Genomic DNA, 70,234 nt, shown 5'->3' on the forward strand with positions numbered 1-70,234 from the left:
GGTATATCAAAGAACGTCTCGTCCTTTTTCTAAAAATGTTCATCTGAAGATACCAAGACCTTGTTGATAAATATTCCGTATCAACTTCACAAATAATACACGATGGTCTTGAAGTATAGATTCTAGGTACTGACGTTGTTTATCATCTTAAAAACGTGTTATAGTATTCTTTTATTTGTCTTTGTAAATTATTACTTTTACTGTTAAGCCTATTTTTGACGGTATCCATTTGACGTGGCTCGGTACTTGTACATCCCGTCATTGTGTTGTTGTACTATGGTAAATTTTGTATTTTTGTCTTTCGTTTTTGCTAATGTGCTTTGTCTATATGCCTTTTTGTTTGTCTTTGTTGACATATTTGATTGTTTTGTAGTGATTAAAATTATAACACAATGTTGATTGCTGTACCCTATTTTTGACATTTTTACATGTCTGTTTGGTTTTTTTCACACATCGTTGTCAATATAATGGAATTTTATGCGACATACAAGTGAGAGGTTTAGCTAGCTATAAAACCAGGTTTAATCCATCATTTTCTACATAAGAAAATGCCTGTACCCAGTCAAGAATATGACAGTATACTTCCCATACCCAAATTATTTGATCCGTCTAAGCATAAATACGTTCAAAGATAAACACTTTTATCCATTGGCGTTTTCAAATTAGTTAACAATAAAATTGAATTACTAGTAAGTAAAAAGAGTGAAATAAATGGTTTTTTTTTTCGTTTGCTTCTGTCAAAAACAGTTTCAGTTTGCATATTCATAAATTTATTAACATGCATTTGTACGCATATCGCTTTTAGGGGCTATGTTTTAATTGTCAAAATTATGTCATGCGAAATTATGATACCGCATCCCACAATGTTGTTGTTACCGGATTTTCCGTTGTTATATGTGAAACAGATAGTCTATAATGGTCAAACAACTCGTGATGTCGTCCGTAAAATGTTCGATGGGATGACTTTCACTTAGAATCCTAGGTTTATTAGCAACCTTTTAAGAATCAACCCTCTATAAAGGAAATCAACTGGGAGATATATACTCCGTATGTAAGCGCTGCTGGAATGTTGCTACATAGAAATGGAAAGTTCACAATTAGGAAGCTGAAATTATCTCTTTTGTTATAAAGGTTTGTTCTGCATTGTCAATTTCTAGATGCAAACCAAGATATGAAGCATAATTTTGGGGCCCTTCATAGCTTGCTGATTGGTGTGAGCCAAGGCTCCGTCTTGAAGGCCGTACTTTGACCTATAATGGTTTACTATTACATGTTGTGACTTGGATAGAGAGTTGCCTCATTGGCACTCATACCACATCTTCTTATATCTATTAACTGCATTTGTGGTATCTTTTATTTCTAGTACGATGGGCTAGATGCGTTCAACATAGTCATCAAACTTTGAATTATTTAATGAGAGGATATCATCTTTATAGCGGAACGTTAATTTAAGGATAATGCTGGCTCCTTTTCATTCTTCCTACGAAGTTCCTACTTGATGTCTAACATAAATAAAGTGTGGCGGGGGTAAATGTTGAGTTTCCAAGTGAATTGTCAAAACCTTATTCCTTTATCAAGCAGTTTATGTTGTGTGATTTACACACAATATCAATGTTGATTGGGGCTTAATCTGCTATGACAATACAATATTTGTCATGGAGGAAAGACATGTGTTTAGCAACGTTTTTGGGACTTTGAAGATCGATGTAACATGAGTGTTCTTTCAGTTTTTTAAATCTTATTTGTATCAACGACCTCACACCCTTCTTTTTCGTCTCTTTTTCGCGTTTAGCCATTTTCCTGTCACAATACTCGACTGCATCCATCCGTATTTTTTTTTAAAGTTGTATTTCCAATTGATGGATTTAAGCTCACGGTATTTCGAGCCTCTGGATAACACATTTCGAAGAGAAGTGTTATTGACAATGTTCAGGCCACCAGTAAAAACGTCGGATTATTTATGAATGGGAAACTAGCACAGGTGCAGTCAGGAGGTAAAGATTTGAAGTCGTCAATATTGAGATCCTGCAACACATATTTGTAATTGGAAATTATAGTTGCTATTGCGTTTGTATAGGTAAAAGAGATGATAGGTACAGACGGATCATTACAAATGTAGGAAGGTATTTTCAATTGAACTGAATAATGATGAAGGATATTGCCTAAAATGATGACATCGAGACCTTTATTCGCAAAAGATCGTTTCTCTGTTTCATTTTTTTCCCAATTCCAATCGACGTGAAAAGTCTTTGGCGGTTAATAAACTCATCATAGATACCAGGAATAAAATTTTGTATGCCAGACGCGCATTTCGTCTACAAAAAACTCATCAGTCACGCTCGAATCAACAAAGTTAAAAAAGCCAAAATAAAGTACGAAGTTGAAGACCTTTGAGGACCCAAAATTCCGAAAGGTTTTGTCAAATACAGCTATTCCTAGGGGGTAGAAAGTCTTACTATTTCGAAAAAAAATTAAGTTTTGTAAACAGTTATTTTTAAATTATGACCATATCAATGGTAATTCATGTCAACACATAAGTGCAATATCCGAGATTTTAACTCTTAAGTATGCAATGGTTGAATTATGATTTATAACATTGGTTTCCAAACATTAGTTGTACAGAATATAAAGCTTCGCGCGAATGTGACGAATATCAAACGGCCTCTGTATGATTGACAGAAGGCATTAGTAGAGACATTATGAAGAGTACGTGATATATAATGACGATGACCATGACTGCGTCTATGTCGAGGATTAAATTGAAAGTCTCATTAACCAAGCTGCTGTAGGACTAGATAGAAAAACTATATCACCAGTTTGTTATTGCAACCATATTGTATGGCTGTTCCCATTTTTCGAATCCAGTAGTCTTCCTTTTATCTACGGAGAGGAATGAAACCTTAGGGTTGGCAGTCCTGTGGTATATTTTTTCGGTGATGCGAATTCGCGAAGAAAGGATTGAATGATGAGATTGATTTAAACGTTGATAAATAATTTCATTAACATTGTTGTTATGTCTGATATATGGTCATACATTCGTTTATCAAGCCTTCCTTTAGTTTCACCGACACGTACCAATCCGAAAAGGTTCCACTTTAATCGTTAGACGAAATTTGTTGTTTTCAATTCATATTTCCGTTTTACAAAAGATACATTTTTCTTCTTAGGGATTACATTTTGGTGTCACAAATAATGAAGGCGATTAATCTAGGTTTTTGAAAAACCTTAGAAGACAGTATATATATACCATAAAATGTTTTAATGTACCATGAGAACGAGACATAATCATTGGCAGAAATTCGGCAAATCCTTACACCTATAGGGTAGATTCTAGACAGTTTTAGGATCTAGTTCATGCCAATATCAACGCAAAGAAGAAAACACACGTATTGATGATTAATTAAGAATTATGCGTTCAAATTAAGATGGTCAAGACAGATTTTTAATTAATGTATAAACGCCTTAACAGCTGGAAATACGATTAACGTTTTAAATGTATTTTCTTTCTGTTTTGCGTTTTTACTTGTGGGCTAGCAGACATCGTGTTTCTCTATTCTGCAAATGACTTGGCTGTATAGACATCTCGGAAGTGTCCAATATCAAAATATAGGAAGGCACTTGTTTTGTGTATGCAGATTTTTTTTGCAGTTTGTTTTGAGTTTGATTCAGAAACTGTGAGAACACTTTGATATAGTATTTAGCATTATTTTACCAGGGCGTTTTTAGCTCATCTGACCTAAAAGTTTAATGAGAGATTCTCATTACTTGGCTTCCGTCGTCGTAGTCGTCTGTTAACGTTATACAAATATGTCTCCTCTGAAACTGCATGCCGATTGGAACCAAACTTGGCCACAACCATCATTGGGGTATCTAGTTTAAATCAAAATGTGTTCGATGATCCCGCTTGCCAACCAATATGGCCGACTTGGCTTGAAAAAGAACATAGGGATATAATGCAAGTTTTGTCTATTATTTTGAAACCGCTATTAATAATGAAAAACAGACGGAACAGAAATGTTCGGAATGTTTAGATCTACTTACTGTCTATAACACCAACAACTGTCAGAAGACTCTTTATAGTTCTTGCCCGTAAAGGACGATTTTTACCAGAATTATTCATTATTGTCTATCATCTTGAAAACGTTAAAATGGAGAGAGATAACATTCAAATATTGATACAATTATCACCAAGATAAGATCGACAAATTTGTTAACATCGCCCATGTCGTAGGTCGACTTCCTGTAGAAGTTAATACTCCTAAATAACGATTTACAAGCTTATGTTTGATTAATTTGAAAATGGAAATCAATCTTTTAAGTAAATTAATTAAATAAAATCTGTTTTTGATGAAACTATAGTAGATTAAGAAACACTGTAAACAGTAAATAAACAAGACAAGGTCTGAAAATGTACCTACATTACTGAAATGGTCAGTCAAATTCTGATAAGAGTTATTGACCTATAATGAAGATTTTTAACAATATTTACTTTTAAGGTAAAAACTATAATAGATCGGGAAAACGTGTAAACAGCGCAAATGATCAGCAAGAAAAAATCTAGAAGAAGGTAAGCATATCCGAAATTGTCAGTGGACTCCTTATAGGAGTTATTGCCCTTCAATGGTGAATTTATAATTTTTCTCCTTTTGACGAAAACTATAGTAAATTTAGGAAACAAAATATTCTAGCACGACCTGATCTCCAAATAAGCCAACATTGACGAAATTGTCATTTTACTACTTGTCCTTGATGTTTCCCTATTTTTATTCGTTGGGTTTAAAACTATAGAAAATAAAGAAACTGGAAACAGCCAATATGATAACCAAGACAAGATCTACAAATAGGTAAACAAAGCCAAACATTATAAGTCCTTTTCTTATAGAAGTTATTGTGATTTTTACCCATTTTTTTTTTAATGAAAGCGAGGCGATTTGAACATGATATATGTCTATAGTTGCAGATAGTATATTGACTGCTGAATGTCTTTGCTGGGTTTACTGAGTTGCTGGGTTTCCATCTTATGGATTTGCAGAATATTTTATATCAGAAAAAAATTGTGTATGTAACAATGTTTTAGATTTTAACGAGAGAAATTTATGTATTACTGAAAAATTATGACACCAGGGTTTTCGATATCACAAACTAGTCAAAACATTTACTAAATTTTATCATCGGTATAAGGACATCATTCGTAAATATAGCTCAACATGCAGACTTCTTATACGTTCAGGTATTTCACATCCAATTTTTTATGGAAATATTCTTTATAAAGCACAAAAATGTCAGTATTCACCTCTGAAGCTAACAAAACCTTTAAATAGACTTACTAAGAAGGGATATAGTTACGATACTGTTGTCAGGTCATTAAAGATTGCATATTTTGGCGTTAATATTGATTCACTTATAGGGTCTTTGCATCGGCACTAAACACATTTATTTAAAAACCAGTTGTTGGCATGCCACGGGTTATGTTCTTCTCATATATGTTATGATGGTATGATACTAAACCCCTAACGGGAAGGATTGTGCCTGATATTCATATGATGAAGACATAATCTTTCAATCAGTTTAATTGAAGTCTGTAGCTGGCATGTCAGTTAACTGCTAGTAGTCTGTTGTTATTTGTGTATTAGTGTCATTTTGTTTATTTTCTTTGGTTACATCTTCTGACATCAGACTCGGACTTCTCTTGAACTGAATTTTAATGTGCGTATTGTTATACGTTTACTTTTCTACATTGGCTAGAGGTATAGGGGGAGGGTTGAGATCTCATAAACATGTTTAACCCCACCGCATTTTTGCGCCTGTCCCAAGTCAGGAGCCTCTAGCCTTTGTCAGTCTTGTATTATTTTTAATTTTAGTTTCTTGTGTACAATTGAGAGTTTAGTATGGCGTTCATTATCACTGAACTAGTATATATATTTGTTTAGGGGCCAGCTGAAGGACGTCTCCGGGTGCGGGAATTTCTCGCTGCATTGAAGACCTGTTGGTGACCTTCTGCTGTTGTCTGTTCTATGGTCGGGTTGTTGTCTCTTTGACACATTCCCCATTTCCATTCTCAATTTTATCCTAAATATTGAGATTTAGTAAACTGGGCAACAAGTCACACATTCTGCATCTAATTGTTATACATTTAAGGCTCTATATGTATATGAATGCGTTATAAACTAGTTTCAGTGTTATTAACTTATGAACCTTGCTTTTAACACACAAGGAGAATCTTAAGGGTATCACACTATCCCAAAAGTATCTGTACATATATGAACAATAGATTACATCACTACACTAAGCGAGGAAAGATATTTTTTACTGGAAACAGTTGTTTTCGATTAGGCCCATTTGTTGATATAGTCGAGCGTTTAATTTGGTCAGGTTTTATGGACTTCCCCCTTTTATGAATTTACCTTGGAGTTTGGTATTTTTGTTCATACTTTTTTACAAGACTATAAAACCGAAACAAACCAAAGAAATAAAAAAAACCCGCGCATACCGCGCTGTTTTTTCCCAGGATGAATGTTGGAAGGTCACAGACACCCACATCGTTTTAATTGTACATTGACTAATAGCATGGACTTTTATTTTCGTGGATCTCTTTGTGGTTCTTATATTTAATGTGCCTATTTTTTCCTGATGTTTTTCGGGTTTATTGAGATAGAACAAATGTTAACTAACGAAGCAGTCTTTGCATAGATATTAAAAGTAAAAAAAATAGAGTTTGAAACTTTTTACCTCTCAAAACTATTTGTGTTATCTTCCCATGTAACTACTGTCGCATTGAATTTGCTCTATCTTAGTCTTTTAGGTGTTTACGTTATATATTTCATTTTATTATCGTTGTCTGTTGAACCTTTTTTGTAATTTGTGGTTCTTTTAATTTGGGAAGTTCATATCAAGTTTAACCTTTCGATTACATTCATTAAAAGTGAAAGATGAAACGTTTTCTTACAGGTGTACGTGATAGTAGTCAAACGTTCAATGAAATGAGTACAAAATCATAATCCAGAAATAATATCAAAGCTGCAACTTTTCACTAGCGCATCTGTAGTTTTTGATATTTTCTTTCTATTTTTACCTATCAATATAGGTTCTCAATTGATTGATTCCATTATGCAATTAATATGGGCGTTTATGCTGTAAAATAATTTATTTACAAACAGAAAGCCAGCAAAAAGAAATCTGTGCCACCTCAAAATCCCTGATGTGTGACAGTTACAAACATTAATTAATTTAAGTAAAATAACAAGCTAACTGTAAGCTATTTCTGTACGTTAAAACGTTGTCTTGACGATATTTCCCAACTCTTTATTTTGCCCAATTCTTTTTTATCTTTAATTTAAAGAACAACAAAAAGTTGTATTAATATATATTATCTAATTCGATTTGAATTTATATTCGTGAGCCCCGATTAATTGACGTGTTCATATTTTCTGCCTTTCTTCCTTTTCTTTGACCAAACCCAGGAGGTGTATGTAGACTTTTTAGAAAGTTGTTTTGCTTCACCTCGATCAATAGTTGGAATCTCATGGACAACAAACTTTCTATTACCCTGATAATCAGTCAATAGGTGTATAAAACTCCTTGTCTCAGAGGAATTTGAACTCATTCTCCTGTGACATATTAGCACCTACTCCTGTACTGTGTTTAGCACCCTAGACTACTCGACCAAGTAGACTAAAACCATGTTTTATTGCGACCTAATGCAAGTTCTTGTTTGGAAAGATATGTCATTTTGTTCATTCATCAGACAGACATATACCAACACGATTACATAAGTCATAATAAGATATAAATCTGTATAAAAAAGTAGGTTGACTATTAATTAATGACGAATAATTATTATCGCGAACAGGTGATACAGGTGATAGAGATAAGGTGGAAATTGGACAGTAAATGCTTTTTGATATTTCAATTTATTATATTAAATTTTGACAATTTGGTTTTGATAATATTTTAAGTAAAGATTTCCTTCGCAACTGCATTTACTTTCCAATAACTTTCAGTACCTTGGGTTTATTCGGTTCTAGAAGTTAACAACTGCAATCACTTCTATAATTTTATTTAACATTAAAGCAAAAAAGACTCTATAATCTGCTTCAGGATATGTGCACAGCTTTTAAAAGCTAACTGGAATTCAGTTTGAAGAAACTGTAAAATAATTTAAAACACTCATTTTATACAACAAATTACTGCCAGAAAATGTTAAGCGATACTAATGCATAACAATGCCTTTTAAAAGAACAACAGTTCCGATCTCGTCAAAACTATGTAACTATGTTCACATGAATTATCATTGATATGGTCATGATTACAAATTAACTGCAGCTGTTTACAAAACTTTGAATTTTTCGAAATACTAAGGATGTTCTATCCCATGAATAGATTACCTTAGTTGATTTGGCAAAACCTTTCGGAATTTTGGGTCCTGAATGCTCTTCAACTTCGTACTTTATTTTGCCTTTTTAACTTTTTTTTATTCGAGTGCCACTAGTGAGTCTTTTATATACGAAACGAGCGTCTGGCGTACACAATTTTTAGCCTGGTATCTATGATGAGTTTATTTAAAGCTATTTTATTTATGTTTAAAACGCATTGAGATTTAAAAACACACAATGAGATGAACAAACTTAAAAAAAAACATCGAGGATTACAAATTACACATCATGAGATTTGTGCTCACATTTCATGCGCAAACGTAGGGTGCATTTGGATATGTATCTAAGATTCGAGTTTTAAAATGCACTTGGTAGTTATTGAGTAAAATTAATGTCTCCTTTAGCATTTGGTATCAAACTACATTCATGTATGCGCATATAACACTAAATGTGGAAGTTTTACCCAAAAGAAACTTCAGTATATTATTTATGTTTTAGCGGCGCGTAAAATCAATGAGGGTAAGGTATGAAGGCTTTCTGGAAATTTTAATTGAACATACCAGGAAAAGAAAATACCTTTCTGGCATGAAATTTATCCCCCCCCACCCCCGCCACCCCCTAAGAAAAATTTTAAAAAGGCCAAACAAAAGAAATTAGGTAGTACGGGAACTGGAAGTATAAAAGGAGATACAGGCTTGACAAAACAGAATGAGAGGAAAGGATAGGATAATGAAGACTATAGTTACTGTTGTATCAAGTTCTAACATGAAAACATTCGAATAAACAATTACTGTTTTCTCTTTTGTTCTACTTGTATCGACGATCCGACGTTTAAAAAACAGGCTATCCCTTTCATGGAAAAATATTTAAAAAGACTTTAAAACTCATTGATATATTACTGTTTTCGAAAGCTAATGATTTTCTGAGGCATAATTCATAATTGAACACAGATCCTGTTGTCACCCTTGACATTCCTACATCCAGCCGATAACTGACATTTGAAATCAGTTTCTCTTTTATAAAACTCATTTCTACATTTACAACCAGCAATGCCGTATTGTTCAAGTTGTCCAAAACCGCGCATAGTTTAATCATTATTCTTAATCAATGTTGGTTTTTGCTTTTGTTTTTCTTTTGGAGAAGGGAATAAATGTCTTCTCCCAACGATTCAAAATTAAGTAATCACAAAGTAAAATTTTCCCTGCTATAAAAAAATTTGAAATTTTAAGACAGCATCCACTTCCATCGCTCGCCGATGTTACGCACATTTAAATAATATACTGAAGTTTTCTTCGGGTAATAACGTCAACATTTGTCGTAAAAAGGTATCACAAAAATTACCAACTCCAAGATTAATCAAGAAAGGTGGACGTCCATAAAAACTAACAAAATAAAACGTCATCGATCAACAGAATGAGTGAAAAACAACTGTCATATTCCTGACTTGGTACAGTTTGTACAAGCATTTTTCGAATAAAATGGTGGGTTAAACGTGTGTGCCCATACAAGAACATTAGGGTACTATAAAATACTCAAGCAAGCATTATGTTTGTTCTATGACTAACCAGTGCATTTTAAAACTCGAATCTCTAAAATCCATTCGACATTATCAAATGTTGGTATGATTTGTTACATAATGCGCAATAAATTTACTGAAAGCGTGTGTAAACTCTTGATAAAAATGTCACTTATGGTCATATCTATCTCTCACCATTTTCGATAGGATACCTTTTGGTAATCATAGTAAACATCAGATACATATCCAAATGCATACCCTTATTATGTTAATTATCTATATGTGCACACAAATCTTAGTGTGTAATTTTGTTTATTCTCGGTGTGTTTTCATGTTTTAATTTCAGTGTGAAATTTTAAATCTCATTGTGTATTTTTGTATTTCCCTTGTGTAATTTTCAATTTATTTTTACTTTAAAAATTTGTTTTTACTATGTTAAATCTCAGTGTGTTTTTTTTTAATCTCTATATTAAATTTGAAATTCTCTGTGTTTTTAAAGGTCTCTGTACGTATAAACATGAGAACGGCTTGCCATAATTATGTGATTGATGGTTTGACACTGATAATTGATTTAGCTGTTGGAAATTTGAAACATATTCTTGATAAAATATATTTATAACAACAATATACTAGTAATGTGTTAAAATACGTGAAAACAGTAGTAGTTCTTTCTCCATTGCCGACCATTTTTACATTTTCTGAATTTGCTACTGTTATATTAAAAACCAACATAAAACAGTTATGTGTGAAATACGTACTTTATTATTCTGTTTTATATATAAATTAAAGTCAAATAGTGGCATTACCATCTTCCTATTGAGCTTGTTTATATTATCCATAGCGATCGTCAGTTTACATCAAATTTATGACAATTAAGAAAGCTTTTCGAATAATTTTCAAATAAAATGTTTCCATGTATGTCAAAATTTATATTGTGAAGATACACAATGCAGTTATTCATAAATGAATTTTAAAAAGTAAATATTATACTAAACTATCCAGCGCTTCAAGAAGGTTGGATTCCTTCAACCGAGGATGGTACACAAAATGAAATACTACTCCTTTTTTCCATTACCACTAGCAGGAAAATTACTTAATAAAACACTTGTCTAGTCTACTCTGTTTTTAACAAAGAACAATACATTAACGATTGAGTCGTATTTCATTAATACATTAAATACGTACCACAAAAAGGACTTTTACTGTTAGTTTTTAAGTAGAACGTTCCACGTTGTTGTGTTTTATCAGCGTCGTATCCCATTACGGGACACGGTCCATCTCCGCACGAAGAGCAATGCCCTGCAGCATAATCTTTATCTGACGTGCATTGGACTGAAGTAAATTTACATGTGTCCAAGATCGATTCAGTGAAATAGTAGTAAGCTCGCTGATGACTACATGCTAACTCATTAAAAGCCACTGAAAAGAAAATTTCCAACAATAAGTAAAATTTCGCATAGTTTTGACACAATGAATACATAGACAAATATTTTCGAAGAAAGCATACCAGAAAAGTGTAGTGTAAGAAGTTCCTCTGCTGTAGCCTTGTATGGTGGGGGACATCCAGGTTGGTGGTGACCACTGTTTGGGAAAAAGTCGATGTGACCACAAGGCTTGCTTGTACCAAAGCCTGTGAAAGAAACACGAAAATAACGTTAAGTATTCTCAAACACCAGTAAAGCAAAAAATAAACTAATAAAATTCATTTAAACTCAGTTTAGGATATCAGAATATGTATTGAATAGAAGATTTAAAATAAGTGTAATGTCTTAATATATGTTCTATGGCTAACATTAGTTTTTATGGTGACAAAAAAATAAAACTTAACGAAATGGATAGACTAACTCCTATTGAGAACTAAACTTTAGGACGAATTCAATTTTCTGGATATATAGGTATAAATAGAAATTTTTATACATAGGACTGTCAAATTGAAAGAATAATGTTTGTGGACTTTTCATCTCTAATTAGTTTAACCTAAATTGTGAAATGATTTTTTTCTAACTTTTCCCATATCATGTTATTTTAAATGCAGACTCGTTTCAGTTTTCAAACAAATCAATGAATATTGTTAACTTTCACGTGTTTTTGGTGTTTTAATTTGAGTAAAATCCTCTATATAAGAGTAGTATCATAATTGTAAAAATGCTTTTTCTCTTTATAAAATGTTCTATTTAAATGTAACATATGTGTAAAATATGCTATTGCTCTTCTTCTATATAAGGGTAAATTTGTGTGTAAAATATACAATTTCGTTTTGTACAAACTTCCATCTAAGGTTACTCCATGTGTAAAAATGCACTTCCTCTTTCTTACATCTTCTATCTAGTGGTAATATGTGTAAAATATGCTCGATCTATCGGTAAAATCTTCTGTTTAAGGAAAATATATGTAAAATCTTCTCTATTTTATGCTTTTTATTAATAATTAATTTAATTGAACTACCAGTTTGTGTTAATGGTACAGCATCAGAATGTATGACGTCCACGAATTTGGCATCAGAAGGATCCAATTTGACATCTTCACTGTAATTCTCAAATAATGGTCCAGCAGGGTCCATTCCTGATGTGATGAAAATGAAGAATTTGATATTAAAATGATGCATGATCTCAATAACCCAGATTACATAAAACAGCTAACATGCTGTGTAGACATAGTCATTTCTTCATTGGAAAGATTATAGAACAAAATGAAAAATTGTAGATTCACTAATGATGAAGCTGCTATTAGAGTAGTATTGTAAAACTTTTTAATGTATATTATATGTAATTTATCAATTATTTTCGTAAAAGTTTACCTCAAATACGAATTTCATTACCAGCTAATTTAAGAAATCTGTTAAGAAAGTGTCTTTATCTATTTGTCTATTTGTACGGTAATTACTTTGTATAATTACTATGGTAATTACTTTTTGCAGGAAATAACACGAATAAAAAAAGACAACGTATCTTATATGTGCCAGCTTTTCAGCGTTTCGTGTGAAATTACACATTAATCCCTTATATGTAATACAAAGCAACTATTCTTGAAAACCCTTGCATTGGAAACACAAACCTGATATACGCCCTAGACCTGGTACCCTTTGACCTATATATCCTGCAGTCTGTGCGCCCAGGCTGTGACCAATAATATGTATTGAGTTTGTATCGCACCCAAAGTCATCCTTCAGGACATTAAGCATACGAGCTATTACTGCACCAACTAATCTTGTATTTGCTGTTGCTTGGTTATAAATTTTATGAGCTCCTATTCGCCAATCTACAGTCATTACATTAAAGTCGCCCTAAAGAAAAAGGAGAAGAGATACTGTATAATATTCACTTTTCATACGATGTACAATGTGTGCTGAGAACTATTCTATATTTTTCTGCATAGACAGTTTCAAAATTTATACCGAAAGCAAATATTCATAGTAAAATAGAAACTAAGTACTCTTTCGGAGCAGTTCAGTTGAACCACGTTTTTGTTGGGTACTTTGTTCATTTTTGTCTCGTCATTTTCATTTGCCTCTCCTAAGTCAGTAACCACGTCAGTGGTTGTCGTATGTCATATCTTAACATTTCCATTATTTTAAGAATTGGGTTTTAATGTTAGAACTTTATGTGAATTAGAAGATGTGGTATGATTACCAATGAGACAACTATCCACAAAAGACCATATGACGTAGATGTAAGCAACTATATGTCAACGTACGGCCTTCAACAATAAGAAAACTCTTTACCGTATAGTAATCTATAAAAGGCCCCAAAACTACAAAATATAAAACAATTCAAAAACATCTTTTGTAGAACTGGGACGATTAAGAGCTTTGGATATTGTATAGACTGCGGTCTGTTGTTTTTCCATTCGTTTGATGTGTTTGAGCTTTTGCCATATGATAAGGGACTTTCCGATTTGATTTTTTCCTTGGAGTTCGGTATTTTTGTTATTTTACTTTTTGGTGATGACTGTATGTAGCCCTATTTGTCATTTTGGTTATTTTTGTCGTATATCCTATATATCCGTTTATTTCTGAAGAGGCTCACAGCTTAAATGTAAAATTGTTGACTTCTTTTGGACCTGGCGATTATATGCTACACTAAACATTTAATTCATACCTTCTGTAGCAAAGCATCTTTCATATTTATAACCCAATCCGCATCTCCCTGACTCATATACCCATGTATGAGTACTTTGAGAGGTTTTGTTGAATCATATCCAGATTGCTGTACAGACTGTGGATCGTTGTACACAACAGCTTGACCAACTGCCTTATGATTCCTTGTAAACAATAACAGCTTGATTTGAAGTTCATCCGGGGATTCTGGTAGAGTTCCAAATGAATTGGTAAATGGTGCATCTTTGGTAAAGCAGTCAAGATCCTTGTAGCATACCTTGGAACTTCCGAGGAAGAATGCTAAAATTTTAAAGGAACAAACGGTTAGTTCAGTTTCTAATAAAAAAATATGTGTAAAAATATATTTGAAGATGTGCACACAATTTTACTTCTGGGAAAAGTGGGTCTGTATGGAATCGTTTCATGTATGACTAACTCTATGGATTTTTATGGTTTGATTTAACACCGTGTTGTGCCTGTACCAACTGAGGCTAACTGGACCATGTGTAAAATAGGTGTTTGGTGTTGTTTTTGTCATTTCGTACGTCTATTTTTCGAAGGAGTGGTTAGTGAGGTCTGTTATATTATTCAATATTTTTAATAATGACCCCTTTAACATATTTTTTCTTAAAAACATTATGAAAGAATCTGTAGCCAGATGTATGAAGCATTAGTCCCTATTTCTTTAGTATTCAAACTATGGCCTGGGGGTGGGTGGGGTGGGGAGGGGAGCTACACAATCTTATAGTTTTATCTCGCCTATCTTTTGCCTATTATAAAAATAACTTGTTGACATTGACAATATATCTACGTGCCTTAAACCTGATACACAGACAGAAAACCGATCCTTATACATAATACAATGACCTACGTGTATTGCCATTTACATATATTAAGTCATGCAATACGTACTATTGGATGCATTTCCTGTTAGTCTCAAATGATAAACATATATATTGGTTCAATTCGGAAATAATTTGCGACGACTCAATTGAAATAACAATGGTTACATCAAATGAAATATTATACTTAAGTAAGTACTAACAATGGACCTATTTATCAACTGAACATAAGCAGGTCCACATATCTTATATTACAGGGACAGCGTGCCAGTCAGAAAACTAAAAGTATTATAATGTGACAGAGAACGTTTTGAATACAAACAAGAGTGCACACGCTGAAATGTCTCGCCTAAAGTTTACTTATCATGATTAGATTTATGTTGAAAGTCATCTAATATGAAAGTTTGACTATAAGTATCACATAATATTAACATTACCAATGATCCATGTGAATGAGGTATAGGTCATATGAACCCTGCCAGACATACATGTACAACTAATAATAATATCATACACCAAAAATAGTTAGCCTATTGGTTATATTATCTGAGAAACAGACCAAAGTAGGAAAATTGAACATTGACCAATGAACCATAAAAAGAGGATCGAGGTCAGATAAACCCTGCCAGACAACATTTACACCATACAATTATTCCATACACCAAATATAGTTGATCTATTGCTAATAGCATATAAGAAACAGATATAATATTGAAAACTTGATATTGAATAATGAACTATAAAAATGAGGTCAATTAAGGCCAGATGATCCCTGCCAGACAAACATGTACATCTTACAATTATTTATTACACACACAAAAATTGACCTATTGCTAATAGTATCCGATAACCGGAGAAAACCATGACAATTTAACATTGACCAATGGACCATGGAAATGAGGTCAGGGCCAGATGAAACCTGCAAGATAGACATGTACGCCTTCCAATCATTCCATACACCAAATACAGCTGATATTTTGCTAAAAGTATGTGAGAAACAAATCAAACCATGAAAAAGGTCAAGGTCGGAAGAAACCTGCCAGACGGACATATGCACCTTTTGATCATAACATACATCAAATACAGCTGATCCATTGCTTATGGTATCTGAGAAACAATTTAAACTACAAAAACATAACAATAACCAATGAACCATAAAAATGAGATCAAGGTCAGTTAACCCTACCAGCCGTACATGCACACCTTAGAATCATTCCATACACCAAATATAGTTAACCTACTGCTTATAGTATATGAGATACGGATAGTAATCCCTGTCTCGGATTTTGCGACTTACGTCGTAGACGAGACAACAATCAACGTTTTGTTTTAGGAAATGGTTTAAACTTCATAAAATATTTCATGATATTGAAAATACTTTTAACTAAACCCGCTGCATTTGTTTGCACCTGTCCAAAGTCAGGAACCTGTTGTTCAGTGGTTGTCATTTGTTGATGTGGTTCATAAGTGTTTCTCGTTTCTCGTTTTTTATATAGATTAGACCGTGTGTTTTCCTGCTTTGTTTGAATTGTTTTACACTAGTAATTTTGGGGGCCCTTTATAGCTTGCTGTTCGGAGTGAGCCAAGGCTCCGTGTTGATGGCCGTACTTTGACCTATAATTGTATTACGTTTTACACATTGTTATTGGATGGAGAGTTGTCTCATTGGTACTCATACCAAATCTTCTTATTTCTATATGATAGTGTTGCAAAAAGAGCAATTGCATTCGCTATTTGAAAAAGAATAGGGAGATGTCGTATGAATGCTTATGAGACAACTATCCGTAGAGACCATACGACGAAGATGTAAACAACAGAAGGACACATTGCAGCCTTCGACCACGAGCAAAACCCATAACCTAAAGTAAGCTATAAAATTTGTGGCACCAGCATGATGTACTAGAAATATTTAATTCACTTTAAACTAAGTTAGACATGCGCAATTGTGTTAAATAAGTGGTATAAACATAGAAAATTGAACATTTCAAGCAAAAAAAAAAAATACAATATCCATATCATTTCTCAAGCGCCTGAGCTATTGATAAAAATCGACATGTTATGCCATTAATTTTTATAATTAAAAAGCTTAACCTTCTAAGCGGTAACACTTGACCATTGCATCAATCTAAATTAATTGAATGTTAATTGCTTAACATCCAGTGGCAAATATTTCATGCAAATTCAGGACAAAAACAAATTAAACATTAAAACAATTTAGCAGGTTCTGTAATGAGTCGACCTGAATGAAGGGCAAGTAAGAAAGAAGACATTTAGGGTAGAGGAGACATTTTTTTCGTGCAAGTTGTCACTTACAGGTCCCTCGAAGATTTTAATTGCAAAAGTACATGTAAGAGGTATATTCCAATTTGAGGCATCGAAGTAAATATTTAACATCCCACGCGAGAGTGATGCATATTCGTACACCCCGCAACGCAAAACGGTTAAATACTAACAAGATGTATTGAAGTCAAGGCGACCTTTTTCTCAGTCACACATATATCATGTGAATTTACTTTAGATTTTAAATTAAATAAATAAAAGGAATTGCAAAAGTTTTAAGCCTAAATTGACGACTCACGAAAAATTGAACAAATCTATGTAAACGTTTTAAAAGTTTAAACATTATTAACTCTGTCATTATATGGTATATAAAAATAAAGAGATGTGGTATGATTGCCAATGAGACAACTATCCACCAAAGTTCAAATGAAGTGAGTGTAAGCAATTAAGGCAAACGTACGGCTTTCAACAATGAGAAAAACTTATACCGTATAGTCGGCTATAAAAGGCCCCGACATGAAAAATACGAAACAATTCTATTCAGAAAACTAACGGCCTAATTTATAACAAAACAATTTACGAAAAACAAATATGACAGACATGTACCAACGACAACCAATGAACTACAGGCTCCTGACTTGGGACAGGCACATAAGGAATGTGGCGGGATTAAACATGTTTGTGAGCGCTCAACCCTCCCCTAACCTGGGACAGTGGTGTTACATCAAAATATAAACATCAGAACTCACCAGATCGATACAAAGCAGAAAAAAAACATCTAACAAAAATACAGACCGGATGTGGCAGGGTATTTATACATCCCTATGGTGGTTTTCATGTCCAGTAATACAGGTTATTTTGTAATAAATGCCTCTCCCGGTTTGATTTTTATATGATAATTGTCATTTCAAAGCAAATAGGCCCCAACGATGATAAGTGTTCAAACTACAAATGTATTTCATTGCAGTATGACGTGATAAGAGAGACAATTCAAAATACAACATTCATAAATGTGAAAAATTAAACCATTTCCACGAAGTACAAAAATTGCTTGATTTGATTGTATTACTCAAGGGTAAAATCTACTCCGTGGGTATAATGTCTCGAAAAGTTTATAAATCACACGAACCACATATTTTTTATGAATATGACATATGTAACTATTATTTGCAACAAACCTTCTAAAGCTACGGTTAAAATTATCACTGTTAAACCAGGTGCCAGTAATAGGGACGCCATGATCACAAATTATGACTTACAAGATAAGATCAACAGATAACTATCATATGATTTGGTTCACCCAGTCAAGTACATTTCATGATCAGAGCATGATTTTCTTGCGTATGAACGGAATTCGTGGTCATAAGCTTTTTAAAATATGTGTTTAAATTTTTGGTTATTTTAATAAATACGCAGATCAGAATTATATTTTTCATATTTGTGTTAAGAATATTAGACTCATAAGCATACACTATAGTTAAATTTCACACATTATATAAAAAAATATTTTACAGATACTCGTAACGTCTTTGAGTTTAAACATAGAATCTATGTGTAATGTGTAAAATTGAACTATAGTGTACTTTTAATTCGAAATTGTGTCAGACTTATTTATCTTAAAATAAAAACGCCACTGGGAAAAGAGGGAATGGTTACATACAGGGGGAAATGTTTATATATTGCTTGGCATATGCCTAGAATATGAATCTGAAATGCACGCACCTTCCACAGATGGTTTAGTTTCTATGTATATGACTACTGAGAATAGAAAAAAAACTTATTATATGGAAATTGAATTCATCACTTTGGTCGTAAACAATTTTAGTGAACCCTCATCTATCGTCAATCGATTGGTAAAGTCCAGATTCATAGCAAAATATGTTGAGTTGATATGTACTTATTTATAATTGGGGGCGATATTTAGTTGGTACCATATTATCGCACCATTATTTTAATTGGATATATTGTTGCTTGATTTAAGTCCAGTAGCAAATATTTCATGCATATTCAGAACTAAATATTTAAAAATATATATGTATTAGATACACATTGAGGGCGTTAGCCCGAATTGGTGTATTTAATTAACACCAAGATATTATAATATCGTCATTGAAGAATGATAGTTTTCAAAAATTTATAAAAAGGGGGAGGGGGTGTCTTTCAACAATTTGATTGTTTGTTATTGAAAAGCATGATAAACGCAGGGTATCGAATTTCATTTAACGGTGCAAATATATTTATATGTATATATTAATCGTAAATAGTTTTTAACAGTTTTAACTAGCTAGAAAAGTCTGATGGATGTAAGCTTGAGGCGACAGAATGTTGAACGAAATAGATCTAGGTATGAGGAAAATGTAGTACTAATAATTCTGTGATTTTCTCTCTCTTTTAATAAATAACGATATAACAGAACAAAGCAGACAATTGAGATAAGTTTGAATAAATTCAATTATAAAACGCCATTTTTTTAAACAATTGTTGTATAAACTGCATAAGATAATCATATACAGACGTATAGTATGTTAAAATGTCTACAGTTGTTATTTCATCGAATCCGGAAGAAGCCATTAAACAAATTCTACTTAACAAACAAAAATCCTCTCACCATTTCACATTCTCCTCAACAACAGGACGGAGCAAATATGTTTTCCAAGTTGATTCTCTTTGGATTACTAGGACTGGTCTCAGCGAGTAAGTACATTTCAATGAAAAATAAATTGTAGAAATGTAAATGAATAAATAATAATAAAATTATTAATAACAATTTACTTAAATAGATGATAATTAAGCAAATTAATGTATACTGTAATTATGGAAGAAATATCTGTATATTTTATCATATCATCGAGAGCCAAGAGCTTTGTACATAGTTTTCCATTTGCATGCCTTTCGACAACTATCTAAATGCATCTGGTTGTTTATTTACACGTGCATTTGTGTTTAGTCTTCAAAAGTAGTAATGTGCTAAATGAACAACAGCGGTTGCGTATCAAATTAACATATCTGATACTTTATACCTGCTGGATAAATCATCTACAAACATATTTCTTTCTTCTTCAACTCTGTTTTTAGATTAACTTGTACTATACGATCTTGATAATCTGTTTATAAGATGTTTCACTCAACACTATCAGTAAAAGAAAGAATATTATCAAAAATTTTAATTCTTCCATATATGTAAAAATTGAGACTGTACGTGGTCCAAAGTAATTCCTTTTTCAATATTATCTCTATTATTCTATTTAAATTTACAAAAAAAAAATATACTTTAAACTCATTTCCCAACCGATTTTCATTAAGTGTTCATCATATCTGTAGTTTTCTAAAGGAACTTTCATACTTTTGTTAAAATCTTAGTTTTCCAGAATTTATAAGTTAAACATGAATTTATTTTTCTACGCGACAAGTTACTGTAAAATGCATATACATTGAAATAATATTGTGAAATCCAAACCTTATGTTTGCAATTAAATCATGAACACTAAAAAAATAAAATTTCAAAAATTATTTGATAATAGCTACAATCAACTGCAAATATTTCTTGAGATTATTAGAGAAAATGTCATGTAAATCGAAACAACGAGCCCAAAACATTTTTTTGAAATTTCTTGATTTATATTAAATACATAAGGGGAAAAAGAATTTTTCAACAGAAGTGATACTCGAGCCTTCATGATATTAATCTGAAATTTTACCGATAATGTCTTATTCTTGATTCGGACATTTTGACTACGTGTGGATTAGCATTGCATGTGATTTATGCATAGCACCCGGTATCGCATTCTTTGATGCCCTCAGTTTTTATTCGCCACATCAATTTGATCGATTTATGAGATTTGAACATCGGCAAACTAGTGTTGCCTATATTTGTAAAACAATGCTACTACATAAATCACAACATAAAAGTATTATACCTACAAATTTAACTAAAAAATATGCCAGCAGGTCACTATAAATATTTCCCCTTCGTGTAGGGTGGACGTTCGGAATGGGTATGGGAACTTGCTCACTAAATGTGCTTCATTTTTTCTTTCCAAGGAACATTAAAACCGAGACTATTCAATCTTTCCCAATTTGTATTACTGATTATTAACTTACCCAAAGAGGTTTTCAGTAAAATGTTTGCAAAGGTTCGGTGTTTTGTTCATCAAAGTACTTTAAATTAGTCAACCTATTGGTTTTTCCTTTTTTCTATAATATTGAGTCAATGTATTTACCAATATTTAATGTGAAGAAGGTTCATTAAGGGACTTATTTCTTACATCAATGGTATCTTTCCAAACTCCTTTACCGCGACACCACAAATAAGATATATCGATACACGATATTCAAATGACTGTCCTTCACAAAGCTTGCCTTTTTGCTTGAAAAGGAACAGCTAAATCGTCATACAAAAGTCTGCAAATAAACATATTTGCCGTAATTAATACTGAAATGTGTATATCTTGAATGCTAAAAATCTAAGAAATTTAAACTCAGAACGGTTTAGGTATTCTATCTGTATCTGTATGGGTACGTCGTAGTTACCAATACTGGCTTTTAATAAAGACCAGCAATCTATATATACGAGGGTTGACTAAAGAGTTCGTGGAGCAGATGTGTATGATTTACAATTTTATTAAAGTTGGTTTTAATTTTCAAATTTTCGTGAAGTGATCAAGACATGGTGATGTAATCCATAGTTTGATATCAACGGCATGCTAATGGATCGATTGATTAATTGTAATTAATCCAGTGGCAAGTAGTTGAATATATTTACATTTGTACTTTTTTTAATGAAGCAAACGCAGATCAAAAGATTGTTTTACAGAACAATATTTGTAAATTGAGTCTGAAATTTTACATTTCAGGTGGGTGGTTCAACGAATACTTTTGGTGGTTAGGTAAGCGACAGGTTTGCTATGACGACTATGGGTGTTTTTCCATCGATCATCCGTTCTCTAACACTGAAGGACATTTACCCGAGTCCCCGGAATATTTAGATGTTCAGATACTGCTCTACACCAGACAAAACAGACGCCAAGCCATCGATGTTACCAATAATGTCGGGGAAACTTTTGATCAAAATAAAGATATTAAGATTATCATACATGGGTATTTCAATACAATCGAAGAAAGATGGGTAGCTGAAATGAAAGATGCATTCCTTGAAAAGGTAAAATAATGATAAGTTAGATTAATGTTACTTTTTTGTTGCCAAAAGAGAGACTGAGGTCCGGGCTCGGGTCCGGGTGGCCGTATTTCTATACTTCTATAACCATGAGGAAAATGAATAAACTTCAATAATTTAATTTTGGATGTAACACGTCTTCTGGTTGGCTGAAAGTTTTTTGTCTATCAGTTCATTGACATAATTTTGTCATGTGACCGTGACGTCATCAACGTTTTTTCATGGTTTACTCCTTATTAAACTAAATATAGACACCTGTATATTGTGAAAGACTGTATGCTGCCCTCTATGTGTTTTTGTTGTTGTTTTTGTCGTCGTTGTATTGCTATCCAGTGGCGTTTCCAGGATATTTAAAAGAGGGGGCGGCGAATGAAAAAAATTTTGGACCTAATATTTGCCAAAAAACATAAAATAAATATGAAATGCACTAATGTAACGGTTCCTGACTTGGAGCATATATAAATTTATAGTTAAAGTGTCAGGGTTTGACATTTTTATGCCGAATTCTCTCCATTGTCTATGGTATATTAAAATGATTGGATGGATCTTAACAGCAGAAGACCAATAACGAGATTTTCCAAATCCTACGGTATATGGCGTTACTAAACATTTCAATAGTCCTAGACCAGGATTTTATGAACAGGAGGCGTAATTGCGGTTGCCCTGGTAGAGGGTCCATGGGAAAGCTTAGAAGCTCCTGGGTTTCAACAATTTAGCATCAAATTATGAAGAAGCCAGACTAATAAATATCTCTCTATTTTAGATTAGGTTCTTGTTTCTTTGAACGACACATGAAACAAGACAAGCAAACACTGAAGTATAAAGTTCGTTCGTTCTAAATATTGTAGGCTTTAATGTGGAATACATGATTGAATATGGAAAACTGACCGTATTGTACAACAGTACTAAATTAAAGCAATCATGTCACTGTCTAGTTCCGATGTACAGGTGATACCATACATGAATAAATATGGTGCATGAACTTGATGGCAAAATGAAGGTTTGATGATATCACTTAGTTACTCACTAATGAATATTGAAACAATATGATATTACCAAAGGCTATCCAGATTGGGAAGTAAAAATGCTATACCATATATACATGTTATTAGTATAAATGTACATTAACGCAAAACCTAAAATGAACCCCAAGACACTGCCGGATTCTCATTTTTAATGAATGGTTAGACTAGAATGGATTCATTAGAACCAGTTTACGCTGATTTCTCATGGCGTAATCGTCAATTATTTTAATATCATAATCGAGTTTAATTGTGATTCCGAATTAATATAAAAAGAAATCAGATTATGTGTTTATTTAATGAATATGATAAATTGCCATATTCAATAGCAGATGCAGATATTTTTTTTATTTTTTTTTTTGAAAAGGGGGCGTACGCCCATTACGCCCTTACCTGCACCCGCCCCTGCTATCTTACTTATGTATACCCTACATTTACTTTTATTCATATCTAAAAAATCATTTGCACAAAAACAGATTTGTTTCCCTTTTCCCCAATGTCATTTCAAAATCAACGACCAATATTCGGAGGTTTTTTTTACCAACATATTGGAAATTGTAAGTATCCACTTATGTATTCGAACATATTGCAAATAACAACAATTATAATATTTATTCCTTCTGGAAAGTAATGGAAATGTCGTATTTTTTGCGTAAAAAGCCGATATAAATAGGATTTAAAACAGCTTTTGGCATTCTCTTATGAACAGGTTGCAGTACTCTTAAAATTGATTACCTCTGTTGTAAAAACATTTCGGAACTATAGGTCCTCAATGCTCTTCAACTTCGTTTTATATAAATAAGGAGATGTGGTATGATTGCCATTAGACAACTGTCCACCAAAGTTCAAAGGAAGTGGATGTAAACAATTATGTTCAACCATTCACTGTTTAATAGTAAGAAGAGACCAATTTTGAAGCAATCGTTTTAATAGGAAAATTAAGGAATCATCACTTTTGTCATATTAATATAAACGGTACCAATTTTACTGCACCTGATGCGCATTTCGACAATTAATGTCTCTTCAGTAATGCTCGAGGCCAAAATATTTGAAAATTCAAAACCTAATTAGAATAATTTACAAACGTTGAAGAGCTGATCAACCAAAAGGACCTATAGTATTGCTAAAATCTGACAAGGAATCAGAGCTTTGCATGAGGGAGATATATTCCTTAATTTAAAATGATTTGTTAAATTTCATGACGGTGAATTTTAATCAAAAATAATATTCGTATTTTCATAACTTTTATAATGAAGTTTATCTTATGAAACAGTGATGACAAAATCAAGAAGTCAATTTTTGTTGTTGTTGTTAAATTGATTTAAAATCTAAATTACTGCAATATAGTTGAAGAATTTTTATATATACCACCAAGGTTAAGGTAATAGCTATTAATTTAAATAGTTTAGACGGACCTTTTTTGAGTTTGGTCATACAAGTTTAGGTTGAAAGACAATCTAGTCATACATCTTTTGTCAGAAAAGGAAATGTAGCAAAACAGATCCATGGTTTTATTTAGTTCTGTATGTGATAGGATCACTGGCTATTCGTTTGTATATCACCCTCATATCTGATATTTAGTTTTCTGGGAAAATGTCTTCATGTGAACTAAGCTTAAACGAAAAGCAGTGTTCTGGGTATTTGGACTTTGTAACTTCCTCTATCATTGTCGATTATATCTCCAATCAAGTACTAGAATGTCATTAAGTGTTTCCGAGAAGTCAAGGTTGAAACATTGTAAATAAAAAAAAATGGTTTATTAAAATTTGTATATGTATTTACAAATTTATAACGACTTGTAAGCTTACCAGTTTTTCACTTTAAATTGAGACCTCAATTCAAACAGTAAAAATCCGAACAAATCTGTAATTCTATCAAACAGATATTGGAAATTACCCATGTTCTCATTAAAGGAATATTATTTGCTACATAATGTAGTAATATTAATAAAAAGAATTACTAAAAATAACGAATGTATGTGTTTCTGTAGGTGACAACTTAGGACTTTGAACTGTATCATGAAGTCTGGTAGGTGGGGCCAATTAGGACTTTGATCTTTACTATGTCTGTTATGACGACTACAGTCCTTGAGAATTGTCCCATATAAAATATCAAACATTACTTTTCAAATCATATAATCTATTAAGTACGAACAGACTAATCATACAGTATAAAGTATAACAAGACGTGCACACAATAATAAATTTCCGAAATTCTGATGCACCATATGTGCATTTCGAAAATTATTATCTAGTCAAATCTGTCGAAGCCAATCTTATTGAAATTGAAAAGAACAATTAAAGGATTTGATTTTGATTAAGATTGTTTTCGAAAACCCAAAACAATACCAAAATATAGCAAAAATAAACTTAAATTCAATAAATTTTACATTTTTCTCAACTGAAAACTTAACAAATTTAGATATCAAAAATAAAAGCATGTGGGATAGTGATACTTTCGGGAATATGCATCCAATAGTGGCATTGACATAGTGTGAGTAATGAATTAAATAGAATTACTGAACTGAATTTGATGCACCAGATGTTATGTCAGTCTTGTTTACAACCTCTTTTTTAGCATTATAGGTTAGTATAGTGACTATGTGCGTCAGACGTGCGTTTCGTCTACAAAAGACTCACCAGTGACGCTCGAATAAAGCAAGTTAAAAAGGCCAAATAACGTACGAAGTTGAACAGCATTGAGGAACTAAAGTTCCGAAAGATTTTGCAAAATACAGCTAAGGTAATAGATTCAAGGGATATTGCTGATCGATGAATTTAGATAGAAAGGAAAGTTGCAGTAAAAGTGGTCACCCTCCTGTCTCATGTAAAAACCTCTTTTAATAAAGTAAACAATTAAGTTTACCAGAACATCTTACCGCTGTTGTCTGTACTTATGAAAGAATCATATGCGAATTACTTTAGACATCTATTTCTATATTTCAGGACGACTTCAATGTTTTTATACTAAACTGGGAACGTGCAGCAGGTCGTTTAGTTTATCTTCAATCTGTAGCAAACTCAAGATTAGTTGCTGCAATAACTGCTAAATTTATCAAAGACTTACAGAGAACTCACAATATTAATGCATCTGCTATACACATAGTTGGGTTTAGTCTAGGAGCTCACCTAGCTGGTTATATAGGGAATGCTGTTGACGGACTTGGCAGAATCACAGGTATTCTATATTTCCAAGATGAGGCTGTCAAAACCTTTTTAATAGAAATTTTCTTGCAATTCCTCCAAATTTCAAATTGTTATCGCTCTTATAACATTCTATAGTGACCTTAGCTTTTTACTGGACTCATAGTTAGAAGGATAGTCATATCCTAATGGTAACCCAGGTTATTATATATTTAATGAAGCTTGGTAGTACCAAAACCCTTTTTCCTAAATGATATCCGTTGACAATGATCTTATATATTGAACAGCTTCTGGAGCTCTATTTGATGTGATACCTCTTTGCATTTATTAACATTCAAATTTAATTCTTTGTACACTCAGAATACAATCTGTTTATTTGTTTTAGGATTAGATCCCGCCGGTCTACAGTTTGAAGGACTAAATATAGCAGTTAGACTTGATCCCTCAGATGCTTCATTTGTCGATGTTATTCATACTGACGCTGACCAATTGTTCAATGCTGGTATGTTTTTAAATTCTATTCAGCATGGATGTGTTACTTTTTTTCATATCAACATAAAGGACATGCATGGGTTTGTCGCAAAAGAAATGAAAAATATTACGATTTAGTCTTAAAATTAAAACAGAACTGTCAAATCAAGGATTTTTAATTCGGTGAAAATAAAGTGAAATACATACTGTCGTTCTGACACATCTTGAAGTATACAGCGATTCTTGATGGTATCAGGATAATGATAAAGGCCGGTTGCACGGTGTGACATTGCACGCAGATAATACGTAGCTCAATTGTGCTATGTTTAATTCGGAGTTTGGTCGGTTGAGTGTGTTTAACGTCATACACAGCAACTGAGTCCTCTAGATCGGAATGGAAATTCAGAGTTATTTTGTCAATTTCCCTAAAATCTCAACCATAAATCCACACAATGTTTTTATGGAATTTACATTTATTGACCTTTTCAATCGTTTTAAGTTACGTGACACTTTCTTGAATATTTAACCTTTTGTAACAGGATAACTGGGTTAAGGTTAAGTTGCAGCGCGCAAACCATGTGTTTCTGGATTAACCTTCATCAGGTTTGCTCGAGACAGAGAGTTTGAGAATTAGTCATATATATAAAAAGTTGGGTATAAAAACCAAATCACCAAAAGTCATCAATGTTTAATCTTGCCTTAGAGAATTGCAAACTTAATTTTAGTACAATTGTATTTGTTATTCTATACATTAAATACAAACCATATATATATAAACATTGTGTATTTATTAGAGATGTCACCAGGATTTGGTACTATACAGGCTATGGGACACGTAGACTTTTATGTGAACGGAGGATCCGACCAACCTGGATGTGCAAACCACATGAACCAACATCTTTTGCAAATACTGAAAGGAAATTTTAGTAAGATCATATATTTACATTTTTTTTAAATTAAGGCATGTATCTTCCGCATGCATAGCTCTGATTCGATGTCCAGGTTTGGCTTTAGTTTTGAATGTTTTTGCAGCTGTTTAAAGTTTGTATTAGGTTTTGGATTTTCAATTATTTCGGCGTCGAACATCAATTATTGTTCACAATATGCATAAAAGACGACACTTAACTATATAAACGATTACAATGCGCGAGCATTACTACATGCACTTTTTATATTGTGTTTATTCAAAATCATTGTATAAGTTAATGCACAACTTTTTATTATTATTTCCGAAATAGCAGTGGTAAAGTGTACTGGTAACTAAACAACGTATTAAAGATAATATAACATCTTCTCAAGTTTTAAAAAAGGAGATCGAGCGAAAAAGGACGAATATGCTTTTAATGTCAAAATTAATTGTAGGTGAAAATATTCAGTCAGTTAAAACATGGCATATGAAATCTACTTATGGGATCATTTAAAAAAAAGACACCGTGACACTTCATTGGATGCGTTTTTGATAATTCATGAAAATATTTCATGTTCCTCTTAGATTTGCTGTTAGATGACGATAAATTAAGGCGACAGTGGTTTTACCGATGTTAAAATCTAGAAAATCTATTAAGAAGAGACAAATCGAGGTAACAAACAAAAACCGCGGGAATCGCAAATGAAAAAGAACGAGACCGGGTGCGTTAATAGATAACTCGTTCCCTTGCTAGGCATGCATCAACCGCCATGAGAATATACATTCAGTCAAAACGCCACATCCGGAAATATGACACAATCGATAAAGGTACAGATCATACGACTATACCATGGTATCTAAAGATCGAAAAAAATGAAAACAACACTTTATAAATTGCCTGCGTCCGAAGATCGCAAACACATGACGCTAGTGAGTTAAGACCGACACAGCGTATCGGTCAACCAATTTGTGATAGTGACCGTAGTGCAGATTTCAGCCGTTCTTCCTCATAATTCTGTTGGAGTTTAATAAGTCCTATGCCAAAACGGATAGTTAAAAAAGCAACAATAGCTACGTTCTTACCATAGCGACAATAGCTACATTATTCGAGTGGTATTCTCATAATTTTTGTTAAACCTATTTCAATTATTTCTATAATAAATAATTTCTTCCTACATGTACGCATGTGTGTTCCCTGGTTTGGATATTCTTTGCTTGATCTAGAATCTAATACGATTGCGCTTGTCATATAAATGCAAAATTGGCACCGTAAAACCGATTTATGCTGCCTTCCGTCCCGAAAATGCTTCTTCCAAGCCAAATAATAGGGCAATCCATCTTCAATGTAGATACTCTAGCTTTTTTCTATTCTCAATATTTGTCAGTTTAGTTTTTTTTTAGAAGACGATAATTTTTTTTTATTTTTAAAAGAGGACGTTGTTAATGACATTTTGATGTATTTTTCGAAGAGACCTTTTATAATCCGAATATTCACTTATTCTGAATAAAAAATGTTTATATATCATTATTCTGCCTATTGTAGATTACAAGGAAAACTTTGGCTGCAGTCACATGAGATCTCTGGACATATTTACAGAGTCTATAAATAGTAACTGTACGTTCCGGTCTTTCCCATGTGCATTGGAGATGTTACAGCTCGAATCATGTTCAACGTGTGAAGAATCCGGATGCAATAACATGGGATATAATGCAATGAACACCAAAAACAGAACTTATCTCACGATGACAAGGGCTGCACGTCCATTTTGCATTTCTTGAAAAGTTTAAATGAACGAAATTACTCAATATGGACAGTACAAAACAAGAAATTTAGAAGCTGTATGAACATATTTTTATTTGGTTATAACATTGTCCAATATTGAGAACAATTTGAAAAAAAAAATCAAGTTATAATAGATTAAAAGACATTTTATTAATAACTTCATGTAGTACAATTTACTAGGGGCGGGGTTCTGGTAAGAGGGGATACATAAGCAATAAAGGTTAATATGTACCTGAGCCTTGAGCTCAAACTTGATCACATAAGTAAGATCGAGAACACTAATCAGCCATATACTGAATTGATCTACGTAGATCAATATCATTAACTGCGAAACCATTTTGTTAACCGGCCTGAAATTATTTCTGACCACAAAAGTAATCATTATATCTATATTGATTGGTTTATTAATCTCATGCATATGCAGACGTGAACAAAGTTAACATAACATCAAGTATGTAAGCTCTGTAAAGTAGGTCGACCTGAATAAAGGACGGGAACTGTCACTGAAAAAAGAGGATATGATGGATAGGCAGGCATTTGCCTCGAAACAGGTCACAGAAAGACCAAGGTAGAAGTTGTTCAAATGATTCTTTAATGTGTAAGCTGCTTAAAAACTTATATAAGATACAAAGATACTAGGCTTTTAATTTAGTACACCAGACGAAAGTTTCGTCCACACAAGACTATAATCAGTGGCGCTCGAATGAAAACAGTTGGAAGGCCAAATTAATTACGAAGTTGAAGAGCAATGAAAATCCAACAACCCAGAAGACAATATCCTAACACATTTCTCCGATTTAAAGTCCCGTTTCCGACCGCGTTAACCGTGTATCTATACATTCCGCTTAGTTAAACAGGCGCCCAACCAGCTTGGGAACTAACAGGCCTGGTCACTTTATTTTACCGCAGCCATCTTCGAGGTCAGTTAACATTTTCGATTTTTATGATACAAGAGTCGACTTTCAATATCTAATTTTGACATTGCAGATTCAAGATAATATATAAAAGCTTCAAAGGTTGTCATAACACCAGCACAATTTTTTTTCTATGATTTTTGTATGACACGGAGAGGAATTTTGCATACTAGTAATGAATGAAAATATGCTTTTCACTTTTGCTGTCAATATTTGAGCGTTCAACTTGAGGATAAATCAGAACAAACCGAATTTGTATGTTTAAATTTCAGTTTATTAACAGTGTTTTATCAATCGATATGGTGATAACTGAATGACTTGGTTTTATTCTCTATACAACTGAGTTTGAAATAATTAGTATCATGATCTAAACTTATTATTGTACCACGTTTTGGAAGATTGGAGGCAAAACTATTATTATTCCCAACAATTTCTTTTATGTAATTGATCTTGAAATCAAAATCAAGTATTCCTCCTAGTATTTAAACGACTGAAGAGATATCAATGTCCCTTTTCCTCAATGTCTGTTTTGATTGTACCATGACCAAATAAACAAACCTGTTTGTGACCGCTCAAGCCTAGTACAAGGCACTTTCGCCAAGTCAAGTTAACACAATTAATTAGAAAAAAAGAGACAAGCGACACCAAAGGTACACCAAAATCAAAATTCAAAGAAAAGCCATGACAAAAAACGACGTAAAAAGACATCAGACTTCAAAACACTTCTTAGAAAATTAAGAATTAGCTGCAACACGAGACCAACCAAAAACGAGGGGTGATATCAGGGCCTGTAAGAGTATGTTGCTTCTGTCATGTTGCTGACGGAAAGTACAAATTCAATGGAAAATCTCATTCGTATATGTCGTAATCGAGGACAAAAGATGTGATTGGTATCCGTGGATTAGCCATAATGGTCAACCAGCGTCCGTAAAACTTTCGATTTGAATATCGTATCAATTTGGAGATACATGTATATACTTCATATGCAGTCAGAGTGCAGACGCTGCTGGAATGTTGGTACAAAGAAATAGAAAGTCCACAATAGGAAAACTTATATAATGTCTTTTGTCGTGAAGTGTAGAATTAAACCGATCCGCATTGTCAATTTCTATATATAAGTCAATATATGAGGCAAATATATCTGTGGTATCCTATTATTTTCAAAATCGATGTGAGAGATGTGTTCGACATATAGTCCCCAAGCTTTGAATTATTTAGTTATAGGACATCGTATATTTAATGGAACATGGAGTTAAATGATACTGCTAGCTTCATTTGGTTCTTCTTGAGAAGTTCCCGTATGTAATATGCATCATACGATTAAAGGAAACACGAGTCGACAAGGAAATGAGCACAGTTGGTTCCATTAGATTTGCCGATTGTCTGCTTAAATACACATCCTCCACACATAACAAATAATCAAGTTCAAGCAAATTGATGATGTCTGTTTCAAATATTTTTTTGTTTGAATCAAACATGGTTTTTGTGTTAACACAGTATGACTTATCCCTTCCTAAAAATGTATTTGTATCAACGTTTGCCCTTTTTATACAACAAAGTTTGACTAATTCTTTCTGTATTCAAGAGAGAGGAGAAAGATACCAAATGAATAATAAACTGTTAAGTCGAAAAAGAATTGACAATTTCATGGCAAAAAAACGGGAAAAAAGACCAAATGACAAACCACAGTATACAAAACACAACGTCGAAAACTAAAGATTAAGCAACACGAACCCAACCAAAAGCTGGGGGTGATCTCATGTGCTCCGGAAGTGTAAGCAGATTCCGTTCCACATGCGGTATCCGTCGTGTTGCTCAGGCTATACGTATTATTCGGTAGGTCACATCCGAGGACAAGAGTACGGGAGTGTAGTTTCAACAATTGGAACATATCTGTCGTCCAGATATTAAATAACGGTCAACCAAATCGTGATGGCGTCCGTAAAATTGTCGAAAGGATGATTTCAACTTCACCACTTGAAACTATCGGTTTAAAAGCTTTCTTGCAAGCAGCAACAATCTATCAAGGAAACCATGATAGGAAATGCAAGCCCTGGAATATCGTTTCAACTGGAAGATATATATTCAATATGTAGGTGCTGCTAGAATGTTGCTACATAGAAATGAAAAGTACACAATTTGGGAAGCTGAAGTAATCTCTTCTGTCGTAAAGTTTTGTTCTCAACTGACCCTCAATGCCAATTTCTAGATGTAAGTAAGATATGCAGCAGACTGAACTGTATCTGTTGTATCCTTTATTTCAAGTTGGATGGGATAGATGTGTGCAACAGTCACCAAACCGTTAGTGAAAATTTAGAATGAGGAAAATTTGCTCTCAAAATTATGATCAGGAATTTACTCAACCTGTAGCTAGAAGGAAATATGTCAGATAATTCAATGTTGAAACCTTATTGGACCTTTGTTGTATCCCTCACCACTATCCCACCTCCTTTCTCCTCTCTCATCTACATTTTTTAATCTTTCCGAATACAAATTCAAACCAATTTTCGATTACCTTTCCTTGAATGACAAAATTGCTGTCCCTCTGCCATTTTTAGTTAATTATCTAATAACCATAATATCGTCCTGAAAAAAGTGTCAACATTGACCAAACCAATTCACAATCTACACAGACACGTTTTTGGATAATGTATTTATTTACAAAATGGTCCTGCTGAATTCGTTGAGAAATAATACTTTCCGTGACCTTTCTGGTGACCATTGTATCCCATGTCGGCACAACCAAGTCCACATCTAGCGCAATGGCCTGCGTCGAAGTCCTTTTTTGTGTGGCAAGGTTTTCCACTGAAGGCACATTGTGAATTGATCGATTCTGTGAACAAGTCTAAAACCCTCATATGACTGCATGCTATGGTTGATGTAAACTCTGAAATCAACAGTTTTTAATTCTAATTACTTATTGTTTTGAAACAAATCTTCTCTACAGTCAGTTCAAACTTCGGGTTTATCTAGATAATCTTATGATGCAATCATCCAATCACTGTTTATAAAAAAAGCGGAAGATACCAAGGGGACATTTTAAAAAAACTCGTAAATCGAAGAAAAAGGGACAACGCAATTGCAAAAGAAAACGAAAAACGACGAAAAGACGAGTAAGTCTACAAAGCACTACATAGAAAATTAAGGTAGCAATACACAGTTCGGAATGTAGTTTTGAATTTTGGCCAAGGTCAAAATTTCAAATATGAAAGTCATTGTGCATTAAAACTAGATTTTAGCTAGGTGACGAATAATATAGGCATCAAATTGGTTAAATGAAGATCAAGCTAGTTATATGTATACTTTATGGGCTATTTTCTTTTTTAAAAGTCCGTATTTTCTTTTTCAAACTTGTCGAAGGTCTACAGATTATCCTTTTGTTACTAACACATTTATGTTATGAAAATGAGATGAAAAGCATTTGATTGATGGTTTAAGAAAATATATCACTCAAAGGGGTTTATATAGTTCGATTTGTAGATATACATGTATGTACTTACGTTCGATTTTCCCAGTAATTAAACTAAACAAATGTGAACCAATATCACGTTCACAACCAGGCTGTTTTTCACCACCATTTGGATAAAAGTCAGCATGACCAATTGCTTTTTCTAATCCAAAACCTATTTATTTATTTAAAACAATGCAGTTGAAACAAACGATTTAACACTTACAATCAAAGGCAATAATACTAGCTTGTCACTAACGAGACATTTAAAATTTAAAATTGTCGAAACGCGCACCTTGTGAGTAAAATTGGTACCGTAAATGTCAAAATTATCACAGGGTCGATATGTTGACGAAATTACCAAAATTTATACGCATGATATAAACAAGTTGAGTAGGTTCTTATATACCAGTAGTCGATTCAATCTTTAATGATTAATTGATTGATTTTAAAGATTTTTATTTAAGTAATCTCGGAATGATGTGAAAACTTCTTTATGTGAAGCCGGGAATATTCTCCAGTTATTGTAAAACAACTGTGAATCTCTATCGTGCTTGTCATATACTTTAAGCTTAAGAGTAATCTTGTCACACCATCAAAATTTGAAGCACCAGTTGTTACATGTTCTCAATAAAAATACCAAACAAAGAATTACAGCAAATTAACTTCTACGCCAACACATTTTCCTTGCTCTTAACTTGTATATGGATGAGACTAAAACATATTTGCCTTATGAATATTTGTGTTGATGATATTTGAATATTTCTTGTATGTTGATGAAGGAAGCCCTTCCAATATTTCTTTCTGTCGTATGATGTTTACTAATTGGAAGTCTATGCATGCAAAGTGGAACGTTTAATTTTAAAAATATTGATAAATTGTATAATACCGGTACATAAAAAAGCAAGAATATGCCAAAGGGACAATCAAAAACCACAAGTCGAGGAGAGATAAACAACGCCATGACCCGCATAGTCCAATTCACTCACTACAAAGAAAACATAAGATTGAGCTATACAGGTTGGTTGAAAAACATGATGCATTTATGAGTAACGGAAATGAACTCAGTACTGTTTCAATACCACCTTATAGTGCTTAAACAAATGCTTTTCAGGACTTTTAATTACCTAACTGTAAAAGAGAATCACCATCGGTGTGTATAGCTTCTACGTAATGAGCATCAGATGGATCTAATCTTGTCTTCGGATCTTTATTCTCAAACAATGGTCCAGCTGGATCAAGTCCTGCAATCATAATATAAATAAGAAGATGTGGTATGATTGCCAATGAGACAACTCTCCATCCAAGTCACAATGTATAAAAAGTTAACAATTTTAGTTTAAATTACGGCCTTCAACACGGAGCCTTGGCTCATACCGAACAGCAAGCTATAAAGGGCCGCAAAATGACTAGTGTAAAACAATTCAAACAGGAAAACCAACGATCTAATATAAAAAACGATAAACGATAAACACCTATGAACCACACCAACAAACGATAACCACTGAACAACAGGCTCATGACTTAGGACAGGTGCATAATAATGCAGCGGGTTTAAACGTTTTAACAGGCACCAACCTTCACCCTAACCTGTGACAGTAGCGTAACATTACAACACAAAAAGACACACTATAAAATATCAATTGAAATGGCTTACCTCGATGAAAAAGACATTTAAACAAAAACAAGTAAGCATACACTGAACGAATAAGTTTGATCTATGACACAATATAAATACTATACTAAAACGTAGGTGCCTTTATAAAATAGAGGTTACAATTAGTAATAAAAAAAAAGATGAAGAAAGAGTGTCAATAAGACAACTCTAATCTGTGACAAAATGACGTTAAATAAAACAACGTACACAGGTAAATTTGAATATAATAATTTTGTTGTTAGGAGTACGGAAGTAAACATTTTTTACAAAATCAATAAATTTGTTGTTCAGAGTACGAGTACAGAAGAGAAAATTTATCGTCATATTAAAAACACAAGGTGGTACATATAAAAAGACATAAGTCTTAATCAGTATGTTTGTATTACATATGTACTAAACACAAATAGTCAAAAAAAAAGAAGAGGCGAAATATACCAAAGTTATATTCAAACTCATAAGTCGAAAACAAACTGACAACGCCATGGCAAAAAAAAAAACGACGAAAAACAAAAAGAAATACACATAGAAAACTAGACTGAGCAACACGAACCCCTACTAAAATCCGGGGATGATCTCATGTGCTACGGAAAGTGTAAGCAGATCCAGCACCAGACGTGACACGAAGAATCACCAAGGGATAGACTTTGACTCTTTGGAAAAGTCTTATTAGTCGACACTGTAAGTGTATCAAGTGTTCGGCTGATGGAAATGTTAAAAATCTTTTCTGGTCTCCAACAATTTTAGTTGGAGTGCGAATGTTCAGACTGACGGCTTTTTCTGATAACAAAATGTCACTGCAATCGAATAAACGAAAATTTAATTTCCAATCATTAAACTGAAAGTACAGTGAAACAATTGAAGAATATGCCACCTCATGTTAAAGAAGGCCATGCAAAAAATGTCCTTCACCAAAACTGAATATTCAGAGAAAAGGGTCACAGTCTCCTCTTTGCTACCATTAAGTTTGCTGCTATTCAATATATGGATTGTAAAATGGCGAAAGACGTCAATAACATTGATGAAATTATATTTTCGTAAAAAGTATGATTTTTCAAAACTCTAAAAATGGCTAATTCTGAAGAAGAAAACAAATTGACAGAAAATGGTTCAGATGTGATCAAAAGAATTCCTTGGATTATTTGGATCCGTTACTCAAGTTTTTTCTGTCTATTTGTTGGACGATGAAAAAAAATATTAAAACCTCGTTTAAAATGGAAATAATCCTTGAATTTTTTTGCACGGTTTTCCCTGCTGCTGCTGCATTTAACAAATAATCAGTAACCGTGACTCACGGATATTAAATTATTTTTACTTTTTTGTTTGTGTTTTTATTTTTGTCATCTTTTAAGCTGTTTATTTTATTGTTGTCTTTTCCTGATCTTATTTGTAATGTATGTTCTTCTATGTACGTTTTGTAAGTCGTCAAAGAGTCGGGATTAAAAGGGAGGATTAAGGATGTACTTAGGTGAAATTAAAAAAATCTAGATACTGTAAGTCTGAAGAGCATTAGTTAAGGAACAAAATAAGCTAAAAAAAAATTGATAGTTTATGGAGCTCCTTTTCGAGATATTTGATTTTAAAAAATTGGCGGGAAAAAGGCTGACTCGGACTTTTACCTTATATTTGCATTGGTATTATTTGGGTCTCAAATCGAAAGAAAAAAATCTAGAATCTGCTTAAATTTTGGTAAATGACCTTTTATGAGCTATCGAAGTGTTTTATGAAAAGAAAAATGAGTGTTATGGGGCAAAATATTTTACTCTGTATTATAGGAAAAAAACCAATGAGTCCAAACATCTGAAAAAAATTCCTAAACCTCACCTAAGTACATCCTTAAGATAACAAACACTCCACATAAAAAAGGAGATATGGTATGATTACAAATGAGATAACCATCCAAGAGACCAGAAATACGAGGATGTAAACAACAACAGCGTACTGTACGGCCTTCAACAATGAGCTACACCTATACAGTATTGTAAACTTTATAAGCTTTTAAAGGCCAAGGCAAGACAAAACTATTACTTCATTTAGATTAAATACTAATACAGATACCTTATAAATATGAATTCCCTGCAGCCTTAGTTAATCTAATAAAAATTTTCTATAATTTGGCTGATTTGATAATTGTTCAGACGTTGGACTGACATTAAACATTACTGTATGTATACTTTGGTTTTTAACTTTCTTAATGTAACCTGTTATTTTTGCTATTGCTCCGTGTACGTAGGCACCAGCATATCCAGAAATGTGTGAGCCCAAACTATGTCCAACAAGATGGAATTTGTTGTAATTAGAATGCCCTATTGAATGTAAAGATTTCATAAGTTCCCCAATAGTAGCCCCAACGACTCGCGTGTTTGCTGCCGCCTGTATGTAGTTAATGTTATCTGCTCCCTTTGCCCAGTTGACTGCAATAACATTCATAGCATCCTGAAAGAAGAAAAAAAACGTTTTAAATAAGATCTTCACAGTCAAGAATAACATGTTGGGTGACGAATTCAAAGAATCATATTATAGGAAATGCATAGAAGTAAACAGAAGAAATTTTAGGGCATGATGCTTTATCTAACTTGTGTAAGTTATAGTATTGTGTCATAAACCCTTTACAAGCATAATATTCTTTTTTGAAGTCTCCAATAAGATATCAGTGTGTATCATGTTCTGTGGTGTAACTACGTTCGGTATGTTCTGTGGTGTAACTACGTCAGGTATGTTCTGTGGAGTAACTACGTCAGGTATATTCTGTGGTGTAACTACGTCAGGTATGTTCTATGATGTAACTACGTCAGGTATGTTCTGTGATGTAACTACGTTAGTTATGTTCTGTGGTGTAACTACGTCAGGTATGTTCGGTGGTGTAACTACGTCAGGTATGTTCTTCGGTGTAACTACGTCAGGTATATTCTGTGGTGTAACTGCGTCAGGTATGTTCTGTGGTGTAACTACGTCAGGTAGACAGCAGAACAACCGGAAGCACAATGGTAAGAATTTTCGCTTCTCAGTGATATAAAAAAAAATGTGAGATTTTTCAGGATTAATACGAACATCTAAATGTTTCTATATAAACACGAAAAAGTGATTAAGGATATCCTGAGATCGAACTGTGGAGGTCCTGAAATATATAATTATGGAGCTCCATCTATATTAAGGATCTCCTGAAAAATGCAATTTTGACAGATTATTTGTGGAGATCGTGAAATGTTTCAGAATATTCTGAAAACGAATTATGCCGATCCTGAAACATTTTAGGATATCCAGAAATCGAATTATGGATCGAGGTCCTGGAAATTTTCAGAAGGTCTTCCATGATTTATGGATATCCTGAATTCGAATTATGGAGGTTCTGACTACATCCGCACTTCATTGTTAATCATATAGTATATTTTGAGTTGGGCCTTGCCGTTGTATGTAACCTGGTAACTAGATACTCTACAAGATTGAAATTTGCTGTTATAAAATTTTGGAAATCTTCTTAAATTAAGAATATATATCTCTCCTTCGTGCAAAACTCTGATTCCTTGTCCGAATTTAGTTATACTGTATGTCTTTTTTGTTTAATAGGCTCTTCAACGTTTGTATAAGGTGTTGGTGCAGTAAAATTGGTACCGTTGGTGTTATTAGTTTTCGAATAAGCCATGAAATAATAAAACTTGCGTATGTGGACAGTTATATTGGATAATATAACTTACTTTTTTTAGAAGCTCTCGTGTCATAACCCGAATCCAATCACTTCTACCGTCATCTTGATAACCATGAGTGATAAACAGTGTTTGCTTATTTCCATCGAAATGTGAATGTCTGATGGTTGAAGCATCATACGGATTCAGTTGAAACTCGTGCGTTGGGTTTTGTCGTGTATATAATAAAAACTCTGTTTGAATATGGTCCGGAGATTCTGGGAGTTTACCATTGGCGTTATTGTATGGAGATGCATTGCTAAAACATCCTATATGGTCATAGCAGACTTTTCGGCTGAACAAAAAACCTATAACAGAAAGATACTAAATGCCGTATTTATAAAATAAATCTTACAAAGATTAACATATATGCATGCATATGAGGAATACTCGCTTTGTTTCACAAATTAAATTTACAAAAGATTAAAAGACAACGAGAATAATTGAACAATGTAAATTAAGGAGACAGTTACCGATGTTCAAATATCCTAAAAAAATGATTTCGGTAAGGGTTCCCGCATACGCAGCTTATCTGGAAGGGGTCATGCTTCCAATAATACTGATGAAAAGCAAATGCATGTTACATAAACTTTCTTTTCTTAGGAACCTTACGAACTCCCTAAATTCAACAAAACAGGACGTTCTTCTTCATAGGAGAGGAGGCGTATTTTTGTTGCACATTGTTTTATGAGGTCATCAATTATAATAGCACTAAATCTGTGACAGGATTTTTCTGAATCTCATTCAATTTCGTCAACAAATATATATTTTTTTACATAAAGACCGTAGTAAAAAAAGCACTGTGTTTTATGTATTTGATGCTGATGCTGTACGAGTTAAGAGTAACGATGTCTCCATTGCTTTAAAAATCCACGATAACACCTGCTGATCATTAAAAGACGTTTATAGATATATTTAGTGTTATTCTAGTATAAGAGAGGTTTCGGTTATCCAGTGGTGAAGATAAGTTGTAAGTTTTTTCTAATAATTAGACTTTATACATCTAAACATGAGATTTTACGACAATTGTACTCCAACGGATGACATATTGTTATACAGGTCTAACACCACATATTACATTTAATTCGTTTGAAATTTAGCTCAACAATTAGATCTGCAGTTTTTTTTACTAAAAACAATTATCTTCCTACAGCGAAATTTGAAACCTTGTCTCCCCTGCTTTACTGACCACTGATTTTATGTTGATAGTCCTTAATACAAAGTTTTACTACAAGTTTCACAAAAACTAAACATGATCCAAGAAAATGAGGTTAAGGTCAGATAAACAAAGCCTGAAATACATGTACACCTTACAATCATTCCATACACCGAATATAGTTGACCTATTGCTTTTAGTATACTAGAAACAGACCAAAACCATGAAAACTTTATATTGACCAATGAACCAAAAAATGAGGTCAAGGTCAGATGAAGCCTGCTAGACAGACACCTTACAATCATGTCATGCATCAAATATAGTTGACTTATTGCTTATAGTATCTAAGAAACAGACTTAACCAGGAAAACTTAACAATGAACCATGAAAATGAAGTCAATGTCAGATGATACCTGCCAGACAGACATATTCCTCTTACAATCATTCCATACACCAAATATAGTTGAACTTTTGCTAACAGTTTTAGAAAAACAGACCAAAACACAAAAACTTAACATTGAGCAATGAACCGTGAAATGAAGTCAAGGTAAAATAAAACTTGCCAGACTGACATATACATTGTAAAATATTTCCATTGACCAATTGAAATATAGTTGACCAATTGCATACAGTTTAAGACCGAAACAGACCAAAACACAAAAACTTAACGTTAACCACTTAACCATCAAAATTGGGTCAAGGTCAGATGACACCTGTCAGTTGGACATGCACACCTTACAAGCCTTCCATATGCCAAATATAGCAGACCTATTGCTTATAGTATCTAAGATATGGACTTAACCACGGAATCTTAACCTTGTTCACTGATCCATGAAATGAAGTTGAGGTCAAGTGAAACTATCTGACAGGAAGGAGGACCTTGCTATACACATACCAAATATAGTTATCCTATTACTCACAATAAAAGAGAAATTAACATTAAAATCTTAACCTTTTTTCAAGTAGTCACTGAACCATGAAAATGAGGTCAAGGATAATGGACATATGACAGACGGAAACTTCATAACACAAGGCATCTATATACAAAGTATGAAGCATCCAGGTCTTCTACCTTCTGTTAAATTTAGCTTTTAAGTGGTTAGTTGTTTTTTTTTCCTATCCTAATTGGAGTGTCGTATATGTTTAATGTTTATGTAATAATAATCACAATAAATATTGTTAACACTAAGTTTATATAAAGATATGTTTGTAGAAATCTTTTGACTTGTATATTTTTTTTCCTGTTTGTGAAAGAGAGGCATACGATACCAAAGGGACATTCAAACTCATAAATCGAAAATAAACTGACAATGCCATGGCAAAAAATGAAAAAAGACCAAAAGACAAACAACAGTATACAAAACACAACATAAATAACTAAAGACATAGCAAACAGTATCGTCATTTCCGACCGGATACCTATCGCTTTAACTGGTTGGTTGTTTTCTTAAACTTTTCTTAAATGCAATGCTAGTTTGTTATCAAATTAAATTTTCTACTCAAGAGTTTTAAAGATGGATTACCTGACACAAATACGCTGGACTGCAAAATGAATAAAACTAACAGAAATGAATCCATTCTTCCATTCATACAGGGCTTATCAGATATTGGTGAACTTTGTAGAAGACCGATTTATGATACAAGTCACGATTTTTGTATATATAATTGAACTTGGTTCGGGTTATAAGTTCTCAGATAAAACAAAAATGGTTATGAAACTACGCTGGATTATACTGACCTTTCATTCTGACCAATTCCGGAAATAATGACAACAAGGTCAAAACATAACATAATTACTTAGATGCATGATTTTTTTATTAGTTGTTATTGGTTTTGAACTAACTGTCAATCACTGCGAGTACTCTCAGATATATTATTGATGTCATTTTTGTTGTGGGGATGTATAAATACCCCGCCACGTCCAGTCTGTGTTTTTGTTAGATGTTTTTCTGACTAGTTAAGCTCTTATCAACTGCTTTTCATTGTTTGTTCACCACTGTCACAGTTTATGGGGAGGGTTTTTCGCGAACAAACTAGTTTAACCCCGCCACATTCTGTATGTGCCTGTCCCAAGTCAGGAGCCTTTAATTCAGTGGTTGTCGTTTGTTGCTGTATATCATTTTGTTTTACGTTCATTTTTTAGTACACAAATCAGGCCGTTAGTTTTTCTTATTTGAATTGTTTTACATTTGTCATTTTGGGGCTTTTATAGCTGATTATGTCATTTGGTCTCTGGTGGAGAGTTGTCTCATTGGCAATCATACCACATCTTCTTATTTTTATATTTAATCATTATCATAATCACAAACGACACATTAACCATCTCGGTGGTCTCGTTCTACCGACCTCGCATCGAGTGAGTTCTATCCCCGAATAACCAAAGCGAAAAGAAAGTAATTTGATTATATGCTGCCTTTTTAATGCCCAACACATACTATTTAGGGGAAGGGGAAGGGTAAAGGTTGTTCGATACGTTCAGCATGATGGGTCCTGGAGAAGCGAAATATGTGTTTGCGCACGTTTATATGCGGGTTCAGTTTGTAGGTCTAGTTCACAGTCGAGTTCTCATTTGCATGTACTCGTCCTGAAAATGCTTGATATTTTACCTGCTGGACGTTAAACATGCATCCATTCATTATCTTGATCTTCATAAATAGAAGGCTAATTGTTCTCAGAATTTTTAAGAGAATCATGTTAAATTGCATTAATAAGATGGATTGATTGTTGGATACCTTATGTCCAACGGCAAATATTACGCGCATGGAAGAATGCCACTCTACACGGACACTTTATTCTGGCTATGACCCGTTTTTCCGAAGAGACATTAATGCATTGGGGGGAGGGGGCGGCAAATATTTTTACCCGACCGAGGATTAAAACTGCGACTTCTCAAAGACCACGAGATGAGAGTTGTGAATACTGAAAACATATAGTCCCAATTCCCTACTTTCTGAAAAAAGATGTCATCATAACAAAAACATTTCACTATGATAAAATATTTTTTTCTATTTACATACCGTTATATGCATAGTCAAAAATAAACCGACACATTCATACCATAATTGACTTGGCAATACATTGAAGTAGAAATTACTTAAACTGCTTTTAAAGAACCAATCAAAGATACCAGGTTATAGTTTATAAAGCAAAACGCGCACGTCGTATATACAATACTCACAAGTGGTACTCGTTAAATCAAAAAAGATGGAATACACAATTTATTACTTAGTTGAAGCGCATTGGAAACCAAACATTCCACAAAATACACCGGTAGTGCAAAATCTGACTAAAGCCCTATGACTCGGTTGAAAAAACCTAAGTGTAACTTTCAAATTTTTTAAAAGTTTTATAAAGAAGCAAATTGAGAAGTATATCCAAAGAACTGTAAAATTACTCGATTGTATTCCTGTTGGTCTTTGCTCTGATCTTTAGCAAGGCCAAGATAGCGGAAAACTCGAAACAATTTTATGTTTTGAAAAACAACACTACAGACCATTGTTTTTAATTTCCCAACTTGAGGTTTATCCATCAATGATAACCCGCAATGTTGGAATATAGAAATAGAAAGTCTTCAATAGGAAAGCTGAAATCATGTTCTTTGTTGGAAAGTTTAGTTTTCAACCGTTCCTCATTGTCAGTTTCTAGATGTAAATTAAGATATGAGGAAGACTTAACATGAGAACTGACATGATATCTCATGGGAACATGATTTATTTTTAAGTTGTGATTGGCTTTGAACTAGCTTTCAGTAACTGTAAGTACTCTTATATCGAGTCTGTTGGGTTTTTTTGTGTGATCCGTACTGATCTATTGAGTTAGGAATTTTGCAACTGATTTTAATAGATGGTTATAATGTTGGGCTGTTACACAATTATCCAAGGTTAGGAGGAGGGTTTAGTACTCATAAACATGTTCAACTACTCCACATTCTTTATGTGCCTGTCCCCAAGTCAGGAGCCTGTAATGTAGTGGTTGTTGGTTCATGTCTGCCATATTAGTATTTTTAATATATTGAATTGTTATAAATTATGTCGTTAGTATCTTGTTGGATTCACATTATACTATACGATATGAGCTTTTCCTTATTATTGAAGGCGGTGACATATGCTTACATCCACAGCATTTCAACCCTAGTGGCTAGTTTTACATTGGCAATCACACCAACCTCCTTACTTTTAAATTAACTATATCTGTGGAATCCTTTTATTTCGAGATTGATAAGAGAGATGCGTTCAGCATAGTCACCAAGCTTTGAATTATTTAGTGAAAAGACCATCTTTATAGCGGAGCGTATAGATTTAAAGGATAATGTAAGCGTTGTTTTCGTTCTTACTTAGAAACTCGTATTTTTTATGGTTCATCAACATATGCCAACATGGACATGTAGGTATAAAATTGTTTGAACAAATATTGATATAGGTTGAATAATATATAAACAGATTTAAGTGTTGAAAAACATAAATTAATAAGGGGTTAATCAATTTACAAAATCAGTCTAAACTTAGCGTTTAAGTGTAACTATCTTTTTTACATGTAACAGTGGAAATGTAGGCAATTGGATTGGTTGCTGATCTCCTTGTTTTAGGAATTAACATAATAAAACAAGGGAAAATAAGAATTTTGTTTATTATTTTTAAAAAATAATCATCCTGATTCATATGAAATATAATACCAACATCATTCTCACGAATACTATACAATACAAGATGAAAATATTTGATTAAAATTTAAGCAGAATTTCATAGAATTACTATATACAGCACTATTGTGATAAGAAATAACACAAATATATACAAAAACAATTTTTTCATATTGCTGAATGCAATTCAGAAACACTTTCGAGCAATCAATATCAAATCATACAATGTTTACACAGGCACAAAATGAGATAAGTTTAATGGATACAAATAGGCAAATAAGTTATGTTTATATTTACTAGAGAGAGAGATATATGCTAGACAATACAATGTCTAAAGCTTGGTCGATGTCCGGTGTAACCACAACTACCAAATCCCCTTTTTCCTCCCTCTCTATCGTATGTCTTTTTAAATTCTGCCGAGTGCATATTCAATACTGATCTCAATTACCTTTCTTATTACTAGTATGTCAATTAAAAATAGGAAGAAACTATATTTTAATTAATCAACTATTTGACATATCATGGTCATGATAATAGCTGCTAAATGGACTAAAACAACTCACAATTTATAAAGACAGGTTATTACAAAACGTTATTGTTCACAAAATGGCGCGGCTGAATTCGTTGAGAAGTAATATTTTCCGTGGCCGTCTTGTTGACCATTATATCCCATTTCAGCACAACCATTTCCACATCCGGTGCAAAGGCCGGCATCAAAGTCCTCTTTCGTGTCGCAAGGTTTTCCAATGAAGGCGCATTGTGAGTTGATAGATTCTGTAAACAAGTCGAAAGACCTCATATGACTGCATGCTAGTGTTGCTGTAAACCCTAAAATAAACAATTTCAAATATTAATTACTAATTTTTCGGAACCAAAACTTCTATAGAGTCATTTAAACTGTGACTTTGCTAGATTTCGCTTATGATGCAAGTTAAAAGCGAAATCAGTTTTATCGAATTCATTAACAGCTTTCTGCACACTAAAATATGAGTAAAGAGATTCAAGATGCCAATTAACCAGATCTCCTTATTGTTATATCGAAGTCGAGGACCAACTGGCAACGCGATATAGGATAATTATCAATGAAATAACAACCCATAGACAAAAATAATATTATTTTGTCGGCCATATTGAACGGATAGTACATACGGTTTTTATAAAACAAACAAAAACCTATATATATTGACATTTTTTTTTTTCTTCAAGAAAATAGTACATCGATACCAACATCTTAACGTTCTTTTCACGATACTTAATTTTTTTATCACGATGTTGAGTTTTAACCGGTCTGACAAAAGCTTCTCCGATAAACAACTGATATTCATATAACCTATTAAATGCACAGCCATAGATCTACAAAGTCCTAATTAGAATAAAACGTGTTTAGTAAAACAGCATGGACGGACAATTTTCACGAAGACCAAAAAAAAAATAAATTGTACAGAAGTTTTAGCGAGATATGCCAGTTTGACGAACAATATGTATATAAGAAACAGTGTTACCGGTAGATAACATAAATTAGTAACAAAGTTAAAAAATATTCTAGATAGCACGTAAAAAGTTGGATTTTAGCTACAAACAAAAAAGTGAACAAAACAAAATAAACGTAGAAATGAAAAAAAAACCTAACATATTAACATAAAAATCACAACTCCTTAAGCTTCTACTTTCCGGGGTACTTGTTGGGTTTCTTTTCTGTTTTTTGGGTTTTTTTTTTTATTTTACATCATCCTTTTAATGCTAAATGGAATGTATAAAAAAATATAAAAGGCAAGCTAAAAAAAATTTTACAAAATCTATAGGATTTATATCAGTTTGATTCGTAGATATATATTATGTGTGTACTTACGTCCAATTCTACCAGTTATTAAACTGAACGTGGCGAGACGAAACTTTCTTGAACAACCAGGCTGATTTACACCTCCATTTGGATAAAAGTCAGCATGACCAATTGCTTTATCTAATCCAAAACCTATTATTAGATTTAAATGATATAGTTGAGACAAACGATTCAACATTAAAAATCAAAGTCAATATTGATGGAGCTTCACTGAAGGGATATGAATTGTTGAAATGTGCAACTGGGTAGTAAAATTATTACAGTTTATGATAAAACTACTACGGGACCGATCCGTTTACTGATGGACTGTTGATTCTTAAAGGTAGCACTAGCTTTTTAGCTTGTGCTGAAACACCGGCATGAAAATATGAATATTTTTTTTCTTAATCCTTGCTGTAATAAAATTTTGCATTGATTTTAAAAGAGGGAATGTGTCTCCCTTATGCATAGCTCTAACTCCTTTGCTGGGTTTTGTTTTAATTAAATGTCCTTTTTAGCTCACCGTTCCGAAACAGTTCCTTCGGAACGGTGATCTTTTGCCATCACTTGGCGTCCGTCGTCGTCCGGCGTCCGTCCGGTGTAAACTATTTCAAACATCTTTTTCTCTGAAACTACTGAACCAATTCCAACCAAACTTAAGCTGAATGATCCTTGGGGTATCTAGAATAAAGTTTTGTGTTTTATTTTCTGTTTCGTAGAACATAGGGGTAAAATGCAGTTTTTGGTTTATATCTCAAAAGACCAAAGCATTTAGAGCAAATCTGACATAGGGTAAAAATGTTCAATAGGTCAAGTTCTATCAGCCCTGAAATTTTCAGATGAATCTAACAACCCATTGTTTGGTTGCTGCACTAAATTGGTAATAATAAAGAAATGTTGCCGTTTCTGGTTATTATCTTGAATATTATTATAGATAAAGACCATTTAAAAAGACTGCAAGTATACTCAGTCTGTTGCTTTTTATGATAGTCTTAGCATAAAAGAAAATTTAGTTACCTAATTGTATAAGAGAAGATCCATCAGTGTGTATAACTTCTACGTAATGAGCATCAGATGGGTCTAATCGTGTTATCGGGTCTTGATTCTCAAAGCAGGGCCCAGCTGGATCAAGTCCTGCAAACAGAAGTCTTAAATAGTATCTTTGTATTACAAGACAAAAATGCTACTAGTTTACTGCCTTGTTGGTTTTCAGTATGGATAGTAAAATATATGGAGTGTATCAGCGTTGATAAATTCAACTAAACAAGGTAAGACAATCGTAGAAGTGTTAAGTATGTGGTATACAAATAGAAGATTGAATATTCAATGCAGGCAATGAAAAATAAATATCCAAATCCTGTACGCAAGAGCATCTTGTAAAAATAATTGATTAGCGCTGATTTTTAAACTCGTTCCAGGCATTGCTTACATATATCCGTTGGCGTAAATTTCAAAACAATTTTAAAAGAAATGTAGGTTTGAGGGCGCTTACAATGTAATTTTCTTTATAATTTATTTTTTCAAGAGTCGAAACTCCCTTAAAGGGGCATTAGCTACGAGATGATTTTTTTGTTCAATCATTCAAGAATTAATATAATTCGCTTTTAGCAGCCAATTTGGTTCAATTTTGTCAAAATAAGCTAAGAAACATCGCTTGATGAATTATTCACTTGCAAGTGTAAAATAAGATGGGAAAGTAAAACATGCAATGGGCCCCGGAGAGGAAGAGAACTAGAGGAAGGCCAAAAACTACATGGAGAAGAACAACAGAGAAAGGAACCAACAAGGATTTAAAAGTTGGAACTTGGCCAGAACAGCGGCACAAGATATAAAAGGGTGGAATAGCAGCGTGGAGGCCTTATGCGACTTCTGGCGCGGAGAGAATTAAGGTTAAGGAAGTGAATAATTCGACCTCATTGAATCCATATTCAAGTGACCTTTGATTTAACCCCTTAGCTGGAGATGGGTTACGCAATTATTCAGCTATTGAAAGCAAAATAATGTCAACATTGGAAGTGAAGCAAGGATGAAATATTTGGTTGACTGATTCGATATGACCATCGGCAGTCGACGGAGGTCATCTCGACAATAATACACACGATATGTCGATACATATTATCGAGTGCATGCATTGTTAATTTTTTATTTTAGACTTTTTGTACTTTGGATATAAGATTTATTATGTTATAATCAAATAAGAGAATTTGAGTCAAATCGGTGAACATGAATCCCTTTAAATATCTTATCTTTGATGAAAACATCCTTTAAATCTAGTAATTTTGTACACGTGAGAGCTCCTACAATATATGACGAACAGACGCCACAGCACCCAGTATTTCTTCACCCTCTGCAAGTCGTGGAGGGGTAAACACATCAATTAGAAATAGCATGGACCATCAATTGGCACGACATACAAAAACAACTCCTCACAAAAAGACAAAAGACACAAATTATTAATCTAAGGATACCCAAATGTACTGAAAGCCAGTTAAAACAAATCAATAAATCATCTTCGCACAGGCTAAAGTAGCAATCAGTACACCGCAAACGGTGTAGTGAAAAGACGTCATAAACAGTCTTGCGCCTGTCCCAAGCCAGGAGCCTCTGGCCTTTGTTAGTCTTGTATGTTTTTAAATTTTAGTTCATTTATATGTTTTGGAGTTTAGGGTGACGTCCATTTTCACTGAACTAGTACACAATTTTATTTAGGGGCCAGCTGAGGACCACCTCCGGGTGCGGGATTTTCTCGCTACGTTGAAGACCCATTGGTGGCCTTCGGCTGTTGTGTGCTCTTTGGTCGGGTTGTTGTCTCTTTGACATATTCCCCATTTCCATTCTCAATTTTATTGGGAAAAGGATGACCTTGTACAATGCTAAAATTAGTACAAAATATTGACAGGATATAGGACCGTGTGTTCATAAAAAGCGTAGCACGTTTAAAATCCGAACAGCGGTATGGCCGAATACAAACCAGGGTTTACATTCATATCAGACAGTTTCATGCAATAACGACTGAATGATATCAATTAGAACTGGTCTAAGTAGTTTAATTTTATTTTCATTTTTACAAAATCGACGAATTTATACCATTTTAAATGTTTTCAAATAAGTATCAGACATTATTTGAGTAGTGGGTTCTAAGACAATAGTGTTCCAAAACATAGTTGAAAGTATCATTTGTTTTTAATATTTTTATTTCTCAAAGAACGTGGTTCATCTTGTATATAAAAGTAGGATTTTGTATGATTGCCAATGAGACAACAGATACCAAATATGGAGGATGTAAACAACAATAGGCACTGTACGGCCTTCCACAATGAGCAAACCCCATACAAGGCATGACATGACATGACATATACCGAATCATACATAAAATAAATTGCTTTACCGAGCGCAACTGGATACGACCGCAGAGGTCCAACCCTGAACAGTTGGGACAAAAATGGACACAATATTCGCGCTTGATACAGGTCTAATTGGGATTGTAATTAAACATTTGACACATAATAGGTTTTTGACACAGAATAACTGTAGTCAAAGATAAAGGCAACAGTAGTATACCGCTGTTCGAAATTCATAAATCGATTGAGAAAAAAACAAATCCGGGTTACAAACTGAAACTGAGGGAAAAACATCAAATATAAGAGGAGAACTACATTGGAAGTGAAACAAGCATGTTCAAAGAATTTAGAATTGGTTATATGATTTGAATTTATATTCAATTTTTTGCTTTTGTGCAATACACTTTGCTGTTGCGAATTGACCCCCTCCCCCCCACAAAAAAAAATTACCCTCCCTTTTTTTTTGCTTTTGTGCAATACACTATGCTGTTGCGTATTGACCCCCCACATTTTACAGTGCAGCAAACTATAACAAGAGTGCACACGCTGAAATGTCTCGCCTTCTTTACTAATCATTGATATTATGTTGATAGTCCTAAATATAAAGCTTTAATACAACTGTCACATAAACTTAACATTAACCAAGTAAACTAAACATTGACCAATGAACCATGAAAATGAGGTCAAGGTCAGATGAACCATGCTAGGCAGGCATGTACAGCTAACAATTCTTCCATACAACAAGTATGGTTGACCTATTGCTTATAGTTTAAGAAAAACAGACCAAAACACAAAAACTTAACACTGAGCAATGAACCTTGAAAATGAGGTCAAGGTCAAATAAAACCTGCGTGACTGACATATAGATCATAAAATATTTCCATACACCAAATGTAGTTGAACTATTGCATATAGTATTAGAAAAAAAGATCAAATCTCAAAAACTTAACTTTGACCACTGAACCATGAAAATGAGGTCAAGGTCAGATGACACCTGCCAGCTAGACATGTACACCTTACAATCATTCCATACAGCAAATATAGTAGACCTATTGCATGCAGTATTAGAAAAAAAGACCAAAACTCAAAAACTTTTAACTTTGACCACTGAACCATGAAAATGAGGTCAAGTTCAGATGACACCTGCCAGCTAGACATGTACACCTTACAATCCTTCCATACACCAAATATAGTAGACCTATTGCATACAGTATAAGAAAAACAGACCAAAACACAAAAACTCAACTATAACCACTGAACCATGAAAATGAGGTCAAGGTCAGATGACACCTGCCAGCTAGACATGTACACCTTACAATCCTTCCATACACCAAATATAGTAGACCTATTGCATACAGTATAAGAAAAACAGACCAAAACACAAAAAATCAACTATAACTACTGAACCATGAAAATGAGGTCAAGGTCAGATGACACCTGCCAGCTAGACATGTACACCTTACAATCCTTCCATACACCAAATATAGTAGACCTATTGCATACAGTATAAGAAAAACAGACCAAAACACAAAAACTTAACTATAACCACTGAACCATGAAAATGAGGTCAAGGTCAGATAACACCTGCCAGTTGGACATGTACACCTTACAGTCCTTCCATACACCGAATATACTAGACCTATTGCTTATAGTATCTGAGATATGGACTTGACCACGAAAACTTAACCTTGTTCCCTGATCCATGAAATGAGGTCGAGGTCAAGTGAAAACTGTCTGACGGGCATGAGGACCTTGCAAGGTAAGCACATACCAAATATAGTTATCCTATTACTTATAATAAGAGAGAATTTAACATTACAAAAAATCTGAACTTTTTTTCTCAAGTAGTCACTGAACCATGAAAATGAGGTCAAGGACATTGGACATGTGACTGACGGAAACTTCGTAACATGAGGCATCAATATACAAAGTATGAAGCATCCAGGTCTTCCACCCTCTTAAAATATAAAGCTTTTAAGAAGTTAGCTAACGCCGCCGCCGCCGCCGCCGCCGCCTCCGCCGGATCACTATCCCTATGTCGAGCTTTCTGCGACAAAAGTCGCAGGCTCGACAAAAATCAGTTGAAAAGGGTTTAACTCATCAGATCGATACAAAGCAGAAAATATCTAACGAAATCACCGGACGTGGCAGCGTATCTATACATCCCATAACAAAAAAGACACCAAGTAAAGATCTACTTATTAGTATATATTGCGAAAGTATAATTTAGTCTTGTACTTTCTGAATGTTACCTGTTATTTTTGCTATTCTTCCGTCTACGATGGCACCAGCATATCCAGAAATGTGGGCGCCCAAACTATGTCCAACAAGATGGAATTTGCTGTAACTTGAATGTCCTGTAGAATGAAGATTTTTCAAAAGTTCCCCAATAATAGCCCCAACGACTCGCGTGTTTGCCGCAGCCTTTGCATAGATAAGGTTATCTGCTCCTTTTTCCCAGTTTACTGCAATAACATTCAAGTCATCCTAAAACAAGACAAAATGTAGTTTTGAAGAACATCTACAAAGTCAGAATTAAAATTTTGGATGGCGAAATCGAAGATTCGTGTTAGAGGGTCTGGATGAGGGGTCCTTCAATTCTGTATTCTTAAATTTTTCAAGCCATTTCTCTATTCTTTATAAATTTTGCAAAGTATTCACAATTCTTTTCTTTCTTTCTTTACCTATTTTGTCTTTTCTTTGTATTTTGCCCATTTTTCTGTGATAATAATTGCATATTATTTTCTTTTCTGTGAATCCCATCCAGACCATCATACGAGACAGTCAGTAAACAGTAGTTAAAAGTATGTGTAGTAAGAGAATGGTAATTCCTTTCTCGTATTTCTAGCGTTTAATTTTTATTTAACATCTGTAACTTATATTTTCCTTATCGTGTCGTCATGGTCAAAGGCAATGTTCAAAGACAATGTAATGTTCTTTTGACGTCTCTGATAAATGTTTAGTGTGTTTTGTGTTGTATGATCGTCAGGTACACAATAGGACAACCGGAAAAAGAGGGTTTTCGATAAAAGTTTTGAGCTTTTTCATGATTATTATGAACATGATAAGGTTTCTATTTGAATACTAACATGTTATTCCTAGAAATGCAACACAAGTTTCTGGGTTTTGTCAAAGTTCACAGTCTGCACAACTAATTTGCAATTGCCCAATGACCGAATATTTCATTAAATGTTGAAGACCAGTGTCTGGATATGATTTCATTGCCATCCTCTGACAATTTTTAAATATGTACCGATTATAAGGGGAAAGACAGTCTAATTCAATCAAGTTTAGTTCCATATTCGTCTGCCACCTTTTTCAAAAGGTCAAAGGTGAAATACCAACAACTTTTTATCTATCTTAGTCTTGGCCTACACTTATATTTTGATATAGTCTATCTAGTAAATGTTTCAGTATGGTATCTTTGTTATCAGTATGTTCGTCTTTAACCTCAGAGGATTTCTCGGCACTTATTTTTTTTTTTTTTTTTTTTATCTTGAATTCTTGAGGTTTTTAAGTAAATTATTTGGAATGGCACTAACTACAAAATAATCAAAAACAGCAATGACAAATATTTTGGTCTTCAGATTTCTATGTAGTATTTTAAAGACTTGTTTTTTCGTCGTTTTTTCTTTTCTTTTTTTTCTCAATGGAGTTGCTTGGGGTTTAGGTGATTCGATATTCAAGGGTTTGACTTTCTTCCTATGTATATATCATGGTTTCTATGTAGTGTTTTAAAGACTTTTGTTTGTTGTTTTCGTCGTTTTTTTTTTTTTATTTTTTTTTATGCCATGGGGTTCAGGTGATTCGATATTCAAGGTCTTGTGTCAAGGGTTAAAAGCTCATTAGAGCATTTGTTATGCCATTGTTTGTACACAATGCCTACTCTAAATAAAGCTTATTTTATTTATTATTATTATCTATGTATTATTATTATTTAAGTGTTATGTAGTTGTTCATCGATCATGGTCACCATAAAAGAAACATATTTTCCTGAAGCTCCAACCCAAGTTCTCATTTAAGACATTTTACGCGCTTCGATACTGTCCAATATTAATGATGCTGCTTGAAAATGAAGATAAGATTACCCTTCCTTGACACAACACTTTCATTTTCATCATTCGTATCTTACTATTGTTTTTATCATTTGTGGTTTATTGTACACATATCCTGGTCGGATTTCAGATGTTTCGGATGTGTATTATTACTACATGTATGTACTTTGTATTATTTTTTAGAATTGATGAAATTTTCAAACTATGCAGCTCTAAACAATACATTATACTGGTTTCCTTTTATCACATTATTTTGTAAAAAAAAAAAAACAGTCGTAAATTCTTTGATTTTTAATTTAGTTTCAAAGACTTTTAAAAGTAAACCTGCTGTTAAAATTAAAACAACTAAAATTGATCTGACAGATTTTTAACTTTTTATGGTGTGTATTAAAATAAATTAAAAATAGAAGCACTTTTAATGAACCATTAATTATTGAGTGCTGCTGCTCAAGCTTCTGACATGCAATTTTCAAAAAAAATATTTCCAGGTCCGACTTCCAATGCATGATCTCACAAACTGTAAATACCAACCATAAGCTTCAGACGAGTATTATAAGTATTCTTATACACATTCACTCTACAAGGTATGATACATCAAATTGCTGTATTTATTTAATGTGTATATCCTAACTAACCTTTTTTAGAAGCTCTTCTTTCATAGCCTGAACCAAATCACTGGTAGCGTAGTCGTTGTAACCATGAATGATAAATACTGTTTGCTTACTTCCATCGAAATGTGAATGGCTGATGTTTGACACATCAAACGCATTCAGTAGAAACTCATCCGTTGGGTTTTGTCGTGTATATAATAAAAATTCTGTTAAAATATGGTCCGGAGATTCTGGTAGTCTACCATTCGCGTTATCATATGGAGCTGCATTGCTAAAACATCCTATATGGTCATAGCAAACTTCCGGTCGGCTGAACCAAAAACCTGAAACAGAAAAATACAAAGTTTCGAATCTTACTACAAAGATTTACATTTGTGCATGAATATGGGGAATATTAGTTTTGTTTTACAACTTAATTTCGCGAAAAATTAAGCTCAAAATCGAATGGTTAACGAAAGTGTAGTTTTAATTTCTCTTTGAATGTTTCCATGGTTGATAATCAGATACGAGGCAATTCTATCAAAATATTCAATCCAGTTTTTGGGATGACAAAATATAGCTGTCAACAATATTTAAATATAAGACAGGTGTATTTTATCGAGAGGGAAACAAAGGGAACGTATGTTTTCAGTTTGACATGTTGTAATGACGCTCGCAACTTATGTTTCACAAACAAAATAGCAAGAGATGAAGCGCTCTAAAATCAATGACACTAGAACACACCCGCGACATCGCGGGTCCGTGACTGAATTAAAGTATTTAATCATGTATAAGCCTTATTTTTGTCCTTGACTTTTAGTATTGCTATTGTCATCTGATAAAGTCATGCTGATTATAAGATGCACAGTTTTCTCTGCTTTCAAAATCTTTCTGCTTGAACCCGTTGACCTGGAACTTAGTAATTATTGATAATATTAATTATTTGGAAAACATGTCACGGAATAGAAGTTCTTTCATAATATAAGTTCCAAAAGGAAAAGTATTCTGGAATATTATTTCCATTGGAATAAATATTATATTATATGTTCCTAACGGAATAAATGATATAGAATATTTGTTCCAACAGGAACAGATATTATGACATTGTTTATAACGATGTTTCTGGTGGAACATCTGTTAGGCGGAACAAATATACGTTGACAAACAAAGGGGCCTGGAATTGTGTAATTTTCAATCAACATCATTGTCCTATATTAGTCATATATAAAGTTAAAATTGAGAATGGAAATGGGGAATATGTCAAAGAGACAACAACCCGACCAAAGAGCAGACAACAGCCGAAGACCACCAATGGGTCTTCAACGCAGCGAGAAAATCCCGCACCCGGAGGTGGTCCTCGGCTGGCCCCTACATACAAGACTAACAAAGGCCAGAGGCTCCTGACTTGGGACAGGCGCAAAAATGCGGCGGGGTTAAACATGTTTTGTGAGATCTCAATCCTCCCCCTATACCTCTAGCCAATGTAGAATAAAGAAACACATAGCAATACGCACAGTAAAACTCAGTTCAAAAGAAGTCCGAATCCGATGTCAGAATAGGTAACAAAAGAAACTAAGCAAAATGACAATGATACATAAATTAACAAAGGACTACTAGCAGTCACTGACATGCCAGCTCCAGACCTCAATTAAACTGATTGAAAGATTATGTCTTCACCATTTGAAAATCAAATACAATCTCTCCCGTAAGGGGTCCAGTATCATACCATCATAAAATATATGAGAAGGACATAACCCGTATCATGCCAATAACTGGTTTTAGAATAAATGTGTTTATTTCCGATGCAAAGACCCTATGAGTGAATCAATATTAATAGCAAAATATGCAATCCTTAATGACCTGACAACAGTATTGCAGCCATATTCCTTCCGAATAAGTCTTTTTAAAGGTTTGGTTAGCTTTTGAGGTGAATACCGACATTTTTGTGCTGTGTCAAGAATATTACCATAAAATATTGGACTTGAAACACCCGAACGCACAAGATGTCCGCATGCCGACCTACACCCACGAACGATGTCCCTGCACCGACGACAAAATTTAGTAAATGCCCTGACCAGCCTGCGACATCGAAAACCCTGGTGCAACAATTTTCCAGTAACACAGAGATCTCTTTCATTGAAATCCAACACGTTGCCACACACACGAGCGAATCGAACAAGCTGAGACCCACAAACACCACAAGATGGCGACAAAGGAACGTCACCATCTAAAAATGGACAATCAACAATAGGAAACGAAAAATCATCTCCTCTATCACAAACCTTGGCATCAAGCCATTGAATTCTTTGATTTGCCGTTTTTACGTCATGCCGGCTAACAAATTGGAAACTGTACCTACGCCTTATTTGAAGTCTGGATTTTTAGTATTCGTATTGTCATCTTATAAATTTATGCTGAATAAAATACTACAATAGGAAACAATGTGACAATGATTGAATTTAGTAGTGTCAACCCTGTATAATGACCCGTGTATATAGCAAATCCCAAATACACCGTTTGGTGGTGCACCTGACAGATACGGCGTACAGATAAGGTAATATAGATTTCGCTAACCTGGCATCCTGACCCAATCTAATACTTCGTCGAGCAGTGAGCCAGGATCCCAGGCTAAGATTTCGCGGGCAGTACGTCGACTGAGCATGCGCGAAAGCGTATAAGACACGGATCGATAACGGTCTCCGAATTTGGATATTTTCTGAAAAATTGGTGTTTTCTGTGGAAAAAAGATTGTTTCAAAGACAAATTTAGGAAGTACAAAACACTACATTTATACGTCATATCACAAATATTTCCGACTTTGTATGGTTTCAGAGGAGTTGCGGCTCAATGGAATCGGTCTCTTCCTTTAGTGGTATAGATCTTATTTTCTTTACTTTTCCTTTTTAAATGGTCAGTTGTAGTCTATGCTTGCTGTCCGTATTATTTGTTTTTTGTTTATTGTGTTATCATAAATCAGAGCTTTGGTTTTCTCGTTTGAATTATTTTACATTTCGTCATGTCGGGGTATATTGTAGCTTACTGTATGGTTTGGGTTTATTCATTTTTGAAAGCCTTGCAGTGCCTTATATAAGTTTAAATCCTCGTCATTTGGTTTCTTGTAGTTAGTTCTCATTGGAAATCACACCACACCTTTTTATATTTATATGAACTTCAGAAGTGTTTGTCATTGATGTTAAACAACCAACAATTAATCTGCCTGTCCAAGAGGCCTTTCACAACAGTTGAAAATTTGTTTATGGGTGCAAATTGACCGATGCTTTGTTTTTGCGGTGAGTTTTTAATTTTTTTATGAATTTAAGATAGGTGCAATTTCAGTTGTGCTCTGCAATATAATATTGGTTAACCAAATCTAGTACTCATATTTCTAAGGAAAGATAATCATGCTTGTTTGGAAAAGGCTACACATTTGATTATTGTTTGTTTAATATACAGTAGCACATAAACTGTCATACATATTCCAACAAGAATAAATAATCTTGGACTCTCAAATATATATCAAGTATTTGCTTTTTAAAAAGTTTATCCGACTTAAATGTGAGAAGTGGGTTACAAGAAGGTATAGAAAGTTCTGGTATAGGATTAGGGAATCAGTTAAGGAGGGGCTTAGACTGTATTTTTGTTGAGGTGTCTATTGCTACGAAAACTAAGTATCGGAAATTAATTTGTACCCCCACTACAAATTTAATGCTAATCTGAATGGCTGACACTACTGTGCCAAAATATCCCATATTTTCCATTTAATTGGATTTTAGACGACCATCATTTCAGTAAATGCAAAAACTTGTCCTTTTACATGCTTTTTAGGAAAGTAACTAACCACGAAGCAATGTTACTCATATTTGCGACGTAATGGAAGTGAAACGGACATCCGCTAATTGAACTAATTTTTGACATCGTGACGTCATCTGAATGAACTACAATGCCACAAAGAAGACTATTGTTTAGGTCATCAGTATTCCAAGCTTTTCCGAAAAGCTACAAGTTGTCCAACCATATAACTATAATAATTCAGAAAACATTACTTTTGAAATGACCCACGATTAAATATTACCCGCATTGCAACGCAATGAACGCTGACATACATATTTGAAACGAAATCTATAAATGTCTGGTGATACAGGATTTTCAGAATTTTAATTCAACTTTGACCAAAATCTATTTTTAGTAACGGTAAAAGTTGTTGGGTTAATTAATTCATTATCGCTTAACGTCACATCAGCGCAAAAATCCTATATCGTGACGCGAACCCCATGCACGTATTTAGGCAAACGAAATGTCGGCTGGAGGGTCATCAATCCACGTGGCGTTATTTAATCACAAATGTACAAGTTATCAAAATTTGAAAATATAGGTACCTTGTAAATTATTTTTTTTACGTTGTTTATTTAATTTTTCGTCCCATTTTTCGATTGTTTGTATCGGTGGTCGACTGGTCGCCAACAACATTAGAAAAAGGAAAATACATGAAATATTTGCCAATGGACGTTTAACAACCAACATATCAATCAATAAAATAACATCAAGGTATCAGCTACCGAAAGTTTCGGAGCAATTAAAACTCGACATGATTTGAATTTTAATCTTAGACCAACATATTTGGCCTTTGTTCGGGATTCTCAAAAAAATATCCATCAGCCATAGTTCTTGCGAAGATGATTAGAAATTCGTGGGTTTTAATGGTCAATTAGTTTAATTTACATATGATTAGATGAAAAGAAGCGATAAACCACAACTATTTCATGTGAGGTTTGAAAGCTGACCATATAGGGGGCTTCTTGGCAATGCCGCCGCATGGTTGGCCGCGAAGTATTGGGAAAAAGAGTTGCAGCCATGTTGACACGAAAGCAATTAAGGGTTCAAATCCCACAAACTGACAAAGGGAAGAACACTTTAAAACTGCAACATTGTTGAGCAGACAATGTATCATCATAGTAGAAATTGTGGTAATTCCATTGTTTCCGATCCTAGTGAAACCTATTGTAATGTTCATATGCTATGATAATCACAATAAAATATTGTTTACACTTAGTATATACACATGTTTATATTTGCACAAATCTTTAGACTTGTGATTTTTATTCGTGTTTGTGAAATGACGTCATTTGCGATATTTATTGAGTTTGCTGGTTGGTTGTTTTCTTGAGACTCATAATTTCAATGCTTATTTCATATCAAATTAAGGATCATCATCTTTACCTGTAGACAATTATGTCTGTGTTTTCATAAAAAAAGTTCTCAGAGTACACTCAGACAACCTTTTTCGAGACCGGCAGAAGATGATGAAATAACACCTTAATTTCATTTGACAGATATGGTTACTAGTAACTCACTTACTCAATTAAATCGCCTAATGTTGTGCCGGTATCTGTTGTCCTATTTTCTATACCAATTAGTACAACTCACTACCATTATTACAGGGGATGTCTCAAGCATTTGTCCAAACTTTTAAAACTTATTTCATGTTGGTATCTTTTCCAGATTCACAGGTTTGTCTGTACTCCGAGTCAACTTTTTGGTATACATACGGTCATATTTTCAATTCCTTCTGATGAACCTTAAATAATTTCCCAAAAGCAAAGATATATTTAAATATGTATTACCTGATACAAATGCATTAGACTGCAAAATGAATAAAACTATGAAGAATAGATCCATTCTTCTATTCATACAAAACTTGTCAGACATCGATGAACTCTGTAGAAGACCAATTTAGTGAACTGCGGCCAAGCTTTGGGAAACGACCTGCGACGTTATGATTGACTGAACTCTTTCAGGTCCATTTGAAAAGGAACGGTCGATTTCATTGGTCAATTCCAACCGTTGGCCTCTTACAAACCCCGCCCAGTTAAAAATCACGTCTTGAAATGAAATACATACCAAATATAAAAGTCATGAACGAAAATTGGTCTGCATCAACGTGTTTGATAATTGTGTACACGGTGTGTGAACACAATTAACCGTTTACAAAATTATCCCGAGGCAATTCTAGTGAATATACATGTGTACATTTAATATCATTTCGTACAAAAAGGAACAACCATTTAACTTAAAAGGAGGGGGTATTTTTTTAAAAAAAACTGTCCTGATTCCAAAGGAAAGAAAAATCAATAATCTGTCGCAGCACTGGTCAAATCAATATTCTGATTGTCAAAACTTTATTTTGAACTTAAAAGATTAACTTTGGTTTTTCAGTCCATACTTGACCTTTCAGTGAATAATCATCAAGATGGAGAGCAACAATCAAAACGTTGCTTTAAATACGCATAATGCATGTACATTCACCCAATAGTCTTGACTACTCACATTACTGAAAAAGATATACAAATGCATTTCAACACACAGGCGGACCGGGGAGGGGAGGGGGACGTAGAGGTCTTTCACATCAATATTCATTGTATAATTGCATGTTACCGGGATATTCTATCATTTTTTGTTGACAAAAAGTGGTGAACAAGCTTTTCCCCCAAGGGTGACAGGGTAATAGAAATATGGTCACTTTGGTTTTCTTTCGACCGGCAGCAAAATCCTCGCCAAAGTGGGGAGTCCGTTTTGTTGTGCGGGATGTAAAAGTACGCAGCCATGTCCGGTCAGAATGGGGACGTTCAATCCGATGCCTCGTAAGAACTCTTTCAACAATTATTTAAGGGGTCCGTAGGTAGCCTGTTGCAAAACAAAATTTCTGTCCCTATCCAATATACCCTCTTTTTTGGAGGCAGCTAATGGCCCTTTAAAAAACAACAATCAATCAATATAAACAACATTTACAATCCTAAAGTCGTCGTCGAGTGCACCGTAGAAGGTGTACTTGAATAGGCCATATTTCTACTTGTAACCGATATCTTTATTTATAAACTTGTTTTAGGAAAATAATTACTATCAGTGCATGCAGTAATCATCTATCTAGTAAGCACGTAACTGTCAATCATAAGAGTACAAGGGACAAGGCTGTGGATTATTTTTTTATAAAATTTCCATATGTGTAACATTGGACAGTTGAAACAAAAAGGGGTACATATCAACCCCTCGTGGTTTAAGTGGTTTAACTATGAATTTTATGAATTTTATGTATACTCAACTTCATTCATAAATTGTTAAGATAAGAAACTTATCCCAAAGACTATTAACGACACCTTAAAATTACACCAGGCACGATCCAGCATCTTTGAAATGGAGGGGTTTGCGACAAAAGAGTTTGTTGACAGGACAGTTTTGTCCTTCCCTTTTTTTTCCAAATCCGATATTTTTTGTTTTCTTTTAATTTCAATTATATTCGTGTTTTTCTCTGTTAGACTTCCATAAATATACTAGAAATAATTATTTGTTTACTTTGTATTCTTAGTTAATGATACCCCCGCTTTAAAAAAGTGAGGATATACTGTTTTACCTCTGTCCGTCCGTCCGTCCGTCCGTCCATCCATCCGTCCATCCGTCAGTCCGTCCATCCGTCCCATGAATATTTTTCGTCGCAGCTTTCTCAGGAACTACATCATAAGGATTTCTGAAATTTGGTTTCAGGGTTTATATAAGTCAGCTATATCTTGTGATGCGTTTTCAGATTCATCACTCAACAACTTCCTGTTTACCGAACACTTACATATTTTTACACTATTAAAATTATTCAGTTGCGGCGGGGGTATCATCAGTGAGCAGTAGCTCGCAGTTTCATGTGTTTACTTTTTATTATTAGTTTACTATCCGCCGCGGTCTCTGTATACACAATTGATAAAACATATAGTCACGTTTCTCTAATTCTATGGAAATTTATCCCTTTCCGAACCCATTGTATAAAAAAATTTAATCAACGTGTGGTTGCCAGTGATCTCAGATGATGATTGGATGAGTTTAAGGGTCATAACCTTTCTCAGCTCACTGGATGCATCAAAATATGCTAACAGGTGTTAATGAAATTGACAACTTTATGGAAAGTGGAAGGCACTCGAAGGGGGTTTTAGTTTAGCAAAAAAGGAAAATTTATTTTTTAATCATTAGAGAAACAGATTCTTACATAGTTACTCGTGGATTATCGGATTTATCCAATCTCGATAGTTAAATTATAAACTTTAAAGTCCTCGCCAAGGCTCGGACTTTAAAATTGATAATTTAACTATCTCGATTGGATAAATCCGATAATCCACTGGTATCAATGTAAGAATCTATATTTATCCAACATTTGATAATTAGACTAAAACATTTTTTAGGATTAGGGCGTCCTCTTAAGGACTGGCATCTTGAAATTTACCTGTAATTCACCTGTTCAGTTCTTAACTAAAATATTGTAAAAATGGGTCTTTTTAAAGATATATATTAAAACATTAACAAAAAATATTTATGTTTTTCTTACAATAATTGTTTTTTCATATATTTTTTTAATAGTTTCCCAAGATATCAAAAGTCGATATAATCTAGCACAGTCATGTAAATTTTAATTTTACTTTGTTTTCATATTTGTAATAAAGGATATCTGTAATGTTACTATAATGTAAATTTTAATTTTACTTTGTTTTCATATATGTAATAAAGGATATCTGTAATGTTACTATAATGTTACTAGGTTTTTACAAATCAAATATCAATATTTTTTTTTATTTTAAAGTTGTTATTTAAATCTTACACACATTGACGCAATTTTTTCATTCTTTTCATTTGTATGAGCGCTCAGACTGAAAGGTCTAGAGACTGATTTAAAAACAACATTTACAATCACAATGTAACATAAGCATAAGTTATTTTGTTACCTAATAATTAGAATTGACGTAATCAATTTAATAAAATAGAGGGCAAGGTCTCAACCTATATTCTCACTTGGGGAAAAGTGATAAATGTGGCCCAGTAATGTCATCAGTGTCCTCTGAACATATACAATTTTATTTAAAAAGATGACTTTATTGCTTTTAAACGTCCAGTGGCAAGTTGAACGCATAAGCAGGACGAGAACTTGTTGGTGTTAGATGGATATGAAGCCTTCTTTGAAAAGAACTGTCCTAAGTCAGGAGCCTGTTGTACAGTGATTGTCGTTTGTTGGTGTGCTTCATTAGTGTTTCTCGTTTTTTATATAGAATAGACCGTTGGTTTTTCCTGTTTGAATTGTTTTACACTCGTCATTTTGGGGCCCTTTATAGCTTGCTGTTCGATGTGAGCCAAGGCTCCGTGTCGAAGGCCGTACTTTGACCTATAATTGTTTACTTTTTACACATTGTGACTTGGATGGAGAGTTGTCTCATTGGCACTCATACCACATCTTCTTATCAAGCCGAACTTTTAACGTGCTAGTTCACAAGATAACAGACATATATTCTAAGTAAGTGAGGAGAAGCAGCAAATTCCAACTTTCCATTCTTTGGTTTGACCCGGTTGGGGTCAATTTCTTTTTATTGTATAAAGTTAGACCAGATATCTATACAATCAACATATCTTCACATTATTTCGTTTTATGTTGATGATTTTCTAATTCAAGTATTTTCTTATTAATATTTAAACAAAAACAATTTCCCTTTTTTGTTCGCTTGAATTGAATGCTTACTTGGACAATTTTATAGTCAGACTTATTATATGAAATATGTTTTATTTTTTTGTTTTATGAATTATACATCTATTATCTGCCTAAAACCTGTCAATTTTATAAAAAATCCCTGAAAATTTGTAACATGTAAAATTATTCTTATCTCTCTGTATTTCTCTTGAAAGCACCTTTAAATTTAATTCTATTTTATCATTGATACTTCTAAATTTTTCAATTATGTACTATATGTTCAATTTACTATTTATGTTATAAGAGTCTATTTAATCCTTTATGAAGTTAAAATATATCTATTTCTTTTTTTATAATTGTTCATTATTTGGACAGTAGTTTAACAAGATATCACAAAACAAAATAAAATATTTAAATACCATCTTTTCTCTATGTTTATTTCAAATTTTATGAGTAACATAAATAATATAATACAGTACACACTTAAAAAAATAATCACAATCAAAGCAATTCCCAATTGTCCCACATTTAAACTTCCCAATTGTTCCACAAACATCTTCCCGATTGTCCCACAAAATTTCTTTACCTTTTTACCTGTAATTTCGAAAACTGGGACATTGAATCGGGAACACACCAACACACCATATCATCAGCGACTATATGTAAAAAAAGTGGGGTCACTCTTATTTTATGGGAAGGATCCTTTCAATTTTAGGAAGAGTTGCAGATAATAGGTGACGGCGGACGGACATAGTGATTACTATATAACCCCGGTATTGATGAAGGTGCAATACAATGAACAAGGAATCATTAATTATGGAAAGACATACCCATCTCCATAATATCTCCACACTTTCTTTAGAAACTAAGAAGATAACAAGTGACAAACATGCACCCCAATGAAACTACAGACACAATAAGGTTCTCCAGAAGGATAAGCGATGTCTATTCCACTCTGAAATCTGTCCAGCTGCTCACGGTAAGAGTGGGTTAGTAAGAAAATAAAGTGAGAAAACATACAGAAAGCTATTGCAAGCAGAGAAAACCATCCAACTAATTCCCTATACATGACGACTTCAGTACTTCTAGTCCCGGCTACAAAATAGACATATACATAAACCAACATCTAATGATATCGACTTGTATCGTATTGGAGAATAAAATCAAGCTCACTCTAGAAAATGAAAAGAGAAAAGCTTTAAAAGTCTGACTCTGCAAGATTTGTGTTTCTTTGATATAAACGTAAGACAGTAGACGTCCGAATAGATGTGTAGGATGTGTAAATCGTATTTATTTGAAGTGTAATGAATTATTGTTTAGATGAAAAACATACGAAAGTAAATAAAAAGTCTGATGTATCGAAATATGTTTAGTGTTTGTTACATGTAATTTCGTATGCCAAAACTTTGCCAAAGCAACGATAATTAACAAGCTAGTAAGCAGTTAATATTGTATACGGTCTTAAAGTAGGAAGCTGCCTTTAAGTACTACAACTGCCCTATTCTGTTGGTAAATATATAACATTTGTTTAATCTGTTGATTTAATCATTAAAACAAATAGTAAATTTTGTAAATTGAAATACCTAAAATTGACAAAAAATTATTTAAACTTAAGTATTCTTCGTAAAAAATATACATCCAAAAACTTAGTGTTTTATGCTACATTAAAAAGGCATTTTATTCAAAATATCTATATAAATAAGTGCACAATATAAAAAAAATGATAGGTCTTCTTGTCCACATAATTTGGAACAATTTTTTTTCAACCCACGTTTCATGGCTGTTAAAAATCAGTCAAATGAGTCTTCTCAACAAATAATATTAAAACCATGCTTGAATTTTAACTTTGATTCAGATGTTTATGAATAAAAAGAGATATGTGTTATACACCAATGAGACAGTTACACAACGACATACACCAAAAAAAGACATTTTGATATGTATTTCTTTATATTTCTGGATATTCTTTAGTTTTACCAAATGATTTCAGTCTTTCAGCACTTTGGAACAGGACAAAATTCACATCTTAAATCTGGGTTTGCCGGATCTCTACAATAGGTTGATGCAGAGACATCAAGTTGGTAGTGAGGTATATGAGGTTTATTTTTGTTCCAATGTTGGCACGTAATACCGGACACAGTACAGTGAACTTTCCCTTTGTATCCAGTACTTATTATGTAACATTCTTCATCTGAAATAAACAAGCTATAAATACTATTTATTTTGTGTACAAATTAAAATTACAATTTCAGACAAAAAGTGCAGTCGTGTGATCTTTTTTTTTATAAACTGAGACAAATCATTATTATCTGGGGTGCGTTCAATATCATAGCTGCTACGTAGGGCTTCGTAGATTTCGACTACTGAACGTATAACGTGAGGGTACCCAAATTGCACCTATTTTTGACAGTTTTTTCACCTACGTTTATTTATGATCTAGACAAAAGTTTCCATTCTGTGTTTATTTTGTAGATGTATTATTATTTACTATATAGTTCCACCAATTTAATTTTGAATCCATATTGAATCATAGAAAAATGGGTTTGAACAGACCTCCAAACGATCAATGATTCTGTATATGAGGAGTACCTAAATTGCATCCATGCTTAAATTCACATCCTTAAAAGTCGAATAACAGATATTTTGTTTTATTTCTTTAAATATTTAGAACAATTTGACATTAGTCCATGCCTACTATTCATTTTTTAAGAAATGAATGCTTGTAACATATTTTATTTGCTAATTTTTAAGAGGTGACTTTTTGTGGACGTCGCATGGCGACGTTTCCGTACATTTTACTTTCTCCAGTGAACACTTCATCTGTTTATATATACTGTGAATTTTTTGTGTATATTTAAATATATTTACCGGTGTTGAAAGACGTGCAAAGTGTCAAATCATAAAAATACAAATTGTTTAGTCTCTAGGAAAACTTGTAAGATTTCCTCTGCTATTTTCATTAAATAGGTGTAAATTGGGTACTCGGTGCAATTTGGGTACTGTGACGTTAGCTAAAATAGATCAAGATATCATAGCATAAAAAGTTCATGCTATCTAGAGAATCCAAAATGGCGTCGGATAAGTTATCATTAATGACGTCAATTGTATAGCCTAGCTACTATACGTAGCATATCGTTCAACATAAATAGATATCTAGGACATAGTAGCTATACTAGCTGCTAAGATATTGAACGCAACCCTGCATGCAATAAATAGCTAAGGATTCGCATGACAGGTGATGCATGTATTCAGGAGACGCTTACCCGCGGGAGTGCGTTCAATTTCATAGCTGCTACGTAGGGCTACGTAGATTTTGACTATACTGAACGTATAGCTAGCCTAGCCGCTAAATAGATCTAGATAGCCTAAAAAAATGCATGCTATCTAGAGAATCCAAAATGGCGTCGGATAGGTTATTATTAATGACGTAAATTGGATAGCCTAGCTACGTAGCATATCGTTCAACATAGATAGATATCTTAGACATATAGCTGCTACGATATTGAACGCAAAAAACAAAAAGGTCATCCATCATTTTTTGTTTTACCGTGTGTTGTACGTTCTGGCTGGATTTGTGAGATTTGAACATCGTTAAACTACTTTTGCCTCTAATTTAGGACTCAAATAAAAATTGTTAATTTTCACTGAGACTACTATAAAAATTTGTGTTATAGTAGTCTCAGACTTTCATTACCAACATAACTATTCCGGAAACATTTTGTATCTGAGAGAAATCATAATTATATGGGACAAATAGATTTACATGGGACATTTTTGGTTGAATATATTACGGATGATCTATTATATTTTCTTTTGAGTATTAGAATTGAGAATCTGCTGTTCTTGTACTTGCTATGTATTATATAGCTATATTCGATAATCCATTTTTCTGAAGATTTGTGATGTTACCTAATAAAGTCAATTCGATTAGAACTTTAAATGTATTGCAGCTCTACCTCTCGCTAATCTATGTTTAAATGATTTCACTATGAGTAGAACAACACATTTGTCATAACTTATAGGAATTATTATATAACAATGTTCCAAATAACATTCTTTAATTGATCACTCTATACAATTCAAACTTCAAGGTGTGCTTTCAATAATGATACTAACTTGTACATGAAATATTATAATCCGTTGACCATTGGGTATCGCTTCTACATGAAGACACCGGGCAGTGTTTCTCTGGTATCCCCTGTGTAAATGACATACACTGAAATGTTATCACTCCAACATGCGTAAAAGTAGTAGACCAAGTTGTTTTCGGAAGTCAAGTTTGTGGCGAATCCAAAACACCACAAGCAAAACCTATTAAAATATATTTTACAATATTAAGACATTCAATGTTCGTCATATTCAAACCAAAAGTGTTAATTGGAGGTATATAAACCATTGTTGAAGTTGGGCGTCCGTTTGGCTTTACGGGATGCATAAATACGAAGCCACGTTCGATCTCAATGGGGACTTCAAATCTGATGCCGAGTGCCCCCTTTTTACGTCAATATCCTTTATACAATAAATTTCCATAGGTGGCCTACTGTAAGACTTAATTTGTTTGCCTTATCCAAATTACCCTCATTTTCAAGTGGCAGTCTTAATTTTCCAGCCTTCCTGGGACGAACTTCTTAGTATAGCCTACCTTTCGTATTAGTTTTCAATTTTTTCTCACCCTGAAAATGCTTAAAATATTTGCCACTGATCTTTAAGGAATCAACAATCAATCCATCCATCAAATTGTACAAAATTTTAGGTGAATCGTATTAAAACTTAGAACAAAAATTAAAATTTAGCTATTAATGGGTCGTGATTTTCTTTTGTGCTATTCTGTTTTATTTATATCTTTAAAACTCGATCACTAGTTACTATTCCCTGCAAGCTGGGTATAATATTGTCTTCTGTACCGAAAACAAGAGTTTCTGTGTAAACTTTTTCATATATACAACTTATGATTTGATTTTTTCCCTTGAAGACAGAACACTTCAAACGCTCTTAAAATCCATTAAACCTAGATACAAATGCAGTAATTTAGTTATAATGGTATATGCATTAATCAAAAATTGTTTATTGCTATACATGTATATATATATTCAATCTACTTACATGGAATAATCGGACAATTTTCAAATTGATAGTTTGTGTCTGGGTCTGTAGTGTAACACCATAACTTGCTGTCGATTGACGTGGCGCGACAGTAATTTGTGGAATAGTCTATTGGATAAATTGGCGTATGGCTTACTGTATGTGGATAATTTTCGTTCCATCCTTGACAATCTCTGTTGGAAACGGTTTTGCTGTAGGTTCCTGTGTAGTCATGGCTACTTCCAATATAACAATCCGGTGCTATATAATCATATCATCTTTTAGTGAGTAAATTTTTAAAGACTTTTGTTTTTAAAAACATTTCATATTTGTTTATTTTCAATTATGGTAAAATTGTTGAGAAAGGCTTAGTTTTGCTTTCATTAAAATGACTGAAAAAGCTAGACAAACGTATGAAGAGAAAAGTAGTTGCAAATAACATATGCATCTCTACTTCAGTCTTTTCGTTAAGTCTATATAAAATAGTTTTCCTGAAAGTAGAATATGAGATCACATCACAATGAAAGGCAATAAATATATTTCTATTCTCAAATCAGTAATTCATGTTTGCGATCGAATTGCGATTGATTTACAAATCACAGCAAATATTCATGCTTTGCTATTGAGTATTTGGCGAAAGTCTTTTTCTTCATCTCTTAAGCAATGTAAGACTTGTTATACATTTATCAAATCCTCAAAAGATAAACATACATCTTCTGCATAGCGATTATTTTCATGGTATAGATTATATACAGTAT

The 70,234-nt window shown here is 33.4% G+C and overlaps 4 protein-coding genes across 4 annotated transcripts; 1 reads left to right on the plus strand and 3 right to left on the minus strand.

Annotated features, from left to right (window-relative positions):
- Nucleotides 1-8,047: 8,047 nt before the first annotated feature.
- On the minus strand, nucleotides 8,048-18,379 carry LOC127706379 (inactive pancreatic lipase-related protein 1-like). The gene is made up of 7 exons (XM_052210962.1): nucleotides 18,285-18,379; nucleotides 13,986-14,284; nucleotides 12,943-13,171; nucleotides 12,334-12,450; nucleotides 11,396-11,518; nucleotides 11,074-11,307; nucleotides 8,048-8,145 (listed from the first exon to the last, which is right to left on the minus strand). Exons 1-7 carry the CDS (start codon nucleotides 18,343-18,345, stop codon nucleotides 8,132-8,134), a joined length of 1,077 nt encoding a protein of 358 aa, XP_052066922.1. The 5' UTR covers nucleotides 18,346-18,379; the 3' UTR covers nucleotides 8,048-8,131.
- A 1,282-nt stretch (nucleotides 18,380-19,661) lies between these two features.
- On the plus strand, nucleotides 19,662-29,763 carry LOC127706389 (inactive pancreatic lipase-related protein 1-like). Its single transcript, XM_052210971.1, has 6 exons — nucleotides 19,662-19,800; nucleotides 21,960-22,264; nucleotides 26,247-26,478; nucleotides 26,830-26,946; nucleotides 27,710-27,841; nucleotides 29,366-29,763. Exons 1-6 carry the CDS (start codon nucleotides 19,752-19,754, stop codon nucleotides 29,599-29,601), a joined length of 1,071 nt encoding a protein of 356 aa, XP_052066931.1. The 5' UTR covers nucleotides 19,662-19,751; the 3' UTR covers nucleotides 29,602-29,763.
- Nucleotides 29,764-33,173: 3,410 nt separating this feature from the next.
- Nucleotides 33,174-35,278, minus strand: LOC127725169 (lipase member H-like). Its single transcript, XM_052232041.1, has 3 exons — nucleotides 35,095-35,278; nucleotides 34,020-34,142; nucleotides 33,174-33,406 (listed from the first exon to the last, which is right to left on the minus strand). The coding sequence occupies exons 1-3, from the start codon at nucleotides 35,219-35,221 to the stop codon at nucleotides 33,174-33,176; spliced, it is 483 nt and encodes a 160-aa protein (XP_052088001.1). The 5' UTR covers nucleotides 35,222-35,278.
- A 9,789-nt stretch (nucleotides 35,279-45,067) lies between these two features.
- On the minus strand, nucleotides 45,068-60,685 carry LOC127706353 (pancreatic triacylglycerol lipase-like). Its single transcript, XM_052210925.1, has 6 exons — nucleotides 60,526-60,685; nucleotides 54,950-55,248; nucleotides 52,512-52,746; nucleotides 47,936-48,052; nucleotides 46,949-47,071; nucleotides 45,068-45,927 (listed from the first exon to the last, which is right to left on the minus strand). The coding sequence occupies exons 1-6, from the start codon at nucleotides 60,608-60,610 to the stop codon at nucleotides 45,692-45,694; spliced, it is 1,095 nt and encodes a 364-aa protein (XP_052066885.1). The 5' UTR covers nucleotides 60,611-60,685; the 3' UTR covers nucleotides 45,068-45,691.
- Between the last annotated feature and the right edge of the window lie 9,549 nt (nucleotides 60,686-70,234).

This window comes from Mytilus californianus, unplaced genomic scaffold (assembly GCF_021869535.1).
Source record: "Mytilus californianus isolate M0D057914Y unplaced genomic scaffold, xbMytCali1.0.p SCAF_1, whole genome shotgun sequence".
Lineage (NCBI taxonomy): Eukaryota > Metazoa > Mollusca > Bivalvia > Mytilida > Mytilidae > Mytilus > Mytilus californianus.

Bases quoted from the DNA above. Each gene is read 5' to 3' on its own strand.
- LOC127706353 (XM_052210925.1), bottom strand. From the start codon at position 60,610: ATGTCTGACAAGTTTTGTATGAATAGAAGAATGGATCTATTCTTCATA. The intron at 52,747-54,949 runs GTTAGTTAGGAT...GTCTTGTTTTAG, and splicing joins AAGAAGAGCTTCTAAAAAAG to GATGACTTGAATGTTATTGC. The intron at 47,072-47,935 runs GTAACTAAATTT...ATCTAATAATAG, and splicing joins ATCTTCTCTTATACAATTAG to GTTTTGGATTAGATAAAGCA.
- LOC127706379 (XM_052210962.1), bottom strand. From the start codon at position 18,345: ATGGCGTCCCTATTACTGGCACCTGGTTTAACAGTGATAATTTTAACC. The intron at 12,451-12,942 runs GTTTGTGTTTCC...TCATCACATCAG, and splicing joins AGGTCTAGGGCGTATATCAG to GAATGGACCCTGCTGGACCA. The intron at 11,519-12,333 runs GTAGTTCAATTA...TTTCTTTCACAG, and splicing joins TGTACCATTAACACAAACTG to GCTTTGGTACAAGCAAGCCT.
- LOC127725169 (XM_052232041.1), bottom strand. From the start codon at position 35,221: ATGATTGCAGGACTTGATCCAGCTGGACCATTGTTTGAGAATAAAGAT. The intron at 34,143-35,094 runs GTAATTAAAAGT...ATAAATAAATAG, and splicing joins TGATTCTCTTTTACAGTTAG to GTTTTGGATTAGAAAAAGCA. The intron at 33,407-34,019 runs GTAAGTACATAC...TGTTGATTTCAG, and splicing joins AATTACTGGGAAAATCGAAC to AGTTTACATCAACCATAGCA.
- LOC127706389 (XM_052210971.1), top strand. From the start codon at position 19,752: ATGTTTTCCAAGTTGATTCTCTTTGGATTACTAGGACTGGTCTCAGCG. The intron at 26,479-26,829 runs GTATTCTATATT...TATTTGTTTTAG, and splicing joins CGGACTTGGCAGAATCACAG to GATTAGATCCCGCCGGTCTA. The intron at 26,947-27,709 runs GTATGTTTTTAA...TGTATTTATTAG, and splicing joins TGACCAATTGTTCAATGCTG to AGATGTCACCAGGATTTGGT.